The sequence below is a fragment of the Rhinoderma darwinii genome, chromosome 7 (genome assembly GCF_050947455.1).
Source record: "Rhinoderma darwinii isolate aRhiDar2 chromosome 7, aRhiDar2.hap1, whole genome shotgun sequence".
NCBI lineage: Eukaryota > Metazoa > Chordata > Amphibia > Anura > Rhinodermatidae > Rhinoderma > Rhinoderma darwinii.
In genome coordinates, this window is record NC_134693.1 from 88,999,721 (window position 1) to 89,071,809 (window position 72,089).

The 72,089-nt window shown below is 42.3% G+C and overlaps 1 protein-coding gene and 1 long non-coding RNA gene across 2 annotated transcripts; one reads left to right on the plus strand and one right to left on the minus strand.

Annotated features, from left to right (window-relative positions):
• Nucleotides 1-14,227: 14,227 nt before the first annotated feature.
• LOC142658014 (uncharacterized) lies at nucleotides 14,228-30,890 on the minus strand. Its single transcript, XR_012850016.1, has 3 exons — nucleotides 30,515-30,890; nucleotides 15,257-15,537; nucleotides 14,228-15,018 (listed from the first exon to the last, which is right to left on the minus strand). It is a non-coding gene; the product is annotated as an uncharacterized LOC142658014 (long non-coding RNA).
• On the plus strand, nucleotides 30,566-52,739 carry LOC142658013 (active regulator of SIRT1-like). Its single transcript, XM_075833654.1, has 4 exons — nucleotides 30,566-30,917; nucleotides 45,372-45,516; nucleotides 46,407-46,504; nucleotides 47,080-52,739. The coding sequence occupies exons 1-4, from the start codon at nucleotides 30,774-30,776 to the stop codon at nucleotides 47,209-47,211; spliced, it is 519 nt and encodes a 172-aa protein (XP_075689769.1). The 5' UTR covers nucleotides 30,566-30,773; the 3' UTR covers nucleotides 47,212-52,739.
• The last annotated feature ends 19,350 nt before the right edge of the window (nucleotides 52,740-72,089 follow it).

Below are 72,089 nucleotides of genomic sequence, written 5' to 3' on the forward strand. Positions count from 1 at the left end.
GGTAAGAAGGGGGCCTCTCTTGGTATTCTTCACTTGCCCTTGGGCTCCGCCATCTCCGCATGACTCCTCACCTGCAGAAGCCACCCCACTTTCTTCCGCTACAGATTTGGAGAACGCATTGACCACAGAGCGAGGACACCTACTGAACGGGTGACCTAGGTCACCACACAGATGACACCTAACCTGGTCACACGATGCAGTCAGAAGGCCTACCCCTCCACAATGAGCGCAATTCTGCACAGGGCAGCCCGCGCTCAAGGGTCACCGCTTTGGTTGCCCCTGGTAGAAGACCACGATACGATCCCTCCCGAGAAAAGCGGAGGATGGAATGTGGGACACAGTTTGCTCCAGACGTTTAAGTTTGACCATAAATGTTCAGGCCCCTGACCAGATGCCAAATTCGTCCAAGTTCTTCCTTGGCATCTCCGCCACCTCACCATATCTGCTCAACCAGGTCATGATGTCAACGCAAGAAAGTGACTCGTTATGGGTAAGAACGGTCATCTTCTTGAGACCATTCTGGCGGGATATTGCTTGTACAGCAAAATCCCGCCAGCCGGGCTCGCTTTTCATCAGCTTGTAGTTGCCCCAGAATACCTCAAGGCCCCCCGGGTGAACAAAGCTGACGTCAAACTCAGCCGTACCATGAGGATGTATCAAGGCAAAGATGTCACTCACCTTGAAGCCCATCTCCAGTAGCAGCTCCACCACCCTCTTTCTAGGAGGGCACGCATCATTGCCACGCCTCCGGAGATGGACTACATTTCTCCTGGCAGTGGCCGGCCCGGTTGTTGGGAGCGACCATTGATCTCTCCTCGTCTCTTGGAAGGCATTCAGACCGTACCTCTCTATCCAAGAGGATAGGTCTCCCTGCACACCCCCTACTGTTAGGGTCTGCTTCCCCTCCCTTAAGGCCTCCAGGAGACATTGTTGCAAGTTACCATCCCTGGGGCCTGAGGATGAGGAAGGGTGAGCGGGCGGTCCCCACCCCACGACTCCAGCATAAGATCTGCTGGGAGCAGTATTAGAGGGAGCACCCGACCCCCCTAATCCCCTGGTTGAGCCCTATCACCTATACACATTCTACCACCAACACCCATCACATCTTTATTTACATTTGACACATTCCTAACCAGGTCTGGCTCTATGTTATTATATTTCTCTTTTACTTTAGCCCCTCCTCTATTTTCTCCACCGCATCATAGTTACATAGTTACATAGTTAGTACGGCTGAAAAAAGACACATGTCCATCAAGTTCAACCAAGGGACGGGAAAAGGGAAGGGAAACATTTCTACACATAGGAGCTAATACTTTTTTGTTCTAGGAAAGTATCTAACCCTTTTTTAAAGCCATCTACTGTCCCTGCTGTGACCAGCTCCTGCTGTAGGCTATTCCATAAATTCACCGTTCTCACAGTAAAGAAGGCTTGTCGCCTCTGCAGGTTGAACCTTTTTTCTCTAGACGGAAGGAGTGTCCCCTTGTTTTTTGAGGGGGTTTTACATGGAACAGGATTTCACCATATTTTTTGTATGTTCCATTAATATATTTATATAAATTAATCAAGTCCCCCCTTAGTCGTCTTTTTTCAAGGCTAAATAGGTTTAATTCTTTTAATCTTTCCTCATAACTTAGATTCTCCATGCCTCTTATTAGCTTCGTTGCTCTTCTTTGTATTTTTTTCCATCTCCAGGGCATCCTTTCTATGAACTGGAGCCCAGAATTGAACTTCATATTCTAGATGAGGCCTCACTAATGCTTTGTAAAGTGGCAATATTACATCCCTGTCCCGCGAATCCATGCCTCTTTTAATACACGACAATATCCTGCTGGCCATTGAAGCAGCTGATTGACACTGCATTCTGTTATTTAGTTTATGATTTACAAGTACACCCAGATCCTTCTCAACAAGTGAATCCACCAGTGTAGCTCCCCCTAGGACATATGATGCATGCAGGTTGTTGGTACCCAGATGCATAACTTTACATTTATCTACATTAAACTTAATTTGCCAACTGGATGCCCAAACACTTAGTTTGTTTAAATCCGCTTGCAATTCACGAACATCTTCCATAGACTGAACTATATTACATAGCTTGGTGTCATCTGCAAAAATAGAAATAGTGCTATTAATCCCATCCTCTATATCATTAATAAATAAGTTGAATAATAGCGGTCCCAGCACTGAACCCTGGGGTACACCACTTATTACCGGGGACCATTCAGAGTAGGAATCATTTACCACAACTCTCTGGATATGGTCCTTGAGCCAATTCTCAATCCAATTACAAACTCATCATGTGCTTTTGTGGAGGGACCGCAAAATGTTATGAGCGGTACCTCCACGCTACCCTCCGCATCAGTGGTGTCCATGGCAACTGAAGGGGGAGGCGTTACATCTCTGACAGAACCTTGCGGCAATGTCAACTGCGGAATTACTATTAAACCGCCCCCAACCTGGGCAGTGGTTTTAGAGCCACTCCCCCTTTCCAAAGCGCGGTGGCTACCAGCCTGCTTAACGCTCCTGTCCGCTCCGTCTCTGTACGAGGCAGCAGCTGACCATTGCTCTGTCTCATCAGCCGGCCCGGATGTTGCATGGCTGGCTGACTTCCGGTCAGCTGAATCCCAGGAACGCACCGGCGGTTTCCGGTCCGCCCCTTCCGCTGCCTCACGCCATTTGCCAGCTTCAGGGGCTCGCCTTCCGCCAGCCTTGGGACCACGCCCCTTAACGTGACAGCACTGGCACCGCCCCCTTTACAAAGAACGGCGTCTGGCGCCATTTCGCCTGGCCTCGTGATTTTCTCCTCGCTTACCCATTCCGGCCCACTACAGAAGCCGAAACTGGGGGTTTTGCAGGATCTGCAGCCCGAACCGAGATATTCTCTGGTCCGGAGTGCAGGGGAGACTGCAGTTTGTATACCAGCCTCATCTGTCCTGTGTCAGCTTTCTTCCTCCGCTTCCCCTTCTTCCTCTTGCCGGTCTCAGCGGGCAGCTCCGAACTGAAGCAAAATCCCTGCATTGATACCGGGGATTCCAGCTCCTGGATCTGGGTGAGCACATCCGTGGGACGCTCGTCCTCTGACTCGGAGCTGCCTTCAGATTACGAGGTGGGAGGTAAATGGATATTATAACCCTCCACCACCTTCTTTACCACTTTTGGTTTCTCCTCCTCTTCGCTGCCGGTCTCCCTAGTCTCTGGCGGCATTTCTGAGTCTGGAGACTGGTGCCGATGGTGCGGTTACTTTTGCTTCTTTATCCTGTTTTTCTTTGCCTTTCTCTCTTGTGCTAGGGGACGCCATCTCTGCAAATCAGTCATCGTTTTTGAGTTTTTTCGCAACGGCATGACCTCCGGATACAATTTCTTGGCGTCTTTCCTCCATCTCCGTTATTTCTCGCTTCATATTTTTTGATCAAAATGTGCACTAAGAACCACCCTATTATAAGTAGATTTAGCAGTAATGCATATTTATTTATATTTAGTGGTTTAGGTGGCATTAGTGTCACAGTGTGCTGTCGCCATTCTTTTTCCGCTATATATACAATTATATATATATATATATATATATATATATATATATATACATACACACTAAGTTATTGTTAGATACAATGAAATATTAATTAATCTTTATTTATTAATCTGTATTTCAGTTGGTTGTTGACCAGACCACTTCATTCGGAGGGCGCACTATACCAGTGGTGGCTAGTATAACGACTATAATACTGCCCTATATACAAAAAAGATTGATTACTTACCGGTAATCTGTTTTTCATGAACCTATGACAGCACCCCTGGAGAGACATCCCATTCACTGGACAGGAAGCCTGAGGATATAAAAAAAAGGACACACCTCTCCACACACCCAGTCTTAGAAAGAACTCATGATGAGAATTAGTTTAGTTTATATATTAGTTTAGTATATATATATATATATTTTTTTTTTTTTTTTTGCGCCACCCAAGTGGAATTACCTCACACCTTCATATATACAGTATTTACAAGGAATACCTTTGTACTCATGTTGGAACTCAACCTTATGAGGACTGTATACGCTATTAGGGAGGGTAACAGAGGGGTGCTGTCATAGGTTCATGAAAAACCGATTACCGGTAAGTAGTCAATCTTTTACCCTTTCACCTATGACAGCACCCCTTGAGATGTACAATAGAAGTCAAAATTTAGGGTGGGACCATAGCTTGTAGTACCTTTCTACCAAAGGCCAAGTCAGAGGCTGTATGCAGTTGTAATCGGTAATGCTTGAGGAATGTATGAGGAGAGCTCCATGTAGCAGCCTTGCATATCTGATCTAGGAGGGCCTCTGCTCTCTCAGCCCAGGAAGTGGACACAGCCCTGGTGGAGTGGGATCCGAAGAACTCTGGAGGCTGGAGATTATGACTTACATAGGCTAAATGTATAGCCTGTTTAATCCATCTCGCTATAGTGGATCTACTGGCTGCCGAACCCTTGTTGGGACCCTGGAACTGGACAAGCACATTTTCTGAGGTTCTTAAATCTTTAGTGATTTCTAGGTGTTGGACTAGGCACCCCCTTATGTCCAGGCAGTTAAAATGCTGTTCCCTCTGATTTTTCGGGGAATTACAAAAAGATGGAAGAACAATTTCTTAGTCTAGATGAAACAGAGAGATCATTTTAGGAAGAAACTTTGTTAAGGTTTTTAAGATGACCCTGTCATCTAATGATCTAATGGTAGAGTATATGGAGAAAAAGCAGAAAGGGCCTGAATCTCACTTACTCTACTGGCCAATGTAATGGCTAACAAGAACGTCATTTTGAGTGTCAGTATCTTTATGGTTATAGAGTCTATTGGTTCGAACGGTGGATTTGTCATGACCTGGATAACAATATTTAAGTCTCAAGGGGGAACTGAGCATCTAATCTGGGGCTTAAGTATAGAGGAGGCTGTCAGGAATCTCCTAACCCAGGGGTTTTCCGCAAATCTGAAATCAAAGAAGAAACTTAGTGCGGATATATAAACCTTTAAGGTGCTGGGCTTGAGGTTCTTATTTAATCCTGCCTGGAGAAAATCAAAGGGATATCTGGTTTGGTTAGAGTATTTATGTTCACCCCTGCAAAATTTGTAAATGCTTTCCAGGCCCTTAGATATATTTCAGATGTAACCTTTTTCCTACTTGCTAGCAGAGTAGAAATGATAGACTCTGAGAACCCTCTCTGTTTAAGGATTACCCTTTCAGTCTCCAGGCTGTCAGATAAAGCTTTTGAATTTCAGGTTGCATGACTGGGCCCTGGTATAGGAGATCTGGTAGAGTCGGGAGAATCCAAGGTTGGTCTGAGGACATTTTCCTTAACCATGTGAACCATGGTCTCTTTGGCCAGAAGGGGGCTATCAGTATTATTGAAGCTTTGTCTTCCCTGATTTTCTGATCACCCTTGGGAGAAAACATAGGGGGGGAGGCATAACCCCTCTCTTGACTCCAACACTGGGAGAATGCATCTATTGCCGTTGGGTTTTCTGATGGATCCAGGGAGAAGAATCTCTTGACCTTCCTGTTTCCTCCGGACGCAAACAGGTCTATTGAGGGAATCCCCCATCTGTAAACAATCTTCTGAAATATTTCCGTATTCAGAGACCAGTCTGACTGGCGTAACCTTTCTCGACTTAGGAAGTCTGCTACCTGGTTGTCCATTCCCTTTAGGTGGCAGCTGAGAGGGTCAACAGATGGTGCTCTGCCAGAGAAAATATCTGGGAAGATAAAACCATCAGGGGAACAGATCTCGTCCCCCACTGATGACTCGTCATGTTGTCCGAATATATCTTTAAATTCTGACCTGAAATTGCTAGTATAGAGTTTTTCATAGTTTTAATAACTGCTGCCAGGTCCTTGAAGTTGGAGGACCTCTGCATGGTTTGGTGATCCCACTGACTCTGAAGAAAAGAGGTGTCGTATTGAGCTCCCCATCCCCAAGGACTCGCATCCGTAGTTATATTTAGAGTAGGGGTTGTTATCCATGGGATGCCCCGCCTGAGGTTTTCCCTTTTCAACCACCATCTGAGAGACAGCCTGGCTGCTAATGATATGTGGAGGGATTGATCTAGGGAGAGACTGTTCTTGTCCCACTGATTTAAAATGTCCTATTGTAGGGCCCTGGATCTGAAGGGAGCCCATAATACTGCTGGGATGCGTGACGTCATGAGGCCCAGCACGGACATAGCTTCCCTGAAAGAGGTCATATGGTCTAAATATACTGTAGCTCTGAGACCCTGTCTATCAGGGGATTGATCTTCCCTTCTGGAAGAAAGGACATCTGCCTGGAGGAATCTAGCAGAATCCCTAGACAGATACATCTGGTTGATGGGATTAAATTTGACTTTTTTTAGATTTATCTTCCATCCTAAATTCGTTAGGATGGAGCAAATTATTTTTATCTGTTGGATCAGGCCTGAGATGTTTCTGCCATTATTAGAAAATCGTCCAGGTAGGGAATCAGGAGGATGTCCCTCGTCCTGATATATGTCATTTCTGCTATTATCTTTGAGAACACCCTTGGGGCTTGTGAAATGCCAAAGGGAAGGACTCTGTACTGAAGGTGAAACAAAGACTTGTTGAGGGTCACTGCTATTCTTAGATATTTCTGGTGAGGACTGCATATTGGCACATGATGATATGCATCCTCCAGGTCTAGTGATGCCATCACACAATCTTTGGAGAGGAGATTTATAGTAGAAGGAATGCCTTCCATATGAAATTTTTGTATGTCAGATAAGAGAACAAATCCTTTAGATTTATTATGACCCTGTATTTCCCTTCTGGTTTCTTCACCAGGAAGAGAGGGGAATGAAAGCCCTGGCCTGCCTCTGCATTTGGGACTTGAATTAGAACCCCTTTTCTTATAAGTGACAGAATTTCTGCCTCTAAAACTTCTTGTTTCTCTAAATTCTTTAGGGTCTTTGTGGAAAAGAATCTGTTTGGGAGAAGAGATCCTAATTCTAGGACGTACCCAGTTTTTATAATTCCTAGGATCCACGGATTTGATGTTATTTCTTCCCAATTTTTGTAATACCTGGATAGATGATCCCTCACCATGGGCTTTCTGGCATCATTGCTGGTGGTCTCTGTTTTTGGGGTCGTTTTGAGGCCTGAAAAGGAAGCCCTTGTTTTTCTTAGGAAATTTTGAGGGCCTAGACTCCTGTCCCCTAGGGTTAGGTCTTTTATTAAGCCTCCTGGAATGAAAGGAATCCATTGGTTTCCCTTGTGTAGGGAACCCCTTCTTCCTATCAGACGCTTTTTCTAATAGGTCATCTAGCGGGGGTCCAAACAAATAATCACCAGAGCAGGGAATAGGCACATAGCTTCCCTTTTGACCCAGTGTCACCCTTGCAGGTTTTTAGCCAAATAGCCCTCCTGGTGGAGTTTGAGAGAGCCGCTGATCTGGCAAAGAGGCGAATAGAATCTACCGAGGCGTCGGTCAACAAATCTGCTGCCTTAGATAACATTGGAAGGGAGGAGAAGATCTGATTCCTAGAAGTCTTATCTCTAAGTTGGAGCTCTAAGTGCGCTAGCCATATCTTTAGAGACCTAGCCACACAAGTGGTGGCAATGCCTGGCTTAAAAACCCCCGTAGAAGCTTCCCAGGTTCTCTTGAGGTAGTAATCGGCTTTCCTATCAATGGGATCGAATAAAGAGCCTAGATCCTCAAATGGAAGAGCATTCTTCCTTGATATTTTTGCCACTGGGGCATTATCCCAGTCCTTCCTCAAAGGGATATTTCCTCTTAAGAAATTTGGGAATACCAACTTTCCTATCTGGATTTTTCCATTCCCTTTTAATGAGGCTTCATACATTCTTATGAATGGGAAAGTTTCACTGTTTTCTAGGCCCTAAGCCTTCAGACATTATGTCCTGGGCGGAACGAGGTTCTTTGGGGTCATCGATGTTCATAGTTGCTCTTACGGTTTTAAGAAGCTGGTCTACGTCTTCTGCTAAGAACAAATCCCCCTCCCCGTCCTCGTCTGAGGAATAATCTGAAGAGCTCAGCTCTTCATCTTTTTCTAGCTGAAAATCCTCTTCAGCAGAGGAATCGGATAGATCTACCTGACCAGACAAGATGGATGGAAGATCCTTCTGTTCCTTTAGGGACTTTAGGGAGTTCCTAACTTCTGCCCTCACAATCTCTTTAATGCTCGAGGCCAGACTTGTAGATTCTTCCGTGATTATTTTATGTAAACAATTCTGGAAAAGTCTTTTATTTTAAGAGGCTGCTAGTTTTTGTATTACAAACTGCACACTCCTTGTTACGGGTTTTATCCAGTTTTTCCCTAGGACCTGGAGGATCTTGTGGCATCCGAGCGGTCAGTGCGTCCTGTTGCTTCTCCTGTCGTTTCCATTATGGAAGGAGATGCTGGAGACTGAGGCTCCATATTGTTCAGGCCTAGATAGGCCTTGGATTGGCTGGGGAGGTTCTCTGCTACAGACACCTGGAGCCCCTCCTCCCTTTGGGGCCGCAGAAACCAACGTTTCCTGGAATAGGGCGCGTCACTCTGCCGGAAGTGACGCGTCGCGGTGACTGGAAGATTTGCACAGAGTGCGCCGAAAGCCCCCAACACTGGGCATGCGTGCCGGCCCGACTAGGGAACCAAGTAAGGCCCCTGGGAGAACCGCTCTCCCTCCAGAGGAAGGTCTCACCTCGTGGGACTTAAAACTACCTCCAGGGACGGAAGCGATGGACTGGGAGAGGAAGGAGTAACCAAACCCAGACTTAAGGTTGCTCCCTCCAAGGAGACTTACACCTTCCAGAGGCACCCTAGGGAGAAAAGGTAAAAACCTTGCTAGGGGGTCTGCAACTCATGGAGATGTGCTTCTTTTCCTAACAGAACAATCCCATCCGGAGGACCGGAAACCTGACTAGGTGGGTGGAGAGGTGTGTCCTTTTTTATATCCTTAGGCTTCCTGTCCAGCGAATGGGATGTCCCTCCAGGGGTGCTGTCATAGGTGAAAGGGTAAATATAAATACTATATTTCTGCTCCCTATGTACATGAATATAATTGCTACAATACTGGCTCCTATATTCAAGAATATAACTACTGTAATGCTGGCTCCTATATACAAGAATATAACTACTTTAATACTGTATACTTTGTACAAGAATAGAACTACTGTAATACTGCCCCATATGTACAAGAATATAACTACTATAATACTGCCCTTTATGCAGAAGTAATTAATGCTGTACAAACCCATTAATAAAAGTTCTAAACTGAATGCTATATACAAGATTTGAACTACTAAAACACTGCTTCCTATGTACAATAATATACACACTGTAATCCCGGTCCCTATTTTTAAAAATCTATATTGTAGATCTACATCGAGCTTATGAACATATTGTAATGATGGGGGTAAGGAAACAGACAAGTGATCCCTAATCTACCCGCCACTCAGTCCCTGCCTACTTGCAACGGCCCGCCCTAGGCAACGGGGTACAACTGGGCGACGGTCCCTACGCTCTATCAGTGCACGTGACACCGTGAGCAACAGGAGTGGTGAACGAGCCGAGTCAAACCAGGAGTGTACGAAGTACAAAACGCAGAGCAGGAGAGTAGTGAACAAGCCGAGTCAAACCAGGAGTGTACGAGGTACCAAACGCAGAGCAGGAGAGTAGTCAGTAAGCCAGGGTCAATATGAAGCAGGGTCAAATATTCAAAGAAGCTGCAGCAGGGCCAGGAAAGCACACAAGAAGAATCACAAGCAAGGAGGAACAGGAAAGGCAGGTATAAATAGACAGGGGGCGGGAACTAGCTCCGTCTGGCCAGGCTGTGATAGGCTCTCCCACTCCTAAGCCTACCATCCTGAGTGGTGGAAGATGGAGTCAGTCTCACAGACATAGAAGCAGGTGCAGACTGATTACCTATGGGCGTGGATACAGAAGCTGTGCCTGGCAGATCCTTAACACATATATGTATATATATGATCTTAATTTTGTTAAATATGCTATTCTACGTACCTGTTATGTTAGGTAATTATTCTCACGATTTCAAAAAAATTAAAAAGAAAAAATACTATTGACTATGTGCAAGCAAATCATGGTACATGGCATAAGCAACCTAAATCGTTCAAGTAGTTTGAATCCTACTACTTATAGCCTGTTATACATATTTATTTCATTTTTATTTCTTTTTAGGACAACATCGAGTACTCGAGAGCCTGAAGTCCTTCGTGAAGCGATCACTAGAGAGGACAACTCTGCTGGCCCCTCTATCCCCCAAATGTCTGTTCAGGGCACTGGTGCTCCCCTACCAGAAGCCTCTTCCGCCTTAACAGGCAGATCATTAATTCACACAAATTTTGAGAATCTGTTAAGGTGGGAGAGACCTGGTAGGAGACGCCCAAGTGAATGGGAGGATCTCACAAGATACTGTAGGGATGCCTTGCTGAGATTAGATGAACAGATTGACTACTTTTAGGGAGCAGATTTTACATCTAATTCGTCGTTCGGAGGGCGTGGGAGTGACAAATTTCCCTACAACTAGTCATCATTTCTTCGAAACTCTCATTCCTTGGGTGGAGCAAATGACACCTGAACAGATATTGGAGTGCTGGGTGACACTCGCTCAAACTGTCTGTCTACACCGCCCCCCATCCCAGTCTTATCCCCCATCCCAAGCACATTCCTCCTCTCATTCCCAACCCCACTCACAATCCTTTACACCAACACATTCCAACCCACCTTCACACTCTCAATCCGCTCATTCTCACTCTTTCTCCTCTGCTCACTCTCCATCTTCTCATTTTCCTCTACCTACCTCGTTTCCTACACCTTCCACACCTCGCACTCAACTCTTTCCTTCTTTACCGATTCTTATTCTCTCCAAACCCCTCACCAATCTACTCCTGTAGTACTTCCAGAGAGCGCAAGATTTTTCAGAGTGGCATTACGGAAGAAACTCAAGATAGAGGGGTCAGCAGACAAAGGCATGTATCTGCCTCCCCCAGCGTGAATAAAGGTAAATTTAGTTTTTATATATTGTAATTTTGTTTGAAAAAAACATGAACACATTTGAAAATTTCACTTTTGATTATTGAAGAAAACAAAACAAAAAAACAATCTTCATAGTTTTGATGTTATTAATCATTTTATTGATAATTTAATTTTAACATATAAAGGTAAAGGTCTTAACCCCTTAACGACCAAGGACGAAAATGTACGTCATGGTCGGCTGCTAGTTCCCGCACCATGACGTACATTTTCGTCCGCATTTCAAACTGTCACTCTGTGTAAACACAGAGTGACAGACCCGCGCTGACAGTTGTCCCCGACAGCTGAGACATTAGTCTTGCCGGACAGCGGACCATCGCCGCTGATTTCGGCAGTTAACCCCTTAAGTGCGGCGACGGATTGCCGTCGCCGCATTTAAGTGGTTTGAAGCACATCAGCAGCCCCCACGAAGTGATCGTGGGGGCTACCGATGCTTGTCACGGCAATCGGAGGTCAGATAATGACCTCCGGGTTGCCATGCACGGAAGCCTCGGAGGAACAGCCTCCGGCCGTTCCTCCTCTGCTTCCTGTCAGTGTGACAGTCACGTCACAATGACAGTAAGGGTATGTTCACACGGCCTATTTACGGACGTAAATCGGGCGTTTTTGCCCCGAATTACGCCCGAAAATAGCGCCTCAATAGCGCTGACAAACATCTGCCCATTGAAAGCAATGGGCAGACGTTTGTCTGTTCACACGAGGCGTATATTTACGCGCCGCTGTCAAATGACGGCGCGTAAATAGACGCCCGCGTCAAAGAAGTGACCTGTCACTTCTTTGGCCGTAATTGGAGCCGCTATTCATTGACTCCAATGAATAGCAGCGCTAATTACGGCCGTAATTGACGCGCCGTTCAAGCGCCTGCACATGCCGTTACGGCTGAATTTACGGGGATGTTTTCAGGCTGAAACATCCCCGTAATTTCAGCCGTTACGGACCCCCGCCGTGTGAACATACCCTTAGAGTACATTACACTACGTGTGTAGTGTAATGTACTCTAGCAGCGATCAAAGCTGCAAGACTAAGTGTCCCCTAGTGGGACAAGTTAAAAAAGTAAAAAAAAGTAATAAAAATGTTTTAAAAAAAGTGTAAAAATAAAAGTTATAAGTTCTATAAACACTAAATGCTTTTTTTCCTATAATAAGACTTTTATTATAGAAAAAAAATGAACACGTTAAAAAAGTACACATATCTGGTATCACCGCGTTCGTAACGAACCCAACTATAAAACTATAATGTTATTTTTCCCGCACGATGAACACCCCAAAAAAAATCAATAAAAAACTACGACAGAATCGCAATTTTTTGGGTCACCACCGCTCCCTAAATAAAGAATAAAAAGTGATCAAAAAGTCGCATGTACCCGAAAATAGTACCAATAAAAACTTCTATCCGTCCCGCAAAAAACAAGCCCTTACACAGCTTTTTTGACTAAAAAAATTAAAAAATTATGGCTCTCAGAATATGGTGAGACACAGAATTTTTTTTTTTTATAAATAAGTCATTTTATTGCGCAAACGCTAAAAAAAAGGACCAAACCTATATACATATGGTATCGCCGTAATCGTACCAACCCGCAGAATAAATTAAAAATGTCATTTATTGCGTACGGTGAGCGCCGCAAAAAAAAACCTAAAAAAACGGTGTCAGAATTCCTGTTTTTTGCTCAGGATTGCAAAAAAATTTAATAAAAAGTGATCAAAAAAAATCGCATGTACCCCAAAATGGTACCAATGAAAACTACAGATTGTCCCGCAACAAATAAGCCTTCACACCACTCTATTGATGGAAAAATAAAAAAGTTATGGCTCTTGGAAAGCGGGGAGTGAAAATCTAAAATATGAAAGCAAAAAATGGATCAGTCCTGAAAGGGTTAATTCATTTCTAATGAAAAAACGTATGACAACATGTTGGGTATTTCCGTACTCGGGAGAAATTGCTTTATAAAAAAATGGTTGTTTTTTTCCTCCTTTATCCCTTGTGAAAATGAGAAAATGCAACATTTTAGTGGAAAAAATTTTGATATTAATTTTCGCGCCCTAATTCTAATAAACTCTGCAAAAGACCCGTGGGGTCTAAATGCTCACTATACCCCTAGAAAAATTCCTTGAAGGTTTTTCCAAAATGGGGTCACTTTTGGTGGGTTTCCACTGTTTTGGTCCCTCCAGTGCATTGCAAATGCGACATGGCACCGAAAAACATTCCAGCAAAATCATAAATCCAAATGGCGCTCCTTCCATTCTGAGCCCTGCTGTGGGTCCAAACAGCAGTTTATTACCACATATGGGGTATTGTCGTAATCGGGAGACATTGCTTTACAAATGTTGGGGTGCATTTTCTTCGTTATTCCTTGTAAATAATAAAAATTTCTATGTTGTTTCAGAAAAAAAGTACATTTTAATTCTTACAGACTAATTTCAATATATTTAGCGAAAAACCTGTGTGGTCAAAATGCTAACTATACCCCTAGATAAATACCTTAAGGGGTCTAGTTTTCGAAATGGGGTCGTTTATGGGGAGTTTCTATCATTCTGGCAGCTCAAAGCCTCTCCAAATGTACATTGGGGCCTAAAACATTTTCAAGCAAAATATGAGTCCTGAAAGCCTCCGGGTGCTCCCTTCATTTTGGGTCCTGCCGTGTGTCCAGGCAGCGCATTAGGGCCACAATGTTGGTATTTTTGAAAACAGGAGAAACAGGGTGATAGATTTTGTGGTGTGTTTCTTCATTCTCATGGTCGCTTTACAAAGAAATTGGTCTTCAAACTGATACTTTTATGAAAAAAGTGAAATTATATTTTTTTTCACCTGCTATGTATTAAATTTAGCAAAAAACTGTGGGGTCAAAATACTTACTATACCCTTAGGTAAATACCTTAAGGGGTCTAGTTTTCTAAATGGGGTCATTTGTGGGGGTTTCCATCACTCTGAGACCTATGAGCCTCTGAAAACCTGGCTTGGTGCCGGAAAACAAAATGTACTTCAAAATTTATAAAATTATTATTCAATTTGTAAGTCCTCTAAATTGCTGAAAATTTATTTTATTTTTTCAAAAGTGCTGCCAAAATGGAGTAAAGAGATAGAAATATATATTTAATTAAAAAAATTGTACAGTATGTGTGTACATATGTGACATATTGCAGTTAAAAATAGGGGAAAATGGTAATTTTTACAAAATTTCTTCAATTTTTCAATTTTTTAATTAATTTCCGCAAATCGTATCAGTCTACTTTTACCACTAAAATAAAGTACAACATGTGACGAAAAAACAATGTCAGAATTACTTGGATATTCAAAACTTTCACAGAGTTATTCTCTGATAAAGTCAGACATACCAGATTTGACAAATCTGGCTTGGTCATTAAGGTACAAACATGCCCGGTCATTAAGGGGTTAAATTGGACAAACTGTGTTCCGTGTGATTAATCTACTGAAATACCCAAAAAACATTGTATTCATTGTCATTGTATTTGTAAGTCTATAGTTGATAATTTGCTTCTTGTAGTTGAGCGCACGGCTGGCGTATGGTTTAAACAAGTTGCCACACATCTGAAAGGCCTCATTGCCAACAAAAACAAAGGGCATTGGAGGTCCATCATTCCCAGATGTCATTGGTGAAGGTAATCCAAAGTTCTTCAATATGCTGGAGTCATTTGTTTGGCCAAATGACCCAACATCCACAGCAACAAATCGATATTCTGCATCTGCAATGGCTATAACAATAATGGAAAAGTACTTCTTGTAATTTAAGTACTCCGATCCAGTTCCTGAAGTCTTCTGTTTCCAAATATGTTTTCCATTCATAGCACCAACACAGTTTGGGAATTGCATGACCTCCAAAAACTTGTCTGCAACTTCCATTGCTGGGTAGAGGGATGCGGAATATAGTCATCACGTAGTACATCCCATAAGGCTTGGTATGTGTCCCGCACGATGTATGAAATAGTAGACTTCCCAAGTCTAAATTGAAAATGAAGGGATGAGAAGCTTTCTCCTGTTGCCAAAAACTTTAAAGGAAAAACAGAAATAAGAGAAAAATATATAAAACGCAGAATAAAACAATAAAAATTTAAGAAAACACAGTTGAAAGAATCAAACGTGTCATTATAGAAATATTCTTTGTCATTTATAATACATTGCTTTTCCTTCTTGCTGTAATTTCTCTTTGAAGATCTACAGCAAAATAGCACTGCCCATAAAATAAATCATTAAATAATTTTTTTTGTTTTAAAGATTTAAACTTACCACAGGGTAACGATTAGCCGGTCATCTGGTGGAATGCTCTTACGGAAGTGTCTTCTCTCTAAAGTCATTGCGAAACACGCTGCAGGAGATGGTCAAAACTTGAAACACTCATGCGCAGGTAGTCACTAAACTTGTCTGGATGTTCGCAGAGATTACGGTATAAGGTAGAATAAACACCGCTGGTCATCCTTGTCGAAGTTATGGAGTGGACCCAATATCTCCGTCGCCGTCTCTCCCTCTCCAAATTTCTCCTCCTCATCCTCAAGATCCACACATCAAAACTGAAAATTAGATAAGCAGGAAACATGTTGAAAGTGCAGAACAGGAAAATCTGGAGCAGAAACAGAATGTACTCTCCTCTGAAAATATCTTGTCCAGACTGAAGTTCTTGGAATTTGTTCTGGTTTTTATAGTCCTTCTAGACAAAACAATACAAACAAACTTATCCGTTACAACGGAGTATAACTGATGGCAAACTGAGAGAAAGTGTCCGTTTTTTTGACGGATCCGTTAAACTGATCAATCAAAAAACAAGATATTTTACATCACGTTGCAATCAGTGTGGCATCCGTCAAGCAGTGAACGAAGCCTAACTGATGCTAAATTTGTAACCTTATGTATTCGTAATAAAAAAACTGTAGTATAAAAATTATACTGCAGTAACTTTAGACTAAAACTATAAAGCTACGCTATGTAAAATTTAGTGAACCAACTTAAAAAAAAAACCTGAATGTCCGTCACTAAGGGCCTGTTCACATCAGCGTTGCTCTTCCATTGGGGGGGGGGGGGTTCCGTCTGCGGTTTCCGTCGGGTTAACCCCTCAGCGGAAAGGCAAATTGAAACCTTAGCTTCCGTTTCCCTCATGGTTTCCGTCTGTCACCATTGTGACAGGGTTCCGTTGATTTGGACGGAATCAATAGCGAAGTCGACTGGTGACAGACGGAAACCATTAGCTAAGTTTCCGTCACCATTGAGTTTAATGGTGAGGAAAACAGAAGCTGATGTTTACATTTGACATTCCACTGAGGGGTTAACCAGACGGAAACCTCCGACGGAACCCCTCAGCGGAAACTAACGCTGATGTGAATACACCCTAATGCTCCAATATGTCAGGAAAGAAAATGCAGTTGTGCAGGCCCAACGGGAAAATTTCTTCTGTTTCAAAAGGCGATTTATCAAGGCCACAAAATTAGGGAACCAGGAAGGGCCCAAACAGATCTGCTGGAAGCGAGGGTGTCCGTATTATACCAGGACAACACTTTCCCAGCGAAATTCCCCAAATGGCAAAGGTGCAGAGTGTGACCACTGTTTTGATCCCACAGGGGCTTTGCAAATGCAACATAGCGCCCAGAAACCAATTCAGCAAAATCTGCATTCCAAAAGCCAAATGGCGCTCCTTCCCTTCTGAGCCCTACTGTGTGCCAAAACAGCAGATTATGACCACATATGGGGTATTGCCGTACTTGGGAGAAATTGCTTTACAAATGTTGGGGTGCCTATTCTACCTTATTTGTTGAGAGAATTAAAAAATTTGAACTAAAGTTACATCTTATTGGGAAAAAATGTAACTTTTATTTTCACTGCCTAATTCTAATAAAATCGACGAAACACCTGTGGGGTCAAAATGCTCGCTACACCCCTAGATTAATTCCTCAAGGGGTGTAGTATCCCAAATGGAGTCACTTTTTGGTAATTTACACTGTTTTGGTCCCACAGGGGCTTTGAAAATGCGACATGGTGCAGAAAAACCAATCCAGCAAAATCTGTGCTCCAATAGCCAAATGGCGCTTATTCTATACTGAGCCCTGCCATGTGCACAAACTGCAGTTTTTGCCCACATATTTCCATACATCAGAGAAGTTGCTTTACAGGTTTTAGGGGGCTTGTTCTTCTTTATTCCTTGTGGACATTGGTGTTTTTTTTTTAGCTAAAATTACATCTTATTGGAAAAAAAATTACATTTTTCATTTTCACGTCCAAATTCTAATAAAATCTATGAAACACATGTGGGGTCAAAATGCTCACTAAACCCCTAGATGAATTCCTTGTGGGGTGTAGTTTCCCAAATGGGGTATTTTGGGGGGTGTTTCTTTTGTTTTGGCACCACATGACCTCTTCAAACCTGACATGGTGCCTAAAGTATATTCTAACAAAAAGAAGGCCCCAAAATACACTAGGTGATCCTTTGCATATGAGGCCTGTCAGTCCATTAGCACACTAGGGCCACATGTTGGATATTTCTAAAAAGTGCAGAATCAGGGCAATAAATATTGAGTTGCATTTCTCAGGTAAAACCTTCTGTGTTACAGAAAAAAATTGATTAACCCCTTCAGGACACAGCCTGTTTTGGCCTTGTGGAAGCAGGCGATTTTTTCAAATCTGACATGTGTCACTTTATGTGGTAATAGCATGGCAATGCTTATACCTATCCAAGCGATTCAGAAATTGTTTTCTCGTTACATATTGTACTTTACGAATGTGAAAAAATTTGGTCGATAAATTCAGTATTTATTTGTTAAAAACACCAAAATTTAGAGAAAATTTGCAAAAAATTTAATTTTTCTAAATTTGAATGTATCTGCTTGCAAAACAGATAATACCACACAAACTCGTTACAAGTTAACATCCCCCATTTGTCTACTTTATATTTGCATAGTTTTTTGAACGTCCTTTTATTTTTCTAGGACGTTACAAGGCTTAGGGTATGTGCACACACACTAATTACGTCCGTAATTGACGGACGTATTTCGGCCGCAAGTGCCGGACCGAACACAGTGCAGGGAGCCGGGCTCCTAGCATCATACTTATGTATGATGCTAGGAGTCCCTGCCTCGCTGCAGGACAACTGTCCCGTACTTTAATCATGTTTTCAGTACGGGACAGTTGTCCTGCAGCGAGGCAGGGACTCCTAGCATCGTACATAACTATGATGCTAGGAGCCCGGCTCCCTGCACTGTGTTCGGTCCGGTACTTGCGGCCGAAATACGTCCGTCAATTACGGACGTAATTAGTGTGTGTGCACATACCCTTAGATCTTTAGCAGCAATTTCTCACATTTTCAAGAAATTTTCAGAACCTATTTTTTCATGGACCAGTTCAGTTCTGAAGTGGCTTTGAGGGATTTATATATTAGAAACTCCCCATAAATCACCCCATTTTAAAAACTTCACCCCTCAAAGTATTCAAAACAGCATTCAGAAAGTTTCTTAACCCTTTAGGCATTTCACAGGAATTAAAGCAAAGTAGAGGTGAAATTTACAAATGTAATTTTTTTTGCAGAACTTCATTTGTAATAGAAAAATTTCTGTAACAGAAGGTTTTACATGAGAAACACAACTCAATATTTATTGCCCAGATTCTGCAGTATTTAAAAATATACCACTTGTGGCCCTAGTGTCCCATTGGACTGAAACACCGGTCTCAGAAGCAAAGGAGCACCTAGAGGATTTTGAAGCCTCCTTTTTATTACAATATATTTTAGTGCACATGCTAGCTACGTTCTACGTCTGAAAAGACAGACTGTTTTCAGGAGAAAACAGCTGCGTCGTTTCAGACGTAAATGCTCCTCCTCGCATTATGCGAGGCGTCTTTGACGCTCGTAAATCTTGAGCTGCTCTTCATTGACTTCAATGAAGAATGGCTGAAATTACGTTGCAAAGAAGTGTCCTGCACTTCTTTGCCGAGGCAGTCATTTTACGCGTCGTCGTTTGACAGCTGTCAAACGACGACGCGTAAATGACAGGTCGTCTGCACAGTATGTCGGCAAACCCATTCAAATGAATGGGCAGATGTTTGCCGACGTATTGTAGCCCTATTTTCAGACGTAAAATGAGGCATAATACGCCTCGTTTACGTCTGAAAATAGGTCGTGTGAACCCAGCCTTAGGCTCCATGTCTGGTTTGAAGATGGTACCTAAACAGCGGAAACCCCCAAAAAGTGACCCCATTTTGGAAACTACACCCCTCAAGGAATTTATCTAGTTGTATAGTGAGCATTTTAAACCCACAGGTTTCTTGCTGAATTTATTGGCGTTAGTCTGTGAAAATGAAAATCTTCTGAAGAAACATAGACATTTTTAATTTTCGCAAGTAATAAAGGAGAAAAAGCACCCCAACATTTGTAAAGGAATTTATCCTGATTACTGCAATACCCCATATGTGGTCATAAACTTATATTTGAACACATTACAGCCCTCAGAAGGGAAGGAGCGCCATTTGGGTTTTGGAGCTCAAATTTTGCTATAATGGTTTTCGGTGCCATGTCGCATTTGCAACGCCCTGGAGGGACCAAAACAGCGGAAACCACCCAAAAGTGACATTCACTATCAGAATCCAAGAGAGCAAATGCCTCTTCAGTGGTATATAACTTGCGTGCCATTTTTTTATGTATTTTTTTTTTTACTTATTTTTTGCAACAGTTTTAATAAAAGTAACAAAGAAAAAGTCCACTAATCCATTGATCAATAAATTTATGGACAACCCTAAGTCCCTGTTCACACTGAGTTTTTTGGCGTGGAAACCGCTCTGCAAAACTCTTAAAAAACCGCCCGAAAATGTCTCCCATTTATTTCAAAGGGAGTTGGACGAGCCTTTTTACCGTGAGCAAAAAAAACGCATCGCGGTAAAAAGAAGCGACATAACCTATCTTGAGGCGGTTTCCGCCTCCAAAACCCCATTTCAATCAGTCAGGAGGGTAAAGAAAACACCTCGACGAGTGTTTTGACGAGTTTTTGCAAAACCACTGTGCAAAAAACACCTGGAGCAGTTTTTGCAGGAGGAATTTTCCTCCTGCAAAAAACTCTGTGTGAACACAGCCTAACAATGAATCAATGTATTTAGAATTTACAGACGTGTAAAATATATGAAGAGATTTATATAAGTAAATGTGTGCATGAGTATATATTACATGTACGTATATATCTATATGATGTTATAGATATATAACATCCCTAATTATAAATTTTTTGTATTAACAAATTTCAAATATATGTCTATATATAATATATATTACGTGTGTATATGTGTATATATATGTGTATGCATATATATATATATATATGCACATATATAATATAGACATGTATATATATATATATATATATATATATATATATACACACACACACACACACACACACACACACACACACACACACACACAGTATATAAATATATATATATATATATATATATAGCTATAATTTTATATATATATATATATATATATATATATATACACTCACACATTATAAGCCCTAATTGATTATCAATTAACTAATTTATTGCCCTAATCTGAGTACTATCTACCTAAACTATAACTAGCTGCCTAAACTAAACTATCTATGTGGAGGTGTTTTTGTGTTTCACAGTCATTGTGTCTTTATACCTGCACAGCTTCTTCTCCCCCACTGTCTCAGAACGATCTGGCAGGGAGGGAGGAGAAACATTGTAACAAACAGCACGAAAGTTTGTTGCTGCAACAAACTTTGCTGTGAACACCATGATAGCTTTATCATGGTGATCACGTCATCGGGACCGACACCAATCCGGTCCTGATGTCTTATCTCAGGCCCCATGCACACGACCGTGCCCTCAATCACAGCCCGCGCTTGCGGGCACGGCTGGCCGCTGACTGACAGCCGCATTTTCGGGCCGTGCTCCCGTACAAAGTATGGGAGCACGGCCCGCAAAATGCGAAAGAACGGACATGTTCCATAATTCCCGGAACATTTCCACGGCACTGACACCCTTCCGTGGTGCTACGGAAAGGTGTCAGTGTTCAATGAAAGTGAATGGCTCCGTTTTTGCGGACCGCAATTGCGGTCCGCAAAAACGGAGGTTTTTTGCTGTCGTGTGCATGGAGCCTCAGCACTTAGGCTGCTAGTAGCAGCGTGTGCTGAGAGATTCAGAGCACAGGGAGAGCGCTGTGCACTCTGTTCTCACAGCACGTGGATTAACGGGCTGCAGGACAAAAGCCCAGCACGGCAGCCCATTAATCTACGTGGGCTGGTCGTGAAGGGGTTAAATATGAATTTCTGCAAGAATTTTTTTTTGGGTAAATTTCACCTCTACATTGCTTTCATTCTTGTGAGAAGCCTAAAGGGTTAAGAAACTTTCTAAATGCTGTTTTGAATACCTTGAGGGGGTGAAGTTTTTAAAATGGGGTGACTTATGAGGGTTTTTATTGTATAGGCCCCTCAAAGCCACTTCAGAACTGAACTGGCACCTGTAAAAATAGTATTTTTACATTTTCTTGAAAACGGGAGAAATTTCTACTAAAGTTCTAAGCCTTGTAACGTCCTAGACAATGGCGGATTATAATATGGGCGGATCGGGCGGTCGCCCGGGGCCCGAGGCTGCCAGGGTGCCGCGCTGCCCGCTTCCAACTGAATCTGCGTCCGCAGGACGCAGATTCAGTTGGGTTGAATGCTGGAGCCTCGCCCCGGCATTCACTCTGCCGTGAGCGGCTCGGTGCAGGCAGGCGTGATGTAGTGATGTCATCGCGCCTGTCTGCATGGAGTCACTCACAGTACAGTGCAGAGGAGGAGAAGCATCCCCCACCGTCGTGGGAACCGGGATAGGTAAGTAATTATGTTTTCTTTTTTATTAGGTACGTACATATGGGGCATTATACTGTGTCAGCTATGGGGCATTATACTGTGTCAGTAAGGGTATGTTCACACGGCCTATTTACGGACGTAAATCGGGCGTTTTTGCCCCGAATTACGCCCGAAAATAGCGCCTCAATAGCGCTGACAAACATCTGCCCATTGAAAGCAATGGGCAGACGTTTGTCTGTTCACACGAGGCGTATATTTACGCGCCGCTGTCAAATGACGGCGCGTAAATAGACGCCCGCGTAGAAGAAGTGACCTGTCACTTCTTTGGCCGTAATTGGAGCCGCTATTCATTGACTCCAATGAATAGCAGCGCTAATTACGGCAGTAATTGACGCGGCGTTCAAGCGCCTGCATATGCCGGTACGGCTGAAATTACGGGGATGTTTTCAGGCTGAAACATCCCCGTAATTTCAGCCGTTACGGACCCCCGCCGTGTGAACATACCCTTATGGGGAATTATACTGTGTCAGTTATGGGGCATTATACTGTGTCAGCTATGGGGCATTATACTGTGTCAGCTATGGGGCATTATACTGTGTCAGCTATGGGGCATTATACTGTGTCAGCTATGGGGCATTATACTGTGTCACATCTATGGAGGCATGATACTGTGTTGCAGCTATGGAGGCATTAAACTGTGTCGCAGCTATGGAGGCATTATACTGTGTCGCAGCTATGGAGGCATTATACTGTGTCGCAGCTATGGGGCATTATACTGTGTCAGCTATGGTGCATTATACTGTGTCACATCTATGGGGCATTATACTGTGTCAGCTATGGGGCATTATACTGTGTCACATCTATGGAGGCATTATACTGTGTTGCAGCTATGGAGGCATTATACTGTGTCGCAGCTATGGAGGCATTATACTGTGTCGCAGCTATGGGGCATTATACTGTGTCAGCTATGGTGCATTATACTGTGTCACATCTATGGGGCATTATACTGTGTCAGCTATGGGGCATTATACTGTGTCACATCTATGGAGGCATTATACTGTGTCGCAGCTATGGAGGCATTATACTGTGTCGCAGCTATGGGGGCATTATACTGTGTTGCAGCTATGGGGAATTATACTGTGTCGTAGCTATGGAGGCATTATACTGTGTCGCAGCTATGGAGGCATTATACTGTGTCGCAGCTATGGAGGCATTATACTGTGTCGCAGCTATGGGGGCATTATACTGTGTTGCAACTATGGGGGCATTATACTGTGTCATAGCTATGGGGGCATTATACTGTGTCACATCTATGGAGGCATTATACTGTGTCGCAGCTATGGGGAATTATACTGTGTCGCAGCTATGGAGGCATTATACTGTGTCGCCGCTATGGAGGCATTATACTGTGTCGCAGCTATGGAGGCATTATACTGTGTCGCAGCTATGGGGGCATTATACTGTGTTGCAGCTATGGGGGCATTATACTGTGTCATATCTATGGGGGCATTATACAGTGTCGCAGCTATGGAGGCATTATACTGTGTCGCAGCTATGGAGGCATTATACTGTGTCGCAGCTATGGAGGCATTATACTGTGTCGCAGCTATGGGGGCATTATACTGTGTTGCAGCTATGGGGAATTATACTGTGTCGTAGCTATGGAGGCATTATACTGTGTCGCAGCTATGGAGGCATTATACTGTGTCGCAGCTATGGAGGCATTATACTGTGTCGCAGCTATGGGGGCATTATACTGTGTCGCAGCTATGGGGAATTATACTGTGTCACATCTATGGAGGCATTATACTGTGTCGCAGCTATGGGGAATTATACTGTGTCGCAGCTATGGGGGCATTATACTGTGTCGCAGCTATGGAGGCATTATACTGTGTCGCAGCTATGGGGGCATTATACTGTGTCATAGCTATGGGGGCATTATACTGTGTCACATCTATGGAGGCATTATACTGTGTCGCAGCTATGGGGAATTATACTGTGTCGCAGCTATGGAGGCATTATACTGTGTCGCAGCTATGGAGGCATTATACTGTGTCGCAGCTAAGGGGGTATTATACTGTGTTGCAGCTATGGGGGCATTATACTGTGCCATAGCTATGGGGGCATTATACAGTGTTGCAGCTATGGAGGCATTATACTGTGTCGCAGCTATGGGGATATTATACTGTGTCGCAGCTATGGAGGCAATATACCATGTAGCAGCTATGGAGATATTATACTGTGTCGTAGCTATGGGGGCATTATACTGTGTCGCAGCTATGAAGGGCATTATACTGTGGGGGCAGCTACGGGGGACATTATACTGAGCAATTACAAGAGCTGCAGGTCCAAGGGGGGAGACGCTGCGTAGCACAATATACAAGGGGGGATTGTTGTATAGCACTATATAGAAGGGAGTGCTGTGTATCACTATATCTAAGGGGGATTGCTGTGTAGCACTATATACAAGAGGGGGAGGGCTATGTGACGCTATTTACAGAGGGGGAGGACTGTATAGCGCTATTTACAGGGGGCTGTGTGTGGTGCTATCTACAGTGTTTGACACAATTATATTCAGGGGCGCAGTCTATGGTGCTATAATATTTAGGGGCACAGTGTTTGTACTATTTTATTCAGGGGCTCAGTGTTTGGTGCTATTATATTTAGGGGCACAGTGTGTGGCACCATGATAATATTATCTTTGTTTATAGGTGTGGAAATGTTGGAAAAGTGAGGAGCCAAAGACATCTGAGTGGCAAATTCTGCAGAAATTGGTCATGGCCGGGAAAAGTCGTCATGAAGTCTGGACTGGATGGAGAAAAGGAAAAAAACTACGTCGTCACCTGTGAGTCACTAGATTTATAGACAATCTGTCATCTCTACTGACATGTTTATTATATGAAATCCTTGTATTTCACAAAGTCTTTGTGCAGTCCAGGACTGATAGACAAATAAGGGTATGTTCACACGGCCTATTTACGGACGTAATTCGGGCGTTTTTGCCTCGAATTACGCCCGAAAATAGCGCCTCAATAGCGCTGACAAACATCTGCCCATTGAAAGCAATGGGCAGACGTTTGTCTGTTCACACGAGGCGTATATTTACGCGCCGCTGTCAAATGACGGCGCGTAAATAGACGCCCGCGTAGAAGAAGTGACCTGTCACTTCTTTGGCCGTAATTGGAGCCGCTATTCATTGACTCCAATGAATAGCAGCGCTAATTACGGCAGTAATTGACGCGGCGTTCAAGCGCCTGCATATGCCGGTACGGCTGAAATTACGGGGATGTTTTCAGGCTGAAACATCCCCGTAATTTCAGCCGTTACGGACCCCCGCCGTGTGAACATACCCTTATGGGGAATTATACTGTGTCAGTTATGGGGCATTATACTGTGTCAGCTATGGGGCATTATACTGTGTCAGCTATGGGGCATTATACTGTGTCAGCTATGGGGCATTATACTGTGTCAGCTATGGGGCATTATACTGTGTCACATCTATGGAGGCATGATACTGTGTTGCAGCTATGGAGGCATTAAACTGTGTCGCAGCTATGGAGGCATTATACTGTGTCGCAGCTATGGAGGCATTATACTGTGTCGCAGCTATGGGGCATTATACTGTGTCAGCTATGGTGCATTATACTGTGTCACATCTATGGGGCATTATACTGTGTCAGCTATGGGGCATTATACTGTGTCACATCTATGGAGGCATGATACTGTGTTGCAGCTATGGAGGCATTAAACTGTGTCGCAGCTATGGAGGCATTATACTGTGTCGCAGCTATGGAGGCATTATACTGTGTCGCAGCTATGGGGCATTATACTGTGTCAGCTATGGTGCATTATACTGTGTCACATCTATGGGGCATTATACTGTGTCAGCTATGGGGCATTATACTGTGTCACATCTATGGAGGCATTATACTGTGTTGCAGCTATGGAGGCATTATACTGTGTCGCAGCTATGGGGAATTATACTGTGTCATAGCTATTATACTGTGTCACATCTATGGAGGCATTATACTGTGTCGCAGCTATGGAGGCATTATACTGTGTCGCAGCTATGGAGGCATTATACTGTGTCGCAGCTATGGAGGCATTATACTGTGTCGCAGCTATGGGGGCATTATACTGTGTTGCAGCTATGGGGAATTATACTGTGTCGTAGCTATGGAGGCATTATACTGTGTCGCAGCTATGGAGGCATTATACTGTGTCGCAGCTATGGAGGCATTATACTGTGTCGCAGCTATGGGGGCATTATACTGTGTTGCAACTATGGGGGCATTATACTGTGTCATAGCTATGGGGGCATTATACTGTGTCACATCTATGGAGGCATTATACTGTGTCGCAGCTATGGGGAATTATACTGTGTCGCAGCTATGGAGGCATTATACTGTGTCGCAGCTATGGAGGCATTATACTGTGTCGCCGCTATGGAGGCATTATACTGTGTCGCAGCTATGGAGGCATTATACTGTGTCGCAGCTATGGGGGCATTATACTGTGTTGCAGCTATGGGGGCATTATACTGTGTCATATCTATGGGGGCATTATACAGTGTCGCAGCTATGGAGGCATTATACTGTGTCGCAGCTATGGAGGCATTATACTGTGTCGCAGCTATGGAGGCATTATACTGTGTCGCAGCTATGGGGGCATTATACTGTGTTGCAGCTATGGGGAATTATACTGTGTCGTAGCTATGGAGGCATTATACTGTGTCGCAGCTATGGAGGCATTATACTGTGTCGCAGCTATGGAGGCATTATACTGTGTCGCAGCTATGGGGGCATTATACTGTGTCGCAGCTATGGGGAATTATACTGTGTCACATCTATGGAGGCATTATACTGTGTCGCAGCTATGGGGAATTATACTGTGTCGCAGCTATGGGGGCATTATACTGTGTCGCAGCTATGGAGGCATTATACTGTGTCGCAGCTATGGGGGCATTATACTGTGTCATAGCTATGGGGGCATTATACTGTGTCACATCTATGGAGGCATTATACTGTGTCGCAGCTATGGGGAATTATACTGTGTCGCAGCTATGGAGGCATTATACTGTGTCGCAGCTATGGAGGCATTATACTGTGTTGCAGCTATGGGGGCATTATACTGTGCCATAGCTATGGGGGCATTATACAGTGTTGCAGCTATGGAGGCATTATACTGTGTCGCAGCTATGGGGATATTATACTGTGTCGCAGCTATGGAGGCAATATACCATGTAGCAGCTATGGAGATATTATACTGTGTCGTAGCTATGGGGGCATTATACTGTGTCGCAGCTATGAAGGGCATTATACTGTGGGGGCAGCTACGGGGGACATTATACTGAGCAATTACAAGAGCTGCAGGTCCAAGGGGGGAGACGCTGTGTAGCACAATATACAAGGGGGGATTGTTGTATAGCACTATATAGAAGGGAGTGCTGTGTATCACTATATCTAAGGGGGATTGCTGTGTAGCACTATATACAAGAGGGGGAGGGCTATGTGACGCTATTTACAGAGGGGGAGGACTGTATAGCGCTATTTACAGGGGGCTGTGTGTGGTGCTATCTACAGTGTTTGACACAATTATATTCAGGGGCGCAGTCTATGGTGCTATAATATTTAGGGGCACAGTGTTTGTACTATTTTATTCAGGGGCTCAGTGTTTGGTGCTATTATATTTAGGGGCACAGTGTGTGGCACCATGATAATATTATCTTTGTTTATAGGTGTGGAAATGTTGGAAAAGTGAGGAGCCAAAGACATCTGAGTGGCAAATTCTGCAGAAATTGGTCATGGCCGGGAAAAGTCGTCATGAAGTCTGGACTGGATGGAGAAAAGGAAAAAAACTGTCACCTGTGAGTCACTAGATTTATAGACAATCTGTCATCTCTACTGACATGTTTATTATATGAAATCCTTGTATTTCACAAAGTCTTTGTGCAGTCCAGGACTGATAGACAAATAAGGGTATGTTCACACGGCCTATTTACGGACGTAATTCGGGCGTTTTTGCCTCGAATTACGCCCGAAAATAGCGCCTCAATAGCGCTGACAAACATCTGCCCATTGAAAGCAATGGGCAGACGTTTGTCTGTTCACACGAGGCGTATATTTACGCGCCGCTGTCAAATGACGGCGCGTAAATAGACGCCCGCGTCAAAGAAGTGACCTGTCACTTCTTTGGCCGTAATTGGAGCCGTTATTCATTGACTCCAATGAATAGCAGCGCTAATTACGGCCGTAATGGACGCGGTGTTCAAGCGCCTGCACATGCCGTTACGGCTGAAATTACGGGGATGTTTTCAGGCTGAAACATCCCCGTAATTTCAGCCGTAACGGACGCCCTCGTGTGAACATACCCTAAGTGTTACTATTCCCCTTGTCAGGAGAATGTGTCCCTACATACTGTCAGCGATGGTTGGAGACTGTCAGTATGTGGGGACACAGCCTTTTGACAAGGGGAGTAGTAACACCCATTTGTTAATGTCTGGACAAAAAGGAAGTGTTAACAATAGTTACAGGGCGGCGGTGGAGAAGGGGGGCCCAACTATGGGTAACAGCCCAGGGCCTATGGTCTACTTAATCCGCCACTGGTCCTAGAAAAATAAAAGGATGTTCAAAAAAAGATGCCAATCTAGACATATGGTAAATGTTAATTAGCATTTATTTAGTGTGGTATTACTATCTGTCTTAGCGCGCAAAAAGTCCACGTGTCATCGGCATATTATGCGTGGCTGCGAGATTTTCGCACAGCCGCCATCATTATGACACTCTGTTTTTATGTTTGTAAGGGTATGTGCACACGCTAGCTTCCTTTTATGTCTGAAAAGACAGACTGTTTTCAGGAGAAAACAGCTGTGTCGTTTCAGACGTAAAAGCTCCTCCTCGCATTATGCGAGGCGTCTTTGACGCTCGTAAATCTTGAGCTGCTCTTCATTGACTTCAATGAAGAATGGCTGAAATTACGTTGCAAAGAAGTGTCCTGCACTTCTTTGCCGAGGCAGTCATTTTACACGTCGTCGTTTGACAGCTGTCAAACGACGACGCATAAATGACAGGTTGTCTGCACAGTACGTCGGCAAACCCATTCAAATGAATGGGCAGATGTTTGCCGACGTATTGTAGCCCTATTTTCAGACGTAAAACGAGGCATAATACGCCTCGTTTATGTCTGAAAATAGGTCGTGTGAACCCAGCCTAAACAGAAAAGCACGTGGTGCTTTTCTGTTTTCATTCATAGTTTTGACTACTGTAGCGCTCATCACGCGCGGCACACGGAAGTGCGCCCGTGTGCCGTGCGCAGTTTTCACGCATCCATTGACTTCAATGGGTGCGTGATGTGCGAAAAACGGGCAAATATAGGACGTGTCGTGCGTTTCACTGACAGTCTGAACGGCCCCATTCATTAACATAGATCCGTGCGACGCGCGTGATTTTTTACGCGCTTAGCACGGACGTATTATACGTTCGTCTGAATAAGCCCTTACAAGCAGGTAGATTTAAATTTAGAAAAATGCAAATTTTTGCAATTTTTCTCTAAATTGTGGTGTTTTTCACAATTAAATACTTAAAAGAGGCTCTGTCACCACATTATAAGTGCCCTATCTCCTACATGAGGAGATTGGCGCTGTAATGTAGATGACAGCAGTGCTTTTTATTTAAAAAAAACGATCTATTTTTACCACTTTATTAGTGATTTTGGTTTATGCTAATGAGTTGCTTAATGCCCAACTGGGCGTGTTTTTACTTTTGACTAAGTGGGCGTTGTACAGGGGAGTGTATGACGCTGACCAATCAGCCTCATGCACTCCTCTCCATTCATTTACACAGCAGCATCGCGTTCTTACTAGAACACGACCTGCAGCCACATACACAGATATTAACGTTAATCAAGTGTCCTGATAACGAATATACATTACCTCCAGCCAGGACGTCATGTGTATTCAGAATCCTGACACTTCTGAATCTTTTCTGTGAGCTTTCCAGTAAGGGAAATGAAATCTCGTTTACCTCGAAATCTCGCGAGATTATGCGTGGCTTGCTGGAATCTCACAGAAAAGATTCAGAAATGTCAGGATTCTGAATACACATGACGTCCAGGCTGGAGGTAATGTATATTCATTATCAGGACACTTGATTAACGTTAATGTCTGTGTATGTGGCTGCACATCATGTTCTAGTAAGAACGCGATGCTGCTGTGTAAATGAATGAAGAGGAGTGTATGACGCTGACTGGTCACTGATTGGTCAGCGTCATACACTCTGTACAACGCCCACTTGGTTGAAAGTAAAAACACGCCCACTTAGCTATTAAGAAACTCATTAGCATAAAGCTAAAAATCGCTAATAAAGTGGTTTCAAATAGATCGGTTTTCTAAATAAAAAGCATTACTGTCACCTACATTATAGCGCCGATCTCCTTATGTAGGAGACAGGGCACTAATAATGTGGTGACAGAGCCTCTTTAATGTATGGACCAAAATTTGCCACAAACTTAGAGTACAATGTGTCACGAGAAAATAATCTCAGAATTGCTTGGATAGGTAAAAGCATTCCAAAGTTACCACATAAAGTGACACATGTCATAATAAAGCTCCGTCAGGAAGGTTAAAAGTGGCTGCAGCGAGAAGGGATTAAAAACCAACACTGAGCGTGACCTAGCGTCTTCCCAGCTACTCCCTCCTTACAGGTGTTGTGGCCCTAATATTAGCAATGCCGCCAAATTCTTTCAAAGAAAATGAGCTGATCCTCCTATAAAGCCCCATTTCACCACTACATCACGTTCTGTCAAGTCACTGGTTCCATTAGCTACTATCGCCACCTAGTGATACAACATCACTGCACACCCTCACTCGGCTGACGTCACTTAGCCGGGTCACTCTAGCGCAAGTGTCAAGACTCTATGGTAGTAAATAAGACCCAGAAGCTTATGTACGGAAGTGCGCCATGCCACGCCGGAAATTGTTGGTGATTGGTGTCGGAGCCGCTTATGGAAGTCACACGTGTGGTCTGTATCGCTGTGTAGAGGGGAGAACATGTCCGCGGCGCTACTCAGGAAAGGACTGGAGATACTGGGCCCTGTATCCAGGGGTGAGAATTGTTTGTATGTGGAGAGCAGCCTAGCGACGGCACATAACTGCCCTGATCTATACTGGGGTATATAGCACCGATCTGCGACCTGTTCTCCAGTTAATATGAAACTGCAATTCACAGCATACCATATTATCTGCAAGAGAGCATGCTGGGATTTGTGTCTCCGCAGCAGTTGTGACACTACATCATTGTTATATTGGACTTATTTTTGTATTACATTGGTTTCGTTTAACCATGCTATACGGCTACATTCACACGACAGTGAAAAACGGCCGATCTTTGAACGGTCGTCAATGATTTTCTATGGGTGTATTTACACTGCCGTTTTTTTTAACGGCCCGTGAATATTGGCCGTCAAAAAAATAGGACATGTCCTATGTTTGGCCGTTTAGACGGCCCCTATAGAAGTCAATGGCTCCATTTTTAACCGCTGTGAATTCATGTAAGGGTCTGTTCACATCGCTGTTCATTTCCGTTCCGGGGTTCCGTCTGAGGTTTCTGTCGGGTGAACCCCGCAACGGAAACCTCCGACGGAACCCCGGAATGGAAACGAACGGTGATGTGAACAGGCCCTAACAGCCGTTAAAAACGGATCTATCACATGGTGGTTCAAGAGGCAAGGGAATTATTGGTTCCCTTGTTGGCTATTGGCGGCGTGATGACACATACTCACCGATGCAGCGCCGTCCTCTATAGGTGTGGTCTCTAGTCTCACGGGTTCTGCGAAGGTGACGAGGATGTCATCGCGCTGCCTTCGCAGAACTCGTGAAGACTAGAGACCCCATATGAAGTAGGCAGCGCTGCATCAGTGAGCGTGTAGGGCATTCAGGCGGAATTATATGTGTATATATGTATGGGTATATGTGTATTATATGTGAATTATATGGGTAGTGTGGCGCTAGTACAGGGGGCATTGTTGTCAACTGCAGCAAATTTTACGGGGCTGTCTTAAGTTTAGGCTCTGTTCACATCTGCGTCGGGGTCCCATTCTGACTTTCCGCCGGAGGTTTCTGTCAGAACGGGACCCTGAGCAGACACAAACTGACACCGACAGAAACCAGAGGTTTCCGTTTCCATCACCATTAATTTCCGTGGTTTACGTTTGTCTCTTTTGTGCACCGGATCCATCGTTTTGCCGGAAGCAATAGCTTATTCGGTGCACAGAACAGACAAACGGAAACCACCGTCTCCTTTGAAATCGATGGTGATGGAAATGGAAACCTCTGGTTTCCGTCGGTGTCGGTTTGTGTCTGCTCAGGGTGGCTTTCTGACGGAAACCTCAGACTGAACGTCAGAAAGGGACCCCGACGCAGATGTGAACAGAGCTATACAGAACCAGTCCCGGAAGATTACTACAGGGAGGGGGAGGTGCCTTCTCCGGAGAGCTGTGTGTGTGTGTGTGTGTGTGTGTGTGGCATCATCTACAGGGGGGCTGTATAACAATCATGACAATGACCTTCTTTTTGTTGTTTTCAGGGGGTTGGGACAAAAAAGCCTGACAAATGAAATGCACTTTTTTTTTTAATGGCCATGCAAAACGGATATCAAATATAGATTGTGAAAGTGATTTAAATGTTTAGATTCATTTTGTGCACCGTCCAACTTGGTTGTTTTGTAGTGAATAAGAAAGTCATTGACCCTTTAAGGCTCTATTCACACGACCGGGTCCGAGTGTCGATCGATAAAAACGTCAGTTTTTCTCGGACGTTTTGCATCCGTTCCGGGCCAAGTTTTTCAGGCCAACGGACGATTTTGACCCGTTTTGCATCCTTCTTTTTTTTTTTTTTTTTTTTCCCTGTCCGTTTTAAAATTGGATGAATTTCATTTGTACATTTTTTTCAACACACTGCCCTCTGTGGATAATGCCCCACGCTGCCCTCTGTGGATAATGCCCCAGGCTGCCCACTGTAGATAATGCCCCAGGCTGCCCTCTGTAGATAATGCTCCAGGCTGCCCTCTGTAGATAATGCTCCAGGCTGCCCTCTGTAGATAATGCTCCAGGCTGCCCTCTGTAGATAATGCCCACGCTGCCCTCTGTAGATAATTCCACACAGACACCCTTGTACATAGTCACCCCCAATAGATAGCACCCCCCCCTACTTTCCTGTAGAGGACGGCTCCAGGAGACGTCCTTCACTTCACTGTCCATATATGTTCCGTTTTAGTTAAACTGTTAGTGTATAAATGATTAAACATTATTATAATTTTTTTTTATTTTTTCACAAGTCAGGAAATATTATAGATTAGATTCTAATTTATAACATTTCCCTGTGCTGATCACTAGAGGGAGCAATTCCCAAAATTTCAGCATTGGCATGTGGTAAAGCAACCACATTGCTTTATGCTGCAAATTTGGTGTAAACACACACGCTCTAGTGAGCTCACAGAATCTCCCCCTCACTTATCCTGGCTAGTGCCAGGAGAAAGGAGGGGATTGAATGTTCAAGCCTCCTACACTGTGCCGCCATTTTTTGAGCGAATACAGTGTAGTAGGCTTACATACAGTGGTAATCACACACTAAAACACGTACATACACAGACATAACTTACCTGCTCCTGCTGCCGCCGCTCCCTCCGGTCCGTACGCTCTGTCTGCTCCCTCCGCTCCTAGTGCTTGCTTCAGAACACATGTCCGGAAGCCGCAACCGGAAGTAGTCATCTTACTGTCAGGCCGCGGCTTCCGGTCCACAAGAAAATGGCGCCGGGTGTCGCTCGGTCGAAGACCTTCCATTTGGACTGTGTGGGAGCGGCGCATGCGCCGTTCCCACGCAGACGGCGTACACCATAGTGAATGCGAACGGCTCCCGTTCGCATTCTCTATGGGGATGTATGTGCCGTATTCCATCTCTGTATGTGTCGTTAATCGACATACAGAGATGAAGAAAAAAAATGGCATCCCCCATAGTGAATAAAAAGTTTGAAAAAATAAAAGCAAAACACAAACACACAAATATTTTTTTTTAAAATAAAACACTAACAGCAAATTGATCTAAAAATTATTTTTTTCACGGCACCCTTCCTTTAAGTGCTGCATGGCGCTACACCGCGGCGGCGCCTAACTGTGCAGCGTGTCTGCCCAGCGTTGTGTGTTGCCGATCAGCGGCCCATCCACAATGTCCTCTGGGCTGCCATGTACGGAAGCCTGAGGACCAGGAAAAAAATCAACACGTTAAAAAAAAATAAAAAAAAGTTCCAGATCTTAGAATATGGCGATGCAAAATGTGCAGTGTTCCAAAAGCGGATTAAATTGGGCACCATTTATCAGTGTGACACTGCCCACACATCTATGAATTATTTATTTACCACATTATTATGCCCTGATGTACTTCACAGAGTTTACATATGCCCCCACATTATAAACTGAAATACCAGCAAAACGCCAAACAGAACTACTACCAAGCTGAATCGCTGCTCCCTCCCTTCTCAGCCCTGCAGCGTGCCCAACAGCAGTTTACGTCCACCGATATGGCATCACCATAGCCGGGAGAACCCGGTTAATATTTTAAGGTATTTGTCTTCAGTGGCACAAACTGGGCATAATTTATAGTGCTCTGAAATGGTAAATCAGTGGAAAATTTAAATTTTCGCTCTGCACCATCTGCTGCGCATTAACCTCTTTGCGCACCACGACATAGCATGTTGTGTTGTGGGGGGGTAATATATGGAGCGGGCTCACGCTCTGAGCCAGTGCCATACGCTGTCCGCTGTGTATTACAGCTGACACGCATGACTAACGGTCAGGAACAGCGGTCGCGCTGTTACAGGAGAGTGTAAAAATGACAATATACTGCAATACATTAATATTGCAGTGTATTGTACCAGCTATCTACTGATTGCTGGTCCAAGTCCCTTATAGGGACTAATAAAATATGTATAAAAAAAAAAAAGTTAATAATTATTAGTTGAAAAAATATTTAAAGTACAAAAAAAAACCTTTTCACTTTTTTTTGTCTAAAGTGATGTAAAAATGTAAAAAAAAAAGCCACTAAATTGGTATCGCTGTGTCTATAAAAGTCCAAACTATTACAATATACCATTATTTAACTCGCAAGGTGAACGCGGGGAGGGAAAAAGAAAATTCAAAAAATGGTTGTCCGGAAAGGGTTAATTACTTTCTAATGAAAAAACCATTTATGACTATGTGGGGTATTGCCATACTCGATAGAAATTGCTTTACAAATGTTGGGGTGCTTTTTCCTCCTTTATCCTTTGTGAAATTGAAAAAATGCAACATTTTAGTGGAAATAATGTTGATATTCATTTTCACTGCCTAATTCTAATTCTGCAAAAAAACTGTGGGGTCTAAATGCTCACTATACCCCTAGATCGATTCCTTCAGTTTTGTAGTTTCCCAAATGGGGTAACTTTTGGGTGGTTTTCACTGCTTTGGCCTTTCAGAGGCTTTGCAAATGCGACATGGCATCCGAAAACCAATTCAGCTAAATTTGAGCTCCAAAAGCCAAATAGCGCTCCTTCATTTGCAAGACCCGCTGTGGGTCCAAACTGCAATTTATTACCACATATGGCATATTTATGTAATCGGGAGATATTGTTTTACAAATGTTGGGGTGCTTTTTCTCCTTTATTCCTTGTAAAAATTAAAAATGGCTAAGTTTTTTTCAGAAAAAGGGGTGTAGTTTCCAAAATGGGGTAATTTTTGGGGGGTTTCCACTATTTTGGACCCTCCGGTGCATTGAAAACGCGACACGGCACTGAAAACTGTTCCAGCAAAATCAAAAATCCAAATGGTGCTCTGTCCCTTCTGAGCCCTGCTGTGGGTCCAAACAGCAGTTCATTACCACATATGGGCAGTGGCGGATTATCATTAGGGCGGTTCGGGTGGCCGCCCGGGGCCAAAGGCTCCCAGGGGGCCCGAACCCCCTCATGACCTGTGGCGTCGCTAGCACCAAAGGGAGCCCCGGTGCCAGGACCGCACCTGTCATGAGGCGAAGTGAGCTTCGCTCCTACTTAGCAGCCATGGTCTGTACTGAAACTCCCCCTCCAGCCCCCCTTCCCTGCTCTACAAATCTCTCCTCCTGCTGCTAGCAGTCAGGACATGGGGGAGGGGAGGCTGTTTGCGGGCTCTGTGTCGGGCTGTGAGCAGAAGAAACGCTGAGTGAAGGCTCCCACCACATCAACCTGCTGAACGGCCCTTCACAAATATCCTACATAAAAGGTAAGTGCATGTGTGTTTACAATGTGTACTTTATATGTGTATAATGTGCATATTCATGTGTGTTTACAATGTGTACTTTATATGTGTATAATGTGCATACTCATGTGTGTCTGCGATGTGTACATGTGTATATATAGCGTGTGTGTGTGTGTATATATATATAATCTCTGCAGAAAAAAAGCACCATTTCCTGTATTTTTACTGTAGAAAATGGTGCGTATTTTGCGGCGTTTTTCTCAATGTTGGGGGATGGTGACATCTCCTCTGAAAAAACGCAGCAATTCTGTCCGTTTTCCGCAGCAGGAATTGACATGCTGCAGTACGAGAAATACGCACCGCAGGACAAAATGTCTGGTCGGAAATTTTACGCAGCGTCTGGATGAGATTTGGTAAATTCACTCACTTTGCCACTACTGTATTTTGCGTATTTTCCTGGCGGAAAATACGCAGCAATTCTGTTAAGTGTGGAGAAGCCCTAATACAGTAGCAGCACAGTAGATTAGATGTGAACAATTCTCATCCACACGCTGCGTAAATAAGTGGGGAAAAGAAGCTCAGAAATTGACCTGCGGTGCAGTTTTTATTCCGCAGCATGTCAATTGTATTTGTGTAAATACTGCTCATTTGTTTTGGGTTTTCCCCCATTTAATTCAATGGGGAGGTAAAACCCGCAACAAATAACAGATGTTATGTAAAAACGCAATTTGGAAAAAATAAAAATCTTATACTTGCCCAGAATTCTGTTTCTTGGTCCGGGCCGGCCTGCTGGGATGACGTTTCACCCCATGTGACCGCTGCAGCCAATCGCAGACTTCAGCAGTCATATGGGATAAAATGACAGCGACGCTGTGTAGCACTATATACAAGGGGGGAGCGCTGTGTGGCACTATATATAAGGAAGGGAGCACTGTGTGGCACTATATACAAGGGGGAGGCCTGTGTGGCTCTATCTATAGGGGGCTGTGTGTGTGGCGCGGTCTACAGTGGGGGGTTGCGCTATCTACAGGGGGTACTTGTCAGGAGGATGTGTCCCTTGCACAGTGTGATACTGTCAGTATGTAGGGACACAGCCCTGTGAAAGGGGAATCGTAACACCCATTTGTTAATGCTTGTGCAAAAAGGTAGTGTTAGCAATAGTTACAGCGCGGCATCGCGGCGGTGGAGAAGGGGGGGCCCAAGTTTGGGTAACAGCCCATGTTCTTCTTAATCTGCCACTGCAAATGAGGTATTGCTATAATCGGGAGAAATTGCTTTGCATATGTTGGGGTGTTTTTTTTTTTTTCTCCTTTTATTCCTTGTAAAAATTTAAAATGTCTACGTTTTTTTCAGAAAAAAAGTAGATTTTTATCATCCCATACCAATTCAAAAAAAATTGCGGGTTCAAAATGCTAACTATACCCCTTGATAAATTCCTTTAGAGGTGTAGTTTCCGAAATGGGGTCACTTTTGGTGGTATTTACTGGTTTGGCCCCACAAGATCTATTCAAACCTGACATGGTGCCTAAAATATATTCTTAAAAGAAAAAAAAAAAGAGGCCCCAAAATCCCCTAGGTGCTCCTTTGCTACTGAGACCTGTGTTTCAGTCCATTAGCACACTAAGACCACATGTGGGATATTTCTAAAAACTGCAGAATCTGGGCAATAAGTATTTTGTTGCATTTGTCGGGTAAAACCTTCTGTGGTACAGAAAACAATGTATTACAAATGAATTTTGGCAAAAAAAATGAAATTGCTTTAATTCCTGTGGCATGCGTAGCGGACGTGACGCGCGGACGTCTGTTACGAGAACAGCCCACCGCTTCCCACTAGAATCCTGACGGAGGGAGAGGAGCCATTAACGCTGGGCAGGGTAAGTATTTTTTTTCTTTACTTTGTTAGCAATTGTGTGAGAAATGGAGCCAGAATGCCGGAAGTTGTAGTCCTCTCCTCTTATACCTCCTCTCTGTAATGTCCTCTGATATCCCATAACATCCTGGACATGCTGGTAGTTGTAGTTCTCTCCTCTTATACCTCCTCTCTGTAATGTCCTCTGATATCCCATAATAATGTCCTGCACATGCTGGGAGTTGTAGTTCTCTCCTCTTATACCTCTTTTCTGTAATGTCCTCTGATATCCCATAATAACGTCCTGGACCGTCTGGTAGTTGTAGTTCTCCCCTCTTGTCCTCTGATATCCCATAATAACGTCCTGGAGATGATGGTAGTCGTAGTCCTTTCCTCTTATACCTCCTCCCTGTAATGTCCTCTGATATCACATAACATCCTGGACATGATGGGAGTTGTAGTTCTCTCCTCTTATATCTCCTTCCTGTAATGTCCATTGATATCACATAATAGCCTGGACATGCTGGGAGTTGTTGTTCTTATAGCTCCTTATTTATTCCTTCCCCAGGAGTAAGCACACTTTCTCTCTGTGATGGTCACTTTTACTAGAGGGGCAGATGGTCATTTTATCGGGGGGGATGGACGACGACGGATGACTGAGGCTGATGGTGGCTTTACTGGAGGGGGCTGATGGTCGTTTTACTGGGGGACGGAGGCTGATGGTGACTTTACTGGGGGGGGCTGAGGCTTATGGTCTCTTTACTGAGGGGTCATACTGTGAGTGGGGGGCTGGTGGTCATTACTGTGAGTGGGCAGCTGATGGTCATTACTGTGAGTGGGCGGCTGATGGTCATTACTGTGAGTGGGCGGCTGATGGTCATTACTGTGAGTGGGCGGCTGATGGTCATTACTGTGAGTGGGCGGCTGATGGTCATTACTGTGAGTGGGCGGCTGATGGTCATTACTGTGAGTGGCGGGTTGATGGTCTTCGAGTGGTTTCCGCCTCTGACCTCCCATTGAAATTAATAGGAGGCAGAAAAAAACCTGCGGCGCTCGTTTGGGGCTTTTTTGTCTGCGGTTTTTGCATTCGCTTTAACGGCTTAAAAAAAAATGTGGGCAAAAAACAGTCAAACAACGCTGTCAATTCAAAATCTGCCTCAAAATTCCTAAATGAATTTGAAGGCAGATTTTTAGTTTCTACCTTACAAAAAAACGTTGTGTGAACATACCATAAGAGTGTTGTGCTTGTTTTTAGCCGGTTTTTGTCGTTTTGTAAACAATTTTTGGTAGGGGTGCCCTGAGAATTTTTTTTTCCCCTGGGGTGCCTTGAGCCTGAAAAGGTTGGGAAACTCTGGCCTAAAGGGTTAAAACACTTTCTGAATGCTGTTTTGAATGAGGGGTGCAGTTTTCAAAATGGGGTGATTTATGGGGACTTTCTAATATATAAGGCCCTCAAAGCCACTTCAGAACTGAACTGGTGCCTGAAAAAATAGCTTTTGAAAATTTCTTGACAATGTGAGAAATTGCTGCTAAAGTTCTAAGCCTTATAACGCCCTAGAAAAAAAGAATGTTCAAAAAAACGATACAAACATAAAGTAGACATATGGGAAATGTAAACTAGTAACTATTTTGCGTGGTATTTTACAAGCAGATACATTTAAATTTACAAAATTGCTAATTTTTTAAAATGTTCTCAATCTTGGCATTTTTTTTTACAAATAAATATTGAATTTATCGTCCAAATTTTTTCACTAACGTAACGTAGTTCCGAAGTTATTACCACATAGTGACACGTGTCAGATTTGGATAATCTTCTTTGTCCTGAAGGTCAAAACAGGCTCAGTCCTGAAGGGGTTAAATTTAAAAAAAACGCACACGCACATACACCTTTTTTACAATAAACATTAATAAGTCTCAATACATACAACATACATGTATTCGGTATTGTCGCGGCCGTAATAAATTTATAGCGTCATTTATGATATTTACAATGTTATGAAATAAAAACTGCTTTCTTTCACTTATTAATGTGAGGTACGAGGTATTATGAATTTTGAACCCCCGCGTGCCTCACATTCATGGTAATTAACCCATCATGTATCTCGCACATGAACCCAATGTTGTTCATTATCGCTGAGGAACATGATGGGATTAATTACTATTAATGTGAGTCAAGTGGAGGTTCAAAATTCATCACACCACGTGCCTCACATCAGAGAATGGAAGAACTTCTTTTTCATTGTTGGCAAAGTATAGTTTTGGTATCGAGTATCGCAATACTACACGAAGTATCGGTATCTAAGTCCAAATTGTGGTATTGTGACATCCCTACAATGGACGCATTTAATGTGCACGTCTGAAACTTTCCCGACATACATGCTAAATGGATGTCACAAATGTGATATGAAGAGGGCATTCGATGTATTGAGGAGTAAATTGATAGTTGAAGATTTGCAGTTGGTGTATCAGTACATTGGCTTTGAGTTTTATTGACTAATTAATTTTCTAATCTCTAAAAGAATTTCAGTAAATACAATAATATGTTTAGACTAACGCTTCTCGCATATTGCCACAGAAGGGAAGCGGTATTCTGAAAGTTATAGCGACATCCATTACCACGACTACTTCCAGATCACATTAGTGCCTCTCACAAAGACCACCCCTTTTCAGAAGCTACGGGCCCAGCTCCTCACACCTCCAGCAAACAGCTGAATTTGCCAAGTATATGATGGCCATTTAGATGCATTACATTGCTCCAGTCTGCCAGAGCAAGAGCTGCTGCTTGGCAGTGGCTCTGGTTCACTATGGGGAGTTTCAAGCGTAGAGTCATTGTGAAGGGGTTTTCCCATCATTAGAAGGGATGGTATTCTGCCAATCAGATGAATGAATTAAAAAACAAACAAACCGGTAACTGCAGCATGGGAGTGCTGTTGTGCAGAGATAATCCGATGGAACCTCTCTCCATTCATTCTCACGATCGATGCGGTGCCTAGAGGTCGAATTCCCACCGATATGCCATAAAACTAGAAGGTGGGAGTATCCTCTCATGTTGGTTTAATTCTACTCCCTGTAATGTAAACCTTGTGATAGTCCGCTTGCAATGAACGTGGGTAAATAAAGGTTATGACATTGTTCACACTGTTTTAGTGAGTAACTGCTCATTCAGACGAGCATGATTCTCGTCCATGTGCTGTGCATTAGGAAAAAAAGCAAAAAGGGAGACACGGCGCCAAGTGGCGTGATCAATAGTATAAGGAGCAAAAAAAACGGTACATAAATGCTCACCTGTTCAGTGGCAAATTACCGGCATGTAATTTGTATCAATAGCTGCTGCCAATCCCGGACGCAATCCCCGTGGAGATGCCAAAGTAATATTGAAGTAAGAGAAAAAACGGGATAAACGGCGCTGCTTGTAAAGGTACGGTTTATTAGAAGGATGCTACGCGTTTCGGCGCCGGACCGGCGTCTTCATCAGGCATGTCGCAGGGTTAAAAACCACATGTGTATATATACCAAATACCATAGGGTAAATTACAAACTGATTGGACCAGTTCAGACCAGCCTCCTGGCCAAAAACCGCCAAAAACAGCAGGTCAAAGTTCAGAAGTTGATACAAATAAAGAGAGAGAAAAAAAAAAAACACAAAAAAAAACAAAAACAAATAAATAAATAAATAAATAAAAAAGGGAAATGCAATATGCAAACATATAACAAGGAAATAACAATATATGACTAGGATGATTAGATAAAAGACATGGATCACAAATCAGAGTGAACTACCAGCTAGTTTACGATAACAGAAATAAAAATTATATATAATTATAATAACAAACATTGCTGAAGTACATACGTGATGGTAGTTTAAGAAAAGGGCAGCGGCCGTTGTATGTTGCCAGGAAACACATACACAATACAATCCGGAAGAGGTAAAGCGGTCTCAATGGAACGCATGGTGGAACGTTGTCAGGGAAACCACTGACAACAAAAATCCCGGAAGTGAAGCACAGTGATACGCATAATGGACCGCAGATACGGGCGATATGCTGGGATTATAAAAACAGGATTTACCTGATTAATACAGTAATGAATTACAATAGAAGATTTAGAAGGACATAATAAAGGACCTAACCCGGGGACATATAGACAATTAGGACGGCAATACCAGATACAATAGCCGAAGAAATTCAATATTGATTTAGACATGCACGAACTATAAATAATAATTAATAATATTATTATAGAGCGTAAAGAAATTATATATATATATATATTAGTATGAACAAACCTCAGCTAATAAAATTCACATAAAATGTTAGGGTAACATTACATAGCACAATGATAATAATACTTACAACAAAACTGCATAAATGAAGATAGAAGGGTTATTGTAAAATAGTAACATAACGCTTATGAGGAGCAAAATCTAAAAGCAAGGTTAAATTAATCGTCAAGACTTCTATATCATTAATCCAATACGGGAGTATGGTTAAAAAGCAAGGTCAACAGTTATATAAACATAAACATAAGATCATTAATCCAATGCGGACTCTGTAATATCGTTAAGACCATTGGGGTATAACGTTCCCAATTTATATATCCAGAAATTTTCCCTTTGCTTTAATCTGGTAAATCAATGTATTCACGGGAAGATGTATAAACGGTATATCGATTACCTCTTTTTTATTATCAAAGGTGAGGCGACAGTTATTTCAGATTTTATCGAGCATCTTAATGATAACAGTTATGGTATCTCCTTTACACACACATCTTCCCGTGAATACATTGATTTTTTAGATCTTACAATTATGAAAAATGGTCACCTCATTAGTACTAAAACACATTTTAAAGGAGTTGATGTCAATAGCTACTTGGATTTTAAAAGTGCACATTACCAACCTTGGCTAAAAAACGTACCCTTTGGCCAATTCAGGCGGATAAGAAAAAACTGCACTAATGACAAAGATTTTTTGACTGAATGTAATTTATTAAAAAGAAGGTTTAAACAAAAAAACTTCCCAGCAAGCCTGATTATGGGAGCAGAATCGAGAGCAAAGGCATTAATCCGAGTGCTTGTATAGAGAAATCCACAGATTTTAATTGCAATTTTTTATTACTACTTTTAACAAAGGAAGCAAATTAATTAGTTCAACAATTAATAAACATTGGCATATCCTTAAGAACGACCAATATATGAAAAGTATTATTCCCACTAGACCCAAGATCACTTATAGAAGGGCTAAAACATTGAGGAATTTAATTGCACCTAGTAGATTACGGAAAATTAATTGTGACCCTCATAAAACAATTTTAACATCTAATGGCTCATATCGTTGCGGCAAACCAAGATGCCTCTGTTGTTCCAATATTGCGAACAAAATAACTAATTTTATATCGGTAAATACCAAGGAAAGTTTCCCGATTAAAAACTTCCTCAACTGCGGGAGCGACTATGTTATATACCTATTACAATGCACATGTGACCGTCAATACGTGGGTCGTACCACCCAAACCCTTAGAAATAGGATCAATAAGCATAGATTTAATGTCAGGACTGGTTTCGTTAAACATAGTGTATCTCGCCATTGTGCCACTGTACATAACTGTAACTTTGGCGCTATTACTGTAACTCCTATAGAGAGAATACCTATCGATATACCCGATAGATTTACCAGATTAAAGCAAAGGGAAAATTTCTGGATATATAAATTGGGAACGTTATACCCCAATGGTCTTAACGATATTACAGAGTCCGCATTGGATTAATGATCTTATGTTTATGTTTATATAACTGTTGACCTTGCTTTTTAACCATACTCCCGTATTGGATTAATGATATAGAAGTCTTGACGATTAATTTAACCTTGCTTTTAGATTTTGCTCCTCATAAGCGTTATGTTACTATTTTACAATAACCCTTCTATCTTCATTTATGCAGTTTTGTTGTAAGTATTATTATCATTGTGCTATGTAATGTTACCCTAACATTTTATGTGAATTTTATTAGCTGAGGTTTGTTCATACTATATATTTTTATATATATATATATATATATATATTTCTTTACGCTCTATAATAATATTATTAATTATTATTTATAGTTCGTGCATGTCTAAATCAATATTGAATTTCTTCGGCTATTGTATCTGGTATTGCCGTCCTAATTGTCTATATGTCCCCGGGTTAGGTCCTTTATTATGTCCTTCTAAATCTTCTATTGTAATTCATTACTGTATTAATCAGGTAAATCCTGTTTTTATAATCCCAGCATATCGCCCGTATCTGCGGTCCATTATGCGTATCACTGTGCTTCACTTCCGGGTTTTTTGTTGTCAGTGGTTTCCCTGACAACGTTCCACCATGCGTTCCATTGAGACCGCTTTACCTCTTCCGGATTGTATTGTGTATGTGTTTCCTGGCAACATACAACGGCCGCTGCCCTTTTCTTAAACTACCATCACGTATGTACTTCAGCAATGTTTGTTATTATAATTATATATAATTTTTATTTCTGTTATCGTAAACTAGCTGGTAGTTCACTCTGATTTGTGATCCATGTCTTTTATCTAATCATCCTAGTCATATATTGTTATTTCCTTGTTATATGTTTGCATATTGCATTTCCCTTTTTTATTTATTTTTTTATTTATTTATTATTATTTTTTTTTTTTTTTTATTTATTTATTTATTTATTTGTTTTTGTGTTTTTTTTGTTTTTTTTCTCTCTCTTTATTTGTATCAACTTCTGAACTTTGAACTGCTGTTTTTGGCGGTTTTTGGCCAGGAGGCTGGTCTGAACTGGTCCAATCAGTTTGTAATTTACCCTATGGTATTTGGTATATATACATGTGGTTTTTAACCCTGCGACATGCCTGATGAAGACGCCGGTCCGGCGCCGAAACGCGTAGCATCCTTCTAATAAACCGTACCTTTACAAGCAGCGCCGTTTATCCCGTTTTTTCTCTTACTTCAATAAATGTGCTGTGCATTGAAACCACGCACATCACACTGCCCCTTTGATTTCAATGGGGCTATTCACACGTGCATGGGTTTTCACGCAGCGAGTGTTCGTTGCGTGAAGCGCACTGCATGTCTTATATTGGTGCGTTTTCACCCACCTAGTTGCCTATTGACGTCAATGGGTGTGTGAAAACCACGAACAACACACGGACGCACATCCGTGTGCTGTCCGTGTTTCACGTATCAATTACACTTTAAAAAAAAAAAAAAGTGCAAGTGCGTGAAAAACATGCCACACACAAAGCACACTGATGCAAAAACGCAACGCACACTGACAGATTGACGCAAGATTTTTATGAGTGTAAATCTGTCACGCTCGTGTGAATGTAGAGAAATTAATGTCATTTTGGCCATAACCTTTATGTTGTTGTCATCTCCTCCCTGTTACATTTTTTTTCTACTTGACACCGATAATAAATCGTCACGTTTAAAGAAAAAAACAAGAGCCCACAATCCACATGCAGCCATAAGTTGTGACAAGACCGGAATGAAGAAACGGCGTAGGAAACTGAAGCAACAGGGACAGCCCCAAAACCAGAGAGCGTCTGCCAAAAACAGAGTCATCAAATCCGCAGTTGGTGAGAATCCTGAGCACAACACAACACCGTGTAAACCCTTTTTTTTTTTTCTCCTTTTTTTTAAATAATGTATTTTAAACAAGTTTTCAGTTGGGTTTTATTGAAAAAAAATAACTTTTTGAGGTACAGCTTCTATGTATCCTGGGATTGTGGTCACAGCCGAATCCGTCAGGTCAGCGGGACATACTGCTTCGGTGAGCACTGGCCACACAGGATCCAACTGTTATCAATCTCATCCAAGTTTGTGAATTTGGATGCTGCCCTCAGTGGGGACAGAATAATTTGGACGGCAGATTCCATTTAAATGCAGCAGTAAGAGACGGCTGTAGTCTAAGTCCTGCCAGGCATTCTCTCTGCTCAGTTCTATGGTAATTCTCCATTGAAGATGAAGCCCTAATTTTAGATGGAAAGGTTGCTAGGCACGTGACTGCTCCATTGAAATGTTCAAGGTTCTAAAAGGGGGGGGGGGATCCCTAACAAATTTAGGATGGAAGCTAAGTTTTCCACTTTGACTTTAGACATATGTCTAGTCCTCTTAAACAGAAAATCATACTTATCTGTATAGATGTTGCAATGTAAATAACTACTGAAATAAGACATGGGGCTTTTTTACACAAGCATTTGAGCTCCATTTCCCTTTTTATTACATAAACTCAACAGATTGTCCATTAAATGGGCTGTCTTACCATGACCACTCCTTTTTATGCAGAAGCTGAACAGTCTATCAGCTTCTCCACAGGTCAGGTTTCCTGACAGTCAGAAACCGCTGCAGTGTCCTGATTTGCCAAAGCGGGTGCTGCTGTTTTTAATAAGGCTTTGCATTTTTAAAATAAATGTTGATCATTGATGCATACTCTTGTATCTGGGCAATGTCTGATTTCTTCTTACAGAGGAGTATAAGAAGCGTACAGCGCAGGATCATCTTGCACAGAACCTCAAGTACATGCGTGAATCACAAGCTGTTGCAAATAAGGTCTCAGTCAACAAGGTGAGTGAATTGTAAAAAATCGTTTGAAGAGTGGTTGGACGCTATGTATGTTTACTAGTAAACTGCTTAAATATTCAAATAGGTTTTCTGGGATTTAACAATGATAACCTATCCTAAGGAGAGGTGATCCGTGGTGGACCAACTGCCAGAACCTCACTGATCAGCAGAAAGTAGGGGTTGTGGCTCTTGCTAGTTCACGGAGGTCCCTTTACTGTATTTCCTACCAATGTGCTGCTCTTGTCAATGTGGCTAGTATTGCAGCACACCCTCATTTACATCAATAAGCCTGAGCTGCAGTACCTAACACCGCTTTAGCCCTGTCTGTGCAACTGTCTGGTACTGCAGCTGTGCTGTAATGGGCCTGCTCTGTTTATCGGGAGGAGGGGTACTGAGAGACAGACTCCACAACACTCATACTTTGATGGCCTATCCTATGGCGCATCAATGTTATATCCTAGAAAATCCCATTACAATGAAGAAATGAAATAAGCAAGATAACATTTTTAATCTATGAGAAAAAAGGAGTACATGTAGCAATCTATCAATATTCAATATGTTTTATGTTCGTGATACAGATTCTGACTCAGCACTGTGGACGGAAAGCAAAAGATCAGCGTGTAAAAAAGGAAAAGACGGTGCAAGAGAACTCTATGTTTACAGATCAGGACTTCAAAAAGTTTCAAAAGGAGTATTTTGGAACCAGATAGCAGCAGAGAGGAGGCTCTATCACCCCCTGGACAGATATATATTTTTTGGGTGTTACATGCCTACTGCATGGTTCTGTTATGTTGCTAAGATTGGGTCAACTCAAAACCACAGAGTGGAGCAGAATGTTCTGTGCTGGCAATCCGAGGTGCTGATATAACAATGTATATAATCTATGGTATAAAGTTGGGGGCAAACTAGAAATATGTCACTTATGGAACGGAAGCGTCCAATACAAGAAAAAGAACAAAGAGTGGAAGTAGAGAAATCTCAATAAAGATACATGGTTTCCCGATCACATTAGGGACAAGGACCTCTGCATTATTAACTAGACAGGGACAGTTCAGCACAAGTCTAACTTACAACTATGTCACTGGTTCTCAGTCACTGCATTGTCTACAGGACTTATTGCAATTATTAATTGTACATTGGTTTGGCACCTGATATCTCAGGACTACTCCTGGTCTGGCACGTACTTAAATATGGAAGGGAAAGTGCTGGAACTCTAGAATTTTACTAGGTAGAAAGCCAGGTGGTAGAATACTAGGTTTTTATCAAGTATTTTCCACAACTCCTCTTTGTTGAAGTTTAATAGTCCTGGGAATCTGATATTCCAGTTTTATGCCTCCCTTATACTTGCACTTTTTGTTCCTTATTTTATCCATACGATGTAGGTTCTGATTATGGAAGCAGTGTTATTCTGTGGATCTAGAACAATACAGAGCTTAAAGAATAAAATAGTAACCTAAATACTGAGCTAAATGGAAGACAACAATCTGTTCTGAACTAGGCCTTGCAAAAATCCTGTAGATCCCAGACACTTAGGACATGCCATACATTTCTCTGGGTATATAGAACTTTTCTTGACAGCCTCTTCTGACCCCTTTTAAAATCTCTGAATAATCCCATTCTAATGTGGATTCACACTGAAACTCAGCCATGAAAAACTTTTTACCTTGATTTTTAAGCTGCATTCTGAGGTTACGTGTCTAATTTCCATGCAGGAAGGGCGGGCGTCTAATAAAGTGGCCATTCAGTGTACATAGCTGTTGTAGGAGACAGGAAATTTTCAGTTGTGTTCAAATCAATAGATTATGCTTAAAGAGAATCTGTAACCTGACAAATGGTATAGGGGTTGGCCACTACCAGGCAACTGATGACCTATCCACCAGATAAGTTATCAGTACCCATTGATCTGTGGGGGTCCGAAACCCAGACCCTGCATCATTAAGATGCTTCGGCTGCCTCTGTGCACCGGATGTCAATGTCTGAAGCTGATCGCTCCGGTCATGGAATAGTAGCAGAGCAGCAGTTCGGCAGCAGGGCCACTGGAGCCAACGGCTTCTGGCTGCTTACATTGCATAATGGCCATAACATCCAGTGCCCAAAGGCCTCTGGAGCATCTGATCGGTGTGGGGTTTGGATGTCAGACCCGCACTGATGATATGCTGATGACCTATCCGGTGGATAGGTCATCAGTTGTCTGGTAGTGGACAACCCCTTTCAAGTAAATTAGGGGATATATTTCTGGTATTAGGATATCAGAAAGATGCACTAATTTAAGGAAATATATGACGTCTCTCTAAGGTCCCATGCACATGAATGTATTATTTTCCTCCCGTAAATACGGGTGCTTTGTCACACGTATTCCACCCGTATTTACGGACCCGTTTTCTCTGCACTAATCGGTAGCCCCTTCTCTCTAGCAGTACTAGGTAGAGAGAAGAGGCAGCCCTTTCGGGCATAGTTTCCGCAGAGATTGAAAGTAAAAGAAATTCATATGTACCCCCGACAGTTGTCTTGGTGACACATCCCTCTTGACATCCAGTCCGACCTCCCTGGATGACGCGGCAGTCCATGTGACCGCTGCAGCCTGTGATTGGCTGCATCAGTCACATGGGATGAAACGTCATCCCTGGAGGCCGGACTGGAGAAAGAAGCAGGGAGTTCTGGGTAAGTTAACTTTGAATACTATTAACTCCAGTGGTAGTCATTGTCCCGGGTGCTGAAAGAGTTACTGTCGATCAGTTAACCCTTTCAGCGCCCTGGACAGTGACTATCCCCTGACGTCGCCTAGCAACGCTCCCGTAATTACGGGTGCTCAAACCACTGTTTCTGAGGCTAACTCTTGAACCGTAAGGATGGGTTCACACGACCTATTTTCAGGCGTAAACGAGGCGTATTATGCCTCGATTTACGCCTGAAAATATGGCTCCAATACGTCGCCAAACATCTGCCCATTCATTTGAATGGGTTTGCCGACGTACTGTGCCGACGACCTGTAAGTTACACGTCGTCGTTTGACAGCTGTCAAAAAACGACAGGTAAAATTACAGCCTCGTCAAAAGTGCAGGACACTTCTTGGGACGTTTTTGGAGCCGTTTTCTCAGACTCTATTGAAAACAGCTACGAAAACGCAGCGAAAAGCGTGAGTTGTTAAAAAAAACGTCTGAAAATCAGGTGCTCTTTTCCCTTGAAAACAGCTCCATATTTTCAGACGTTTTTGGCTCAGTGTGTGAACATACCCTAAGTCATAGACGCTCGATCTTGGTTGCATACGTTTCAGCGACTGGCAGCCAGTATAGAAGCACTGTCTTTGACTTCTCTGGATGTTTCTCAGGCGAGCTATTGGCAGCAAGTTCAGAACCACTGTTTGTGAGGCTAACTCTTGAACCGTAAGTCATAGACGCTCGATCTTGGTTGCATACGTTTCAGCGCCTGGCAGCCAGTATAGAAGCACTGTCTTTGACTTCTCTGGATGTTTCTCAGGCGAGCTATTGGCAGCAAGTTTAGAACCACTGTTTGTGAGGCTAACTCTTGAACCGTAAGTCATAGACTCGATCCTTGTTGCATTCGTTTCAGCGCCTGGCAGTTAGTATAGAAGCACTGTCTTTGACTTCTCTGGATGTTTCTGAGGCTAGCTATTGACCCGTAAATCATAGACGCTCGATCTTGGTTGCATTCATTTCAGCGCCTGGCAGCCAGTATAGAAGATTAGTTTCGCACCTGTAATTACGGGAGCCCTATAGACTTCTATGGGCCTGCCTGTGCCGTAATTACGGCCTGAAATAGGACATGGTCCATATTTTTCAACGGCACAGGCACCTTCCCGTAAGCAAACAGGAAGGTACCCGTGGCCAATAGAAGTCTATGGGCCCGGAATTGCGAGCGTTTTTACGTTCGTGTGCATGGGGCCCAAAGGAGTTCTGTTATGTTTGAGCTAAGGAGTGCGCTCCATAAAATGTCATTTATGTTTTGAACACCTTCTTATACATCGGAGATACTAATATTAAGTTATACATCTGGGTTTTTTTTTGGCTGTGTAGACAAGTTTTTCTGACATTTTGTGTGAAGTGTGGATGTCCGTTCCAGAAGTGTATATTGTTACCTGCGTACAAAAAAATGTAGTCTTTGGAACTTTTCTGAAAAAAAACCAAACTACTTCCACCAATTTATAAGTAGACCCTTAATTTTTTTGTTTACAAAAAACAATGATATTTCAAAGCAACCTATTTTTTATATTGCGCCAATTCATCTAAAATAATGAAGCAACTTTGCAAATAGCTTCATTTAAAAAAAAAAAAAAAAAAGAGATCCTACCATTTTGTGTCTACATCTCCTATACAGAACTATTTGTCTCCATGGTCACACACTGTAGTCTAAACCTGCAATCAACTACCCCCTTCTTCTTGCTAACCTAGGTGGAGTATAAGGCCCTGTTCACACGGAGTTTTTTGACGAGTTTTTTGGGGCAGAAACCACACCAAAAAACTCCTCAAAAACCGCCCGAAAATGGCTCCCATTGATTTCAATGGGAGGCAGACGAGTTTTTTTTCCACGAGTAAAAAAAACTCGTCGTGGTAAAAAGAAGCAACATGACCCATCTTGAGGCGGTTTCCTCCTCCAAAACCCCATTTCAATGAGTCAGAAAGAGGAAAAAAAAACCCTCGACGAGTGTTTTGACGAGTTTTTGTCAAACCACTGTGCAAAAACCTACTGGAGCAGTTTTTGCAGGAGGAATTTTCCTCCTGCAAAAAACTCCGTGTGAACACAGCCTTAAAGAACAGACTATACATTATTTGTTTGAGATTTTATGTCATGCAGATACATATGTAGGTCTGCATAGGAGCTGGAAACACAAAACTTTTTTATTTTTCTAATGCACTGGAGAAAAAAAGATTAAGGCCAGGTTCACGCACAGGTTTTTTGACTCAAGATTTTTGAGCCAAGCACAGAAGTGGACACCAAAAGATATTTATACTTTTCCTTCCCTTTTGGATCCACTTCTGGCTTCCATTATAGTTATAGTACTACCTATTTTGCGTTTTCTCGATCTATGCAAATCTCTAAAAAAAAATGTGGTTTTTTTTTTTTCGACAAGGTGGTGGAAGGCTAGTGCTACTTGGCGACTTTGGTCATGCTACAGGAAGATTGCAATGCTGCAGACAAATCCCAATTATAATTTTTTTTTTTGTTTAGCTCTAGTCATACGTTGGTGCCAAGCTAGATTTGTGGTTGAGAAGGTGAAGCAGTGGCTGTATGGGTCTATAACTTTTATTGAAGGATCTAAGAAGCTACACACCAAATTTAAAGAGGACCATGGCACAATCATTGATTGTTCATCAATGTAGAGTATTGGCTTAAACATACAAATATGAAAAAGTGTATAGACACCAGAACAATAAGAACACAAAAAAAGAGCGCAGAGACAACAAAGACACTACAGACAGACAATGACAAACACGCAAAGTCTAAATAAAAAAAGGGACGTGATTAAAGGAGGGGGTATTAGCCAGGGATGGTTGGACTACTCCTACTTAAAGTGTAACTATATGTTCAAGAAGCTCCTGACGTGTCATAGGGACATGTCAGAAGTTTTGATTGGTGGGGGTCCGAGCACTGAGACTACCACCAATTGCTAAAACAAAGCTGCAAAAGTGCTCATGTGAGTGCTGAGCCACTTCGTTTCTGTTCGGCTTTTTCCAGAAATCGATATATAGCAGTGTATGGGCTCAATAGAAAGTCTATGAGCCGCTACATCGGCTCCCATAGAAATGAACAGGACTGCAATTCACCCGCAGATTTACGGGTGAATAGTGGCTGCAAAAACACGTTCGTGTGCATGGGGCCTAACTGGAAAAACGTTATATGCTTCAGTTTTGTGTCTGTGACCATAGAGCTGCTGTGACTTGGAAAAATCTCCAGTTTTGTCTCATCTGGCCAAAGCTTTGTGGCTTGTCAATATGCGTTTTGGCAAATTCTGACAGCTGGAGCAGTGTCCTCTCGAGGAGTGGCCAAAATACCTGTGAACAGGTGCAGAAGTCTCATTGAGAGTTACAGAAATAGTTTGTTTGCAGCAATTGCCTTAAAAGGTTGTGCAACAAAATATTAAGTTAAGGCGACCATCATTTATGTCCAGGCCAGTTTCATTCGTTTTTATTTTTTAAATTTTTCTGTTGAACCACAATTCAAAAGCAATGTCTGATTTACATTAGTTGATTTTCAGTAAATTAAAACTTATTAGTACTTTTGTCAGTTTCAAGTTATTTCAGTGACCATTTTGGGTTTCTCTTTCTTTATCCCCTTAATGACCGGGCCTGAAAAGGCTTTAATGACCAGCTACATTTTTCTGTTTTTGCCTTTCAGCAGCCATAACTTTTTTATTTTTTCATTGATGTGGCTGTTTGAGGCCTTGTTTTATGCAGGAGAAATAGTTGTTTTTTTTGCAGTTTGGGGGGTAGAAAAAATGTATTACAGTGTGAATATAGGAAAAAGCGATTCTCTGCATAGTTTTTCTTGTTTCATTTTTACCCTGTTCACGCTAAATAACCTGTTAAATGAATTCTTCAGGTTATTATGGTCGTGTAGATACCTAATATGTGTAGGTTTTTTGTTTTTATGTAATGTAGGGGCAATAAAATATATTTTATGCAAAATAATGAATTTTTATTATTTTTTTTTTAAACCCAATATGCCTCTTGCACTTGACTGTTGTGCCATTTGACGGCATCCGAGTGGCACCCGATTGTCTTCACGGACCCATTCATTTTAGCGAGTGAATCGGGTCCATGAAAAATGGTCCGAGTCTCCGATCCGTGGAAAGATAGAACATGTCCTATCTTTCCTCGGATCACTGACAGGACTCGGTCATATGCATGACGCGTTAAGCGATAACTTTACTTATAACTTTATTTTTTACTTATAATGTATTAGCATACTCCTGTATGCTAATACATTATACTGTGTCACTGACACAGGCTGCTGTTAGGGCAGCAGATAGTGTGTCCAAACAGCAGGCAAACTGAGCAGACTGCCCTGGGATCCTTTCTAGGTCCCCAGTGCTGACTGCAGAGGTATGCCCCTGTCTTTGATCACCTGGTTTCTGATGACGAGATCAAAGAGTGGAGTCCCCATTGATCATGCCACGGTCACGGACTGTGGCGATCAAAGGATTAAACACCTGGGGTTGGAATGTTTTCCGACCCCAGCTGTATTTAGCAGACCTCTTTTAAGATCATGATCTGTAAGTTACAGCTCCTGCTTAAAGGATGAGCACTCATCAGCCTCTTCTTCAACGACGCCAAAAGACGTCGCTGTAGTCGAAGCACCGCCTGCCGTCAACAGGTGGTCGTTAAGGAGTTAACAGAAGGGTACCAACAATTTTGTCCACGACTGTATAACAATGTCTCAAATATGTTCCAATCAGTACATAGATGTCCGCTTGATCTGGGGACATTAGAGTAAGGCCAAAATCTTTGAGTAAAATTTTGAAATAGCAATCAGGACCTGGGGCCTTATGCATAGCATTCGATTTAATTACTTTCTGGATTTCAGTTACTGTAAAGGGAGCGTTCAAGAACTCTAAGTGGTCTTGCGAAACTGAAGGGAGATTTAAAGTGGCTAGGACATTTTTCATGTCTGTATTGGAGGGTTGATAAGTATGTGGGTCTGATTTCAAATTATACAGACTGCATAATATTGAGCAAATAGGTTAGCAATTTCAATGGGATTTCTGGTTTTAGAGCCAAGTGTGTCCTCTAGGTATTCAGTTTTAAATTTAGCAGTTTGTTTTTTTAAATCTGTGCTAGAAGGGCACCTGCTCGATCGCCCTAGTTCTACGGGGCGTGGCCGGATGCCGAAGTAAGAAGTCGTGTGAGGCAGGAGCTCCACACAGTGATCAACTTCAGCGGCTCAAACAGAAGCTGGTAACCTATCCAGTACATTTAACCCGTTAGTGACCACCAGTACGCCTTTTAACGGCGGCCACTAACGGGCTTTATTCTGATGCATATGCCTTTTTACGGCACTGCATCAGGATAAAGTAAACAGAGCAGGGAGTGTCAAATCTCCCTGCTCTCAGCTGCTAGAGTGTCCCTAGTATCGATCTCACCCGTTTAACCCTTCAGATGCGGTGCGCAATAGCGTGCACCGCATCTGAGTGGTTTTGGAGAAAGGGAGGGAGCTCCCTCTCCCACCGACACCCGACGATACGATCGCCGAGTGTCTGTGTCTCTAATCGCAGCCGGGGCCCTAATAAAGGCCCCCAGGTCTGCCTGGAGCGACTGCCTGCTAGATCATGCTGGAGGCATGACCTAGCAGATGTTTTAAACGGACAGGCAGTAATACACTGCAATACAAAAGTATTGCAGTGTATTACAATAGCGATCGGATATTCGCATATTATAGTCTCCTAGTGGGACTAGTAAAAAAAAAAAAAGTTTAATAAAGTTAATGAAAAAAAAATGAAAAACCCAGCTTTTACCCTTACACAATGCTTTACTATTAAAAAACCAAAATAAAGTAAAAAAGTTACACATATTTGGTATCGCCGCGTCCGTAACGACCCCGACTATAAATCTATAACATTATTTAACTCGCACGGTGAACGCCATAAAAAATGTAATAAAAAAAATTGAAAAATTGCTGTTTTCTGTGAATCCTGACTTTAAATTTTTTTTATAAAAAGTTATCAAAAAGTCGCATCTACTCAAAAATGGTACCAATAAAAACTACAACTCTTCCCGCAAAAAAAAAAGCCCTCATACAACCGCATCGGCAAAAAAAATTAACGTTACGGCTCTTCAAATATGGAGACACAAACAAATAATTTTGAAAAAAAAGCGTTTTTACTGTGTAAAAGTAGTAAAACATACAAAAACTATACAAATTTGGTATCGTTGCAATCGTAACAACCCGCTGAATAAAGTTATGGTCTTATTTATATCACACGGTAAACGCCGTTGATTTAAGACGCGAAAAAAAGTGGCGAAATTTCAGGTTTTTTTTCTATTCCCCCCCCCCCCCCAAAAAAAAGTTAATAAAAGTTAATCAATAAATAATGTCCCCCAAAATGGTGCTATTAAAAAGTACAACTTGTCCCACAAAAAACAAGATCTTATACAGCTATGTCGACGCAAAAATAAAAGAGTTATAGCTCTTGGAATGCGACGATGGAAAAACGTAAAAAATGGCTTGGTCATTAAGGTCTAAAATAGGCTGGTCATTAAGGGGTTAAAATAGGTCTCAGATGCTCACCATCCTGGGAAGATCCATAATCATGACCCGCAGCATAAGGCTACCAAGACTAACGGCCTTGTATCTGCCAGTCTCCTCCATCCGTGATGGCGCTGGTTCCGGAGCGTGACGGAGACCAGCCCTGTTACAAGCATCAATGGAGGTGAGCAGATCCCAGCCTTTACCCGGCCTGGCTTCTTCAGCGGCCACAAATAGCAGTAAGCCTGCATGGCATAATCTCTCCCCAGAGAACTCACCCTTACCACACAGCATTTCCTGCGACAGAGCGTGGCCACGCTGTCCTTTATGCCTCCTTCAGATGCTCCCATTTCCTCAGCAAAAATGAGACACTTGGTTCAAGAGCTAAAAGACTCACTCCATTAAGACATACATGCAGCCATTTCTATTATGAATACTGTGATAAGTAGATGCAGAAAAGTAGGATCTATAACGGCGCTGCTACGTGGTACAAGTCTGTGGAAAACAAGGAGTCTCTTCTATATTGCAAGAATATTTATTGTAAAGGTAGCAACGCGTTTCGACGCCAAACTGGCGTCTTCATCAGGCTTAATATGTATTAAAAAAGCTTGGTATATATACACACCACTGGGTTTTGATTGGCCCAGTTCAGACGGAACAGTGATGGAAAAAACCGCCAAAACATGGCGGGTCAAAGTTCATGATAAAATCAATATAAAATAACAGCATAGCAAAATTGGGAGTATACTTAAAAGTTAAAAGAAGGGACATATGATCGGGTGTCACATTAAAATTCTAAGAAAATACATATCAGGAGCGGAGTCGCAACAGGTATGGATAGAAACATGTTCAACACATAGAAAGACATAGTAACAGTGGGGGCGATAAGGATTGGTTCGCCCGTCTACTGATAGCGACATTAACCTAACAGTATTTTGTGTATTTATTGTATCGAGTGGTATATACAATGAATAGGGTTCTATTGGTAAACACGGGCCGTAGTCAAGGAGATCATCCTAAACTACGGAGGCCGAGGACGGCCAAACAGGGCGGTGGAACGCATAATGGCACGCAAACCGCGAGGACTCGTGTGATCCGCTACTGAAGAGGAGAATGAGTGAACCAGCTGTTAAAAACATGTAAGTAGACACAGAAAAATGATCCTGATGTGTGTATAGGGAATGGTTAGTTCACATGTAGTTATATTTAAAAGATTTTTCTAGAAGTAAGCATTAAGGTAATTTAGAGTGGGTTTAACCCTTTAGAATTTCTTACATAAAAACATAGAAGATTACTTGTTGCCAATAGTTGTTAATGTTGATACAATGGATTTGGTTGGTAATAAGAATTGGGAATAGACCTTTTCATACGGAAAGGAGTCCTTTAGAGACGGATCTCTATGAAAACATAAGATCTTGTAATGGGGGACTCTTCACAGGAGTATTGGTTATTAGATCCCGGAGTACCTGGGTATTGGGACCAGAGTCTAAGGGTATGTGCACACACACTAATTACGTCCGTAATTGACGGACGTATTTCGGCCGCAAGTCCCGGACCGAACACAGTGCAAGGAGCCGGGCTCCTAGCAGCATACTTATGTACGACGCTAGGAGTCCCTGCCTCGCTGCAGGACAACTGTCCCGTACTGTAAACATGATTATACTACGGGACAGTTGTCCTGCAGCAAGGCAGGGACTCCTAGCGTCGTACATAAGTATGATGCTAGGAGCCCGGCTCCTTGCACTGTGTTCGGTCCGGGACTTGCGGCCGAAATACGTCCGTCAATTACGGACGTAATTAGTGTGTGTGCACATACCCTAAAGGAGAAAGAACCGCTTACATCCATGAGTGTGAGACCGTAATATACCGTAATGATATATGCGGTCGTTGAGAGATGTTTACTTGATAGATCTCAATAAGAACATCATATAGTTCTTTAGTGGTGTGTATGTACGTCCAGTACATCGTGTCAGTTAAAGGGACAAGAGAACGGGAACCTTGAGGAATTGGTCAATAATAATAAGGTTAATCCAAGGCAGACTCTGCGATGTCATTCATGCCTCCTGGGTGTAGTGTGTTCATTTTAAATATCCAGAAGTTTTCTCTTTGTTTCAACTTATTGAACCTGTTGGGAACATCTGTATGGATGTGTTCAATCGGTGTGATTCTAATTTCACTGAATTGACAGTTATGTACCTGAGCAAAGTGACGGGATACGCTGTGTTTCAGCAAACCAGTGTTGACGTTAAAACGATGGTTGTTGACACGGGTTCGTAGGCATTGGGTGATCCTACCTATATATTGCAGTGTCTGTCTAAAATAGCTCTAATTATTTTGCTTCCCTTGTTGTAGGTGGTGATGAAATTGGTGTTGTAGGAAGATGCCTCTCAGTTCATTGAGACTTTAAATAGTAATAATTACGAATTAACATTCACACATACTTTTTCTCCCATCTCCATAGACTTTCTAGACCTTACAATTGGCTATGATAGCGATCACAACAAATTTGTCACCTGAACACACTTTAAATTAGTAGACGTGAAAAGTTATATCGATTTTAGAAGTGCCCACTACCGCCCTTGGCTCAAAAACATACCTTTCGGACAATTTAGGAGAATCAGAAAGAACTGTAGCACAGATGCATATTACCAAAAAGAATGCAATGTCCTTGAGAAAAGGTTTAAAGATAAACATTTTCCTCAAAATCTTATAAAAGGTGCAAGACGCAAGGCTACAGAATTATCTCAAGATTCCTGCCTTAACCCGCCCCCTAAGGAGCCCAAACCTAACAAAAACTACAACACCAATTTCATCACCACCTACAACAAGGGAAGCAAAATAATTAGAGCTATTTTAGACAGACACTGGCACATCATAAAGAATGACCCATACTTGAAAGATTTGGTTCCAGCCAAACCGAGTATCACCTTTAGGCGATCTTTAACCCTTAAAAATATCCTAGCCCCCAGCAATTTCCTCTGAGCTGAAAGGGTCCTATAAATGTGGTCACCCACGCTGCCTATGTTGCAACATTATTAACCATAAAAAGCATACGTACACATCATCAGTCACCAATGAAACATTCCCAATTAAAACATTTCTCAATTGTGGCAGTTCATATGTTGTCTATTTAATTGAATGTCCATGCCAACTGCAATATATAGGTAGGACCACCCAATGCCTACGAACCCGTGTCAACAACCATCGTTTTAACGTCAACACTGGTTTGCTGAAACACAGCGTATCCCGTCACTTTGCTCAGGTACATAACTGTCAATTCAGTGAAATTAGAATCACACCGATTGAACACATCCATACAGATGTTCCCAACAGGTTCAATAAGTTGAAACAAAGAGAAAACTTCTGGATATTTAAAATGAACACACTACACCCAGGAGGCATGAATGACATCGCAGAGTCTGCCTTGGATTAACCTTATTATTATTGACCAATTCCTCAAGGTTCCTGTTCTCTTGTCCCTTTAACTGACACGATGTACTGGATGTACATACACACCACTAAAGAACTATATGATGTTCTTATTGAGATCTATCAAGTAAACATCTCTCAACGACCGCATATATCATTACGGTATATTACGGTCTCACACTCATGGATGTAAGCGGTTCTTTCTCCTTTAGACTCTGGTCCCAATACCCAGGTACTCCGGGATCTAATAACCAATACTCCTGTGAAGAGTCCCCCATTACAAGATCTTATGTTTTCATAGAGATCCGTCTCTAAAGGACTCCTTTCCGTATGAAAAGGTCTATTCCCAATTCTTATTACCAACCAAATCCATTGTATCAACATTAACAACTATTGCCAACAAGTAATCTTCTATGTTTTTATGTAAGAAATTCTAAAGGGTTAAACCCACTCTAAATTACTTTAATGCTTACTTCTAGAAAAATCTTTTAAATATAACTACATGTGAACTAACCATTCCCTATACACACATCAGGATAATTTTTCTGTGTCTACTTACATGTTTTTACAGCTGGTTCACTCATTCTCCTCTTCAGTAGCGGATCACACGAGTCCTCGCGGTTTGCGTGCCATTATGCGTTCCACCGCCCTGTTTAGCCCTCCTCGGCCTCCGTAGTTTAGGATGATCTCCTTGACTACGGCCCGTGTTTACCAATAGAACCCTATTCATTGTATATACCACTCGATACAATAAATACACAAAATACTGTTAGGTTAATGTCGCTATCAGTAGACGGGCGAACCAATCCTTATCGCCCCCACTGTTACTATGTCTTTCTATGTGTTGAACATGTTTCTATCCATACCTGTTGCGACTCCGCTCCTGATATGTATTTTCTTAGAATTTTAATGTGACACCCGATCATATGTCCCTTCTTTTAACCCCTTCCCGACTTCTTGCCGTACATGTACGCCGAATGTTTGGGACCGGCTCAGATCACCGGATCTCAGCTGTATCTTACAGCTGACATCCGGCTGTAACGGCGGGGACCGAAATTAGCTTCGATCCCCGCCATTAACCCCTTAAGTGCAGCGCTCAAACGCGATCGCTGCACTTAAGGTGTTTGCAGCTCATCGGAACCCCAGTAATGAAATTGCCGGAGTTCCAGTGGCTGCAATGGCAACCAGAGGCCTAATACTGGCCTCCCGGTCTGCCTAGCACCGAAGCCAGTCAAGATCCGCCCGGCAGCGGAGCCTGATCGGCTTCCGTAGCTGCCGGCAAGATGGCGCCGGGTCAGGAGCTGATCCGGCGTCATCAGCGGTGGAAGTCAGCTGTACTGTACAGCTGACATCCACCTGTAACGGCAGGAACCAGAGCTAGCTCCGATCCCTGCCATTAACCCCTTCGATGCAGCAATCGAAAGCGATTGCTGCATCGTAGCGGTTACTAGCAGATCGCCAGCCCTGACAGGCAATAGGGACTGGCGACTGCTGTTATGGCAACCGGAGACACAATGGTCTCCTGCTCTGCCATTACGGAAGCCGATTTAGGCCCCGCCGGGAGGCGAAGCCTAATCGGCTTGCTGTCAGTGAATGACTGACAGATCTAATACATTGCACTACATAGGTAGTGCAATGTATTAGAAAAAAAAAAATCTGACCGTTGGACCTTCAAGTCCCCTACTGGGACTTGAGAAAAAGTGTAGAAAAAGTGCAAAAAATAAAAGTTTGAAAACAGTAAAAGTTTCAAGTAATTAAATAAAACACAATCCCCCTTTTACTCTTATCAAGTCCTTTATTATTGAAAAATAATAATAAACCATATGTATTTGGTATCGCCACGACCGTAACGACCGGAGGTATCAAAATATTATATTATTTATTGCACGCGGTGAACAGCGTAAAAAAAAAACGTTACCAGAGTTTCTGTTTTTTGGTCACTTTGCCCTACAAATATTAGAATAAAAAGTGATCAAAAAGTCGCACGTATCCAAAAATGGTACCTATAAAAACTATAGCTTGTCCCGCAAAAAACAAGCCCTCATACAACTCCGTCGACAAAAAAATTAAAAAGTTATGGTTCTCACAACTTGGCGACAGAAAAAATACATTCTTTTTACAAAAGTAATTTTATTGTGCAAAAAGTTGTAAAACATAAAAAAGTGCTATAAATTAGGTATCGCCGGAATCGTACTGACCCGTAGAATAAAGTTAACATGTAATTTATAACGCATGGTGAACGCTGTATAAAAAAAGACGAAAAAAGCTGTGCCAGAATTGCGTTTTTTTGTTTACCTGGCATTCCAAAAAATAGGATAAAAGGTGCTCAAAAAGTTGCATGTACCCCAAAATGGTACCAATAATAACTACAGCTCGTCCCGCAACAAACCAGCCCTCATACCGCTACATCTATGAAAAATAAAATTAGTTATGGCTCCAATAAGTCAGGAAATAAAAAAATATGCAGTTGTGCCCGAGGGGAACATTTCTTCTGTTTGAAGAGGCGATTTATCAAGGACCTAAAATTAGGGAACCAGGAAAGGGAGAGCCTAAACATATCCGCTGGAAGCGACGGTGCCCGTATTATACCAGGACAACACTTCCTAGCAAAATTCCCCAAACTACAAAGGCGCGGAGTGTGGATCAAAAGGGGGATAATTCAGATGGCACAAGGCGCATTATAAATCTAATTTCCAGGGTGGAGGCAAGTCGAACGCCCTCTGTTCTTACTCTGGATGCAGAAAAGGCGTTCGATAGGATACACTGGGGATTTGCCTTTGAAACTATGAGGAGATTTGGTTTTTCGGGAGCCATCCTAGGAGCAATCGGGGCCCTGTACTCTGCACCTTCAGCCCGGGTGTTGGCTAATGGGATGCTGTCTGAGCCATTTAGTATCACCAATGGAACAAGGCAGGGCTGCCCATTATCTCCTCTGCTCTTCACTATGGTAATGGAGCCGATGGCGGAACTGATACGAATGGATATGGGGGTGCGGGGAATCTCAGTAGGACATAGACAGCATAAGATTGGATTGTTTGCGGACGATGTCATACTGACCCTCACAGAACCATTGTCCTCTCTCCGCAGAGTAGCAGAGATTTTAGCACAATTTGGCAACGTGTCTTATTATAAAGTTAATGCCTCCAAGTCTCAGATATTGGGAGTGGCCATACCATGGACACTGCGAAAAGATATACAGAGGGAGTTTCTGTTTGGCTGGGAGGAGATGTCGATCCCTTATTTAGGCATAAAATTGTGCTCGCCAACATCTAAATTGGCTCATATTAATGTTCTTCCTCTTCAGGATAAATTGCAAGACGAATTAAAGCGTTTGTCAGATACGGAACCATCCTGGATGGGCAGAATAATCCTGTATAAAATGCTTATTCTCCCCAAAATACTCTATGTGTTTAGGACAGTGGTGGCGCCTATACCGGCTTTTATTCTCCGTAAGTTACAAGATCAGTTGATGCGGTTTATATGGAAAAATAAGAAACCTCGGGTAGCCAGACAAAGTCTATACATACATAGACAGAGAGGAGGGATGGGAGTACCGAACCTAGAGGCCTACCATAAGGCCATAGTGTTACGACAATTGCGATACTGGTGCACTGCATCCTCTGGCTCTAGTTGGCCGACGATTGAGCAACACTTGATAGGGGATATTCCCCTGACCTCGTTACTATTAGCTCATGCAAAGTTTCCAAGGAAGGTACTTCCTAAATTTCCTACAGTAAGAGTATCGTTACAAGCATGGAGACATATCCTGACAGGGACACCCTCCTCTAATCCGGGGTACAAACTCTTTTTACCAATAGATGCTCTTGAACTGTTAATTCCTGATCTGAATCTACGTAACTGGGTCAGGTTAGGAGTGACAACGCTGGCAGATCTTTATGGAGAAGATAGCATTAAACCTTTCTCAGAATTAAGAGAAGAATTTGCCTTGGCTCATTCCGAATTCTTTAAATACTTGCAGATTCGACATCTCCTCCCGACAAGGGAACACGCACAGGTTTGCATCCCCTCTAAGATACATCATCTGCTATTCGAGACATCAGTCATAGAATCTAGCTTAACAAAGTCCTTCTATGAAGAACTATTGGGAGATATGATGATGGCCAAAAATAAATATGTGCTACAATGGGAGAGGGATTTGGGATCTACTTATACCATAGAGGATTGGTCCAGGGCCATTAAGTGGACGTTAAGGTCCACCGTGAACTCGAACCTCCTGGAAGTATATCATAAGCTGGTATTACGATGGTATTATACCCCCCTTCAGATCTCCAAGATATACCCAGGGGCTAACGCGGAGTGCTGGAGGGGGTGTGGAGGACTGGGGACCCTGCATCATATATTTTGGGAATGTCCCATTATCGCTCCGGTGTGGGTTTCAGTGTTCAATCTGGCCTCCAGACTGTTGGAGGTTCAAGTGACACCAAATGCAGATCTAGCCCTTTTGTCTCTAAATATGGGAATAATTTCACCAGAAGATAGAGCCTTGTTTTGCCATATTTGTCTGTCGGTTAAATTATTGGTGGCCAGAAACTGGAAGTCAGTCTCGGTCCCGTCTTTGAGGGAAATTATAGAAGAGGTCTCATCCCATTGTGTATATGAAAGATTATTTGCACTTCGTCAGAATAGAATGAATAGATTCGAAGCTCAGTGGCAAAGGTGGACTGACATGTTCCCAGGTTAGGACAGGCGAAGATACAATGGGGACTCACACGTGGATTACAAAGCAATAAGAGAAGGGGTTAATAATAATGGTGGAACACATTAAAGGATATGAGAATGTTCTGAGAAAGCCTTCCCTGTTTCCCTATCCCTCCCTTTCCTCCCCACCTTCCCTTACGAGATAAGGTTTTTTCAGGTTGCCTACCTCAGCTGTACAGGATAATATTACTCTGTTTGGTGAACATCTTTTTGATGATATAATTTATTTGCTTCTGTACAAAAATGTTTCCTATGTTTTCTATGTTTAAAATCAATAAAAATTTAATGTTTAAAAAAAAAAAAGGGGGATAATAAAGGACGCCATATATCAGTGCGACACCGGCCTGTGCAGAAAGGATTGCTTCACAGCGTAACACACATCTATGGATTATTTTATTGTTTTTTTTTACCCCATTATTATACCACCTGACTATGCCCCTTATATACTCCGCCCGGCTTACATATGCCCTACATTATAAACGGAAACACCAGTAAGACTCCAAACAAAACTACTACCAAGCAAAATCCACGCTCCCAAAGCCAAATGGCATTTCCTCCCATCTGAACCCTACAGCGTGCCCAAACAGCAGTTTCCTTCCACATATATGGCACCGTCATACCCGGGAGAACCCTTTTAGCAATTTTTGGGCTGTGTGTCTCCAGTGGCATAAGCTGGGCACGACATATTTGCCACTGAATGGCATATCTAGGGAAAAATATAAATTTTTAATTTGCACCATCCACAGCGCATTCATTTATGGAAAAGACCTGTGGGGTGAAAATGCTCACTACACCCCTTAATAAATGTCTTGAGGGGTGCAGTTTCCATAATGGGGTCACTTCTCAGGGGTTTATTTTTATTATTTCACATCTGAGCCTCTGCAGTTGTGAACCAATACTTTGTAAATCGCCAAATTAGGCCTCAATTTTACATGGTACGCTTTCACTCCTGAGCCTGGTCGACTGTCCAGGCAAGAGATTAGGGCCACATGTAGGGTGTTTCTAAAACCAGGAAACCCAGCATAATAATTAGAGAGCTGTCTTGTTATGGTGGCACAAGCCGGGCACCACATATTGTCCACATATCTGTGGAAAAAATCCCATTTTCACTCTGCAACATCGAGTTCACACTAATTTCTACAAAACACCTGCAGGGTTAACATGCTCACTACACCCCTAGGTAAATGCATTGAGGGGTGTAGTTTCCAAAATTGGGTCACTTCTGGGGGGTTTCCACTGTTTTGGGCCCACAGGCGTCCAGAAACCAATCCAGCAACATCTGCACTCCAAATGGCGGTCCTTCCCTTCTGAGCCCTGCCGTGTGCCCAAACAGCAGTTTATGACCACATATGGGGTATTGCCGTACTCGGTAGAAATTGCTTTACAAATGTTGGGTTCTTTTTTTTCCTTTATTTGTTGCGAAAATGAAAAAATTTGCGCTAAAGCTACGTCTGATTGAAGAAAAAGGATTGTTTTTATTTTCACTGCCCAATTCTAATAAATTCTATGAAACATCTGTGGGGTCAAAATGCTCACTACGCCCCTAGATGAATTCCTCAACAGGTGTAGTTTCCTAAATGGTGTCACTTTTTGGGCGTTTTCATTGTTTTTTCCCCTCAGGGGCTTTGCAAATGTGACATGGCCGCCGCAAACCATTCCTGCTCAATGTGATCTCCAAAAGCCAAATAGCGCTCTTTACCTTCTAAGCCAAGCCGTGTCTCCAAACAGCCGTTTATTACCACATGTGGGGCATTGTTTTACTCGGGAGAAATTGCTTTACAAATTTTGTGGTGCTTTTTCTCCTTCAGTCCTTGTGGAAATGAGAAAAAATTAGCTAAACCTACATTTTCTTTGAAAAAATTTAGATTGTCATTTTCAGGGCCTATTTCCAATAATTTATGCAAAAAACCTGTTGGGTCAAAACGCTCACTATACCCCTAGATAATTTCCTCAATGGGTGTAGTTTCCAAAATGGGGTCACTTGTGGGGGGTTTCCACTGTTTTGTCCCCTCAGGGGCTTTGTAAATGTGACATGGCCTCCGCAAACCATTCCTGCTAAACTTGAGCTCCAAAAGCCAAATAGCGCTCTTTCCCTTCTCAGCCCTGCCGTGTCTCCAAACAACTGTTTATTACCACATGTGGGGTATTGTTTTACTCGGGAGAAATTGCTTTACAAATTTTACGGTGCTTTTTCTCCTTTAGTCCTTGTGGAAATGAGAAAAAAAATCGCTAAACCTACATTTTCTTTGAAGAAATGTTGATTTTAATTTTCACGGCCTACTTCCAATAATTTCTGTAAAAAACCTGTGCGGTCAAAATGCTCACTGTACCCCTAGATAATTTCCTTGAGGTGTGTAGTTTCCCAGATGGGGTCACTTTTGGGGGATTTTCACTGTTTTGGCACCGCAAGAGCCCTTCAAACCTGACATGGTGCCTAAAATTTATTCTAACAAAAATAAGGCCCCAAAATCCACTAGGTGTTCCTTTGCTTCTGAGGCCGGTGCTTCAGTCCAGTAGCACGCTACGGCCACATGTGGGATATTTCCTAAAACTGCAGAAACTGGGCAACAAATATTGAGTTGCATTTCTCTGGTAAAACCTTCTGTGTTATAAAAAAAAAATTGTACTAAAAATTTATTTCTGCAAAAAAATATGAAATTTGTAAATTTCACCTCTACTTTGCTTTAATTCCTGTGACATGTGTAAAGGGTTAAGACATTTTCTAAATGCTGTTTTGAATACTTTGAGGGGTGAAGTTTTTAAAATGGGGTGACTTTTTGGCGGTTTCTAATATATAAGGCCCTCAAAGCCACTTCACAACTGAACTGGCCCCTGTAAAAATGGCCTTTTGAAATTTTCTTGAAAATGTGAGAAATTGCTGCTAAAGTTCTAAGCCTTGTAATGTCATAGAAAAATAAAAGGATGTTCAAAAAACGATGCCAATCTAAAGTAGACATATGGGGGATGTTAATTAGCAACAATTTTGTGTGGTATAACTGCCTGTCTTACAAGCAGATACATTTAAATTGAGAAAAATGCTAATTTTTGCAATTTTTCGCAAAATTTTGGTGTTTTTCACAATTAAATACTGAACATATCGAGCAAATTTTGCCAGTAACTTAAAGTCCAATGTGTCACGAGAAAACAATCTCAGAATCGCTTGGATAGGTGAACGCATTCCGGAGTTATTACCACATAAAGTGACACATTGGGGCTCGGTCAGGAAGGTCAAAAGTGGCTAAAGAGGGAAGGGGTTAAGTATACTACCAATTTTGCTATGCTGTTATTTTATATTGATTTTATCATGAACTTTGACCCGCCATGTTTTGGCGGTTTTTTCCATCACTGTTCCGTCTGAACTGGGCCAATCAAAACCCAGTGGTGTGTGTATATATACCAAGCTTTTTTAATACATATTATGCCTGATGAAGACGCCAGTTTGGCGTCGAAACGCGTTGCTACCTTTACAATAAATATTCTTGCAATATAGAAGAGACTCCTTGTTTTCCACTGACTTGTACCACGTAGCAGCGCCGTTATAGATCCTACTTTTCTGCATCTACTTATCATATACCAAGCGGTTACCGTTGGAAACAGGCCCGGATCTGGCAGCAGCACTAGTGGACCTATTCTGCGTATTACCTATGGCTAAATGGTGAGCATGGTTTTCTTATTCCTTCATCAGCCTACCCTATTGATTTGCACTATGTGGCGCCATGGTTTTTGATCTTTCTATTATGAATACTAACATTTCTGAAGTGGGTGAAAGAACAGCTCATTTGGAGGAAAAAAAATGGAGGAATTTGTTGGTTCTCATAACTTTTTGGTTGATACTCACAATGACATGAAATATGATATGTCCACTATGAAGCTAAAACTGTCTGATCTAGAGGACCTCTCTAGGATAAATAATATTGGATTCAGAAACATTCCTGAATCTGTCTCCGATTCACAACTACAGGAATTTCTAACCAAGCTTTTTATATCTCTCGGCTCACAGATATCCGAAATCTTCCGGCCAGTGCCTCAAGAGATCTACTTGCACGCCTCCATTTGTATAATTTCAAAGAAGCAGTAATGAAAGCTGCGATTCAGAAACAAGAACTTCCAGAAGGTTTCAACAGATCTCTCTATACGCAGACCTATCCGCTGTTACCCTCTCTAAGGGTATGTTCACACGGCCTGTTTTCGGGGCGTAAACGCCCGAAAAACTGCCAAAGAATCGGAACACCTGTGGCCTAAGCCACCCCTGAATTAGGCCTCATTTACACGAGCGTAATATACGCGCGTGCTTTTCACGCGTGTCGTACGCACCTATATTACTCTATGGGGCAGTGCAGACGATGCGTGAATTTTGCGCAGCGCGAGTGCGTTGCGTAAAACTCACGACATGTTCTATAATCGTGCGTTTTTCGCGCATCACGCACCCATTGAAGTCAATGGGTGCGTGAAAACCACGAAGGTCGCACGGAAGCACTTCCGTGCGAACTGCGTGATTCGCGCAAGAGCTGTCAAACTGAATGCACCACGTGCTTTTCTGTTTACAAACATCTGAACGGAGTGTCTTAGACATGAGCGAACCGAACTTTACCGGGTTCGGCCGAACTCGTTTTGACCGAACCCGGCAGGAGACAGTCACTGTGCAGGGTGCTGAAAGAGTTTAAACTGGTTCAGCACCCTGGACAGTGACTTCCGATTCCAATATACGTGAACGTGTAAAAAAAAAAGTTCTGACTTACCGATAACTCCCGGCTTCTTCCTTCAGTCTGACCTCCCAGGATGACAATTCAGTCCAAGTGACAGCTGCAGCCAATCACAAGCCAAGCACAGGCTGCAGCGGTCACATGGACTGCCGCGTCATCCAGGGAGGTGGGGCCAGATGTCAAGAGAGGCGCGTCACCAAGGATGCGTCACCAAGGCAACGGCCGGGAAGTTCTCGGTAAGTACGAACCTCTTTTTTTTTAAACCGGTTACTCGATATGGTGATCGGAATTCACTGTCGAGGGTGCTGAAAGAGTTACTGCCGATCAGTTAACTCTTTCAGCACCATGGACAGTGACTGACGTCGACTAGCCTCATCTCTATGATGGCGGCTGCGCGAAAATCACGCAGCCGCGCATCATACACGGATGACACACGGAGCTGTCAAGTGCCTTTTGCGCACGCAAAACGCTGCATTTTTGTTCGCGCAAAACGCACACGCTCACGTGTAAATGAGGCCTTAGTGGAAGTCGTGCATTTTAGCAATGGTTACAAGAATAAATTGAGGATGTATTTCCTTTTTCTGATGACTATGTCCTGCCACATACAGCTGTTACATTCCTAATTCTGTACCATGATATGGGCATGATATTATTTTTTTGGGAGGATCTCTAATAATTGAGCTGTTCCTTATCAATACAGCATGGGCTTTCTTACAGTTCTTCTGGAAATACTGACATCATTTTGGGGATTAGTGATCCTTTACTGTTCCTATAGATGGTTTTGGACACTGCCCCTTTATATATTCTGTAGGTGATTGGTTGTTTTGTGGACATAGCGGTTCCTACCTTGCCGGGCAGGTGCCTGTTATGGTGTACTGCATCACTTGGCACATTCGTCCCTCAAAAGGAGTGATGGAGCCAAAGAGACGTTGTACAACCAGTCACTGAAAAAAAAAAACACCTTGTCATGGCAGCCCTGCAGGTGTTCTTCTATCTAGTGAACAGACTCGAGTTTGCAACATAGTTGGATACATTTTCCGCCATTTGTTTGAAGATATTGCTCATCACTCCAGTACAGTTTATTTTTTCCTCTCTGACTGATTTTATATTAGGACAGAATTCTGTCCACAATGACATCATAATGGCACAGATGCGGGACAACTCCTTCTTCAGCAAGACATAGTTATAAGTACAGGCAAATACGTCTATAGGAACATGTATCCGTTATGAATACACGACTTCACTTCTCTTTTGTATGCCGCACAAATTTATTAATGTGGCATATTTCTAACAAAATAACCTTCTACCACGTCTCCTCTATTTTATCTGGAAACGTAATAAGAATTTGAAGAAAACCTATACCAATAGTGTCTAAAATAATACCCATTATTTCCTCCTTTAAAAATGTTTTGGTCCGCATGCTCACTACACCACTAGATGAATACCTTTAGGGGTTTAGTTTTTAAAATGGGGTCATTTCTGCGTGTTGTTTTTTTTTTGTTCAGGCAGCTCAATGCCTCTAAATGCATGATATGGGGCCTAGAATTTATTCAATTGTGCCCTGAAAGCCAAAGGGTGCTTCCTCACTTTTTGGCACAGCCACACGTCTAATAAGCAGATTGGGGCAACAATGGGAGTATTTTTGAAAACAGGAGAAACCGGGTGATAGATTTTGGGGTGTGTTTCTTCATTTTCATGTTCGCTTTAGAAAGAAATCGGTCTTCAAACTGACACTTTTATGAAAAAAGTGAATATTTTTTTTTTCACCTGCTATGTATTAAATTTAGCAAAAAACTGTGGGGTCAAAATACTTCCTATACCCCTAGATAAATACCTTAAGGGGTCTAGGTTTCTAAATGGGGTCATTTATGGGGAGTTTCTATTGTTCTGGCAGCTCAAAGCCTCTCCAAATGTAAAGTGGGGCCTAAAACATTTTCAAGCAAAATATGAGTCCTGAAAGTCTCCGGGTGCTCCCTTCGTTTTGGGCCCTGCCGTGTGTCCAGGCAACGCATTAGGGCCACAATGTGGCTATTTTTGAAAACAGGAGAAACAGGGTGATAGATTTTGTGGTGTGTGTCTTCATTCTCATCATCGCTTTACAAAGAAATTGGTCTTCAAAGTGATACTTTTATGAAAAAAGTGAAATTATATTTTTTTTACGCCTGCTTTGCATGAATTCTTAAGAAAAAAACTGTGGGGTCAAAATACTTACAACACCCCTTAATAAATACCTTAAGGGGTGTCGTTTTCAAAATGGGGTCACTTGTGGGGGTTTCCACCATTCTGACACCTATGAGCCTCTGAAAACCTGGCTTGGTGCAGGAAAACAAAATGTACTTCAAAATGTATAAAATTATTACTAAATTTGTAAGTCTTCTAAATTGCTAAAAAAAATAAATATATTTTTTCAAAAGTGCTGCCAAAATAGAGTAAAAAGATGGAAATATATATTTAATAAAAAAAAATTGTACAGTATGTACATATGTGACATATTGCAGTTAAAAATAGGGAAAAATTATAATTTTTACAGAATTTCTTTCATTTTTCTATTTTTTAATTAATTTCCGCAGATCGTATCAGTCTACTTTTACCACTAAAATAAAGTACAACATGTGACGAAAAAACAATGTCAGAATTACTTGGATATTCAAAACTTTCGCAGAGTTATTCTCTGATAATATCAGACATACCAGATTTAACAAATCTGGCTTGGTCATTAACCCCTTCAAGACACAGCCTGTTTTGGCCTTCAGGACACAGCCAATTTTTTCAAATCTGACATGTTTCACTTTATGTGGTAATAACTCCGGAATGCTTTTACCTATCCAAGCGATTCTGAGATTGTTTTCTCGTGAGACATTGGACTTTATGTTACTGGCAAAATTTGCTCGATACATTAAGTATTTAATTGTGAAAAACACCAAAATGTAGCGAAAAATTTCAAAAATTTGCATTTTTCTAAATTTATATGTATCAGCTTGTAAGACAGATGGTAATACCACACAAAATTGTTGCTAATTAGCATCACCCATATGTCTACTTTAGATTGGCATCGTTTTTTGAACATCCTTTTATTTTTCTATGACATCACAAGGCTTAGAACTTTAGCAGCAATTTCTTACATTTTCAAGAAAATTTCAAAAGGCTATTTTTACAGGGGCCAGTTCAGATGTGAAGTGGATTTTAGGGCCTTATATATTAGAAACCCTCGATAAGTCACCCCATTTTAAAAACTTCACTCCTCAAAGTATTCAAAACAGCATTTAGAAAGTTTCTTAACCATTTAGATGTTTCACAGGAATTAAGGCAAAGTAGATGTGAAATGTTCAAATTCAAACTGCTGTTTGGGCACACTGTAGGGTTCAGAAGGGAGGTAGAGCCATTTGGCTTTTGGAGCGTGGATTTTGCTTGTAGTAGTTTTGTTTGGAGTCTTACTGGTGTTTCCGTTTATAATGTGGGGGCACATGTAAGGCGGGCGGAGTATATAAGGGGCATAGTCAGGTGGTATAGTGGGGTAAAAAACACCAATAAAATAA

Bases quoted from the DNA above. Each gene is read 5' to 3' on its own strand.
- LOC142658013 (XM_075833654.1), top strand. From the start codon at position 30,774: ATGCCACGCCGGAAATTGTTGGTGATTGGTGTCGGAGCCGCTTATGGA. The intron at 30,918-45,371 runs GTGAGAATTGTT...TCACGTTTAAAG, and splicing joins ACTGGGCCCTGTATCCAGGG to AAAAAAACAAGAGCCCACAA. The intron at 46,505-47,079 runs GTGAGTGAATTG...TTCGTGATACAG, and splicing joins ATAAGGTCTCAGTCAACAAG to ATTCTGACTCAGCACTGTGG.